Source organism: Benincasa hispida, chromosome 10, assembly GCF_027475165.1.
Source record: "Benincasa hispida cultivar pf3 chromosome 10, pf3_genome.v1.1, whole genome shotgun sequence".
In the NCBI taxonomy this organism is placed as follows: Eukaryota; Viridiplantae; Streptophyta; class Magnoliopsida; order Cucurbitales; family Cucurbitaceae; genus Benincasa; species Benincasa hispida.
In genome coordinates, this window is record NC_143487.1 from 15,622,249 (window position 1) to 15,693,896 (window position 71,648).

The 71,648-nt window shown below is 31.5% G+C and overlaps 6 protein-coding genes and 1 long non-coding RNA gene across 11 annotated transcripts; 4 read left to right on the plus strand and 3 right to left on the minus strand.

The window, feature by feature from the left end:
* Positions 1–5,062: 5,062 nt before the first annotated feature.
* On the plus strand, positions 5,063–6,441 carry LOC120088392 (putative pyridoxal 5'-phosphate synthase subunit PDX1). Its single transcript, XM_039045654.2, has one exon. It carries the CDS (start codon positions 5,152–5,154, stop codon positions 6,088–6,090), a length of 939 nt encoding a protein of 312 aa, XP_038901582.1. The 5' UTR covers positions 5,063–5,151; the 3' UTR covers positions 6,091–6,441.
* A 554-nt stretch (positions 6,442–6,995) lies between these two features.
* On the minus strand, positions 6,996–10,031 carry LOC120088393 (Ribosomal protein S18). Its single transcript, XM_039045655.2, has 5 exons — positions 9,594–10,031; positions 9,011–9,366; positions 8,538–8,633; positions 7,653–7,712; positions 6,996–7,569 (listed from the first exon to the last, which is right to left on the minus strand). Exons 1-5 carry the CDS (start codon positions 9,694–9,696, stop codon positions 7,372–7,374), a joined length of 813 nt encoding a protein of 270 aa, XP_038901583.1. The 5' UTR covers positions 9,697–10,031; the 3' UTR covers positions 6,996–7,371.
* Positions 10,032–18,446: 8,415 nt separating this feature from the next.
* LOC120088359 (zinc finger (CCCH-type) family protein) lies at positions 18,447–21,617 on the plus strand. Its single transcript, XM_039045586.2, has 2 exons — positions 18,447–18,761; positions 19,258–21,617. The coding sequence occupies exon 2, from the start codon at positions 19,288–19,290 to the stop codon at positions 21,373–21,375; it is 2,088 nt and encodes a 695-aa protein (XP_038901514.1). The 5' UTR covers positions 18,447–18,761; positions 19,258–19,287; the 3' UTR covers positions 21,376–21,617.
* A 3,959-nt stretch (positions 21,618–25,576) lies between these two features.
* LOC120088482 (uncharacterized) lies at positions 25,577–28,680 on the plus strand. The gene is made up of 5 exons (XR_016523948.1): positions 25,577–25,726; positions 25,847–26,018; positions 27,772–27,937; positions 28,031–28,345; positions 28,436–28,680. It is a non-coding gene; the product is annotated as an uncharacterized LOC120088482 (long non-coding RNA).
* Positions 27,691–32,166, minus strand: LOC120088481 (internal alternative NAD(P)H-ubiquinone oxidoreductase A1, mitochondrial-like). Of its 2 annotated transcripts, XR_005484933.2 has the most exons (9): positions 31,545–32,163; positions 31,207–31,420; positions 30,953–31,113; positions 30,656–30,721; positions 30,362–30,525; positions 29,817–29,931; positions 29,508–29,687; positions 28,869–29,418; positions 27,691–28,601 (listed from the first exon to the last, which is right to left on the minus strand). XR_005484933.2 is itself a non-coding variant. In XM_039045819.2 (8 exons), exons 1-8 carry the CDS (start codon positions 31,983–31,985, stop codon positions 29,266–29,268), a joined length of 1,494 nt encoding a protein of 497 aa, XP_038901747.1. In that variant the 5' UTR covers positions 31,986–32,166; the 3' UTR covers positions 28,809–29,265. The 2 variants fall into 2 exon arrangements, 1 of the variants encoding a protein (XP_038901747.1); XM_039045819.2 differs by lacking the exon at positions 27,691–28,601 and having other exon boundaries at positions 28,809–29,418; positions 31,545–32,166.
* Positions 32,167–44,365: 12,199 nt separating this feature from the next.
* On the plus strand, positions 44,366–51,668 carry LOC120087720 (PHD finger transcription factor). Of its 3 annotated transcripts, none has more exons than XM_039044596.2 (11): positions 44,366–44,604; positions 44,903–47,845; positions 47,921–48,047; positions 48,140–48,222; positions 48,858–49,102; positions 49,442–49,528; positions 49,643–49,742; positions 49,993–50,197; positions 50,286–50,418; positions 51,015–51,066; positions 51,241–51,438. In XM_039044596.2, the coding sequence occupies exons 1-11, from the start codon at positions 44,515–44,517 to the stop codon at positions 51,292–51,294; spliced, it is 4,119 nt and encodes a 1,372-aa protein (XP_038900524.1). In that variant the 5' UTR covers positions 44,366–44,514; the 3' UTR covers positions 51,295–51,438. The 3 variants fall into 3 exon arrangements, with proteins under 3 accessions (XP_038900524.1, XP_038900525.1, XP_038900523.1); XM_039044595.2 differs by having other exon boundaries at positions 44,367–44,604; positions 51,174–51,668; XM_039044597.2 differs by lacking the exons at positions 51,015–51,066; positions 51,241–51,438 and adding an exon at positions 50,823–51,008.
* Positions 51,669–52,433: 765 nt separating this feature from the next.
* On the minus strand, positions 52,434–58,874 carry LOC120089431 (asparagine synthetase [glutamine-hydrolyzing] 1-like). 2 transcript variants are annotated; one of them, XM_039046892.2, is made up of 13 exons: positions 58,631–58,874; positions 57,202–57,340; positions 56,058–56,153; positions 55,792–55,933; positions 55,504–55,694; positions 55,255–55,416; positions 54,115–54,195; positions 53,821–54,042; positions 53,591–53,725; positions 53,440–53,520; positions 53,266–53,352; positions 53,047–53,154; positions 52,434–52,961 (listed from the first exon to the last, which is right to left on the minus strand). In XM_039046892.2, the coding sequence occupies exons 1-13, from the start codon at positions 58,708–58,710 to the stop codon at positions 52,722–52,724; spliced, it is 1,764 nt and encodes a 587-aa protein (XP_038902820.1). In that variant the 5' UTR covers positions 58,711–58,874; the 3' UTR covers positions 52,434–52,721. The 2 variants fall into 2 exon arrangements, with proteins under 2 accessions (XP_038902820.1, XP_038902821.1); XM_039046893.2 differs by having other exon boundaries at positions 58,657–58,771.
* Between the last annotated feature and the right edge of the window lie 12,774 nt (positions 58,875–71,648).

Genomic DNA, 71,648 nt, shown 5'->3' on the forward strand with positions numbered 1-71,648 from the left:
AATCAAATAGATAAGATAAAGTTTCATAATAAACTATATTTACATGCAAGTGTTTTTGAGGATTTAAGATTTTCTTCAAGAGCAATGTCTAAAAATTACTAAAGCATAAAAAGCATATTGTAATGTATCTAGGAATATAAATGGTTGATGCTATATTGTGTGCCAATAGTTAAACAAATATTATGATATTGGGAAAAGGGGGGGAAATCTTTATTTGTTGAATTAATGTTTATGTAAATTAGGACATTTTTTCCCTTTCACATGTTAATAAATTAAAACTTTTAATCAAATAGTGAGATAGTTTAAGATATGTTTGGAGTTTGATAGTATATGAATTTTGTGATGATCAAATCATTTTTTTCAATTATCGAAAAATAAAATTCCAACATCTAGTTATCGAATGGAGAAGGAAGCGAGAATAATCTTCTTTTGTTAAATAGGGATGAAGATTATATTCTCTACTCCGATTAATTAATGAAGTATTAATACATCCATGAATTAATTAATTATATTATATTACATAAATATTATACAAGTTCATTTGTGTAGTATTTAAATTTTAATTTTGAGAAATTATGCGAATGGAATATTTTAGTTATATTTTCACAAATAAAATATCATTGTTTTAGTAAAGGAATTATAATGTTATATTGAAATTTTTTTTAAAAAAATAGAAATAACCTAATTAATATAGAAATTTGATTTAGTTGAGAATTAAATTAAAAATGGTTTAAAATGAATAAATTAAAAAAAAAGTGATATTTTTACTGGGGGAAGCTGATTTCCATTGAAGAATCTTGCTGTAACGACCCGACCCCCTAGGACTTAAGTTAGGTCATTACTGAAATACATGCATGCATGGAACTTAACACAACACTCTTTTATGGTGAAATAAATGCTAAATAAATAAAGTCAAATAAAATATTTTCATTAAAACTAAATAAAAGTCAAACAACAGGGTACCCATAAATCATAATTAGAAATTTAATGAGTCTAGAAAACTGTAAAAGTTTGGGAACAATACTAATCAGTAAGTTTCAAACATGAAGACTGGAAGTGGAAAAGACATTAAAAAAATCAAAACATCCTGAGTGGAAGCATAAAACTAGTCCTAGTGGCTCGATCACGGATTCCGCTTGTCACTCGTCAGTGCATCCCTACTCTTACCTGACACAAAAATATGAGAAATGGTGAGTATAGAATACTCAGTAAGTAACCCCACTACTAGAGTCAGGCTAGACATCTATGTCCTCTAGATGCCTACCTCTAATGGAACATATAAACTGCTCTAGTCCTCATGGGACTCATACATGCATGAAAAACTTATTTCTATCCTACTGTAGTTAAGTATGTCCACTACCTCTAGTGAATCCCAAAGGAAACACAATCTCTTACATACGCATGGTTATGCATACACCTCTTTCGTATACACATAACCCACTTAATGTGTACCTTTTTCGTTCACCTAGTTAAGCATACACCTCTTTCGTATACACCTAACCTACTGAGTATGTACCTCTTTCGTACATCTAGTTATGTATACACCTCTTTCGTATACACATAACCCACTTAATGTGTACCTCTTTCGTACACCTAATTAAGCATACACCTCTTTCGTATACACCTAACCTACTGAGTATGTACCTCTTTCGTACATCTAGTTATGTATACACCTATTTCGTATACACATAACCCACTGAATGTATACCTCTTTCGTACACCTAGTTAAGCATACACCTCTTTCGTATACACCTAACCTACTGAGTATGTACCTCTTTCGTACATCTAGTTATGTATACACCTCTTTCATATACACATAACCCACTGAGTATGTACCTCTTTCGTACATCCCAGATCCTCTCTATAAATGTAGGGATGCATACCTCTTTCGTACACATGGTTAGGCATACACCTCTTTCGTATACACATAACTCACTGAGTATGTACCTCTTTCGTACACCCCAGTACCCTCTAGGTATGTATCACTTTCATACACACCAGCCCTAGTACATCTCTTTCATGTACTAGCGCCCTTGGACGTGCATCACTTTTATACAGTCACATAGTCTGGAAAGGAAAAGAGATTGCATCTAACTTCATATTACATATAACATTCACCTAATCATGAATCCTCCAAAATCTCCTGATCAAGGTCAGGTTAGTTAACTTTAACATACGTAATTAATCTAGTATAATGGATCCACTTTAGTACATCACTTTCATGCACTAACTCATGTAACAATCAAACATTTGAAATTTCATAATACATCATATAACTTGCACACTTTCATAATAAATCACATCAATAAGCACATTAACAAAATACTCCAACTTTCACCTAACTTTAAGACATTTCCGTAGTAGTGTCGCTTAACTCATAATTTAGGGTCATGCCCAATCGTCCTTTTAATATATATCATAAAATTCTAAATCATGCTCATACACTAACATGCTTCAGACATATTATCACATGCTCATATGTCTTTTCTAAACAATCCATTAAATCTCAAAAGAGTCAGAATTATCCTTGTAACTAGTCTTAAAATCCTCAAAATAAATCATAAATTTACCGTCCGACACAAAGGCGGTTCCAGAAGTAAGATTGCTTACTTCTAATCGCAAACTCTAGAAAGAAGAAGCTCAACCTCTTCCTTGCCCAATGGAACCTTGAATCAAAGAAACATGCAAAATAACTTTAATCATTGTTGGTTGTTGTTCGAAATTTGGAGCCATTAAGAAGTGGGTAACTCAAATCTAAGTCGCAAGCGTTGTGGCCGTTGAAGTTGTATGTTGTGGCATCAGAGGACATTGGTTGGAGATTGTGGGCATTGCCGTTGTTCATTGGAAGGAGAAAACGAACAAATGGGAGGTGGGGTTTGGCTTTTTTTTTTTTTAAAAAAAAAAACAATAATAATAATAATAAATAACAAAAATGAAGTAAATATAATTACATTTAATTTCTTTCCGTTTTATACTATTAAATTCCTTTATGTTTCAAAAGAAAATTAATTCCTGCCATTAATTTTCAATTTGAATTTCAAATTGAATAATTTCACGCCAACAATTAAATTCCCGCACTTATACTTGAAGTCCAAAATTCCAAAAATGGCCTCCAACTAATAACAATTACTGAAATTCCAAATAATAAAGTTACTGAAATTACATTATTACTAAAAAAATGTGTGGGGTGTTACATTCTTCCCTCCTCAAAGAACTTTCGTCCTCGAAAGTTCATTCTTGAAAAAGCTCCAGGTACTGGGCCCTCATCTCATTCTCTCACTCCTAAGTGGCCTTCTTGAACTGATGATTTTTCCACAGGACTTTCACAAGCGCAATCTCCCGGTGGCGCAATGTTTTTACCTCTCTAGCGAGGATCTCTATAGGCTTCTCCTCGTAGCTCAAGTTGTCATTCAACTGTAAGGGCTCGTAGTCAACTACATGGGACGGGTCTGTCACATACTTCCTTAACATCGAAACATGGAAGACATTATGAACTGAAGACAGTGCTAGGGGTAATGCCAAACGGTAAGCTACGGGGCCAACTCACTCCAAGACCTCGAAAGGTCCAATGAATCTCGGACTCAACTTCCCCTTCCTGCCAAACCTCAGAATACCTTTCATGGGTGCCACCTTTAAGAACACTTTCACACCAGTCTCAAATTCCAGGTCCTTACGTCTTACATCGACATAGCTCTTCTGTCTGCTCTGAGTTGTTTGCATACGAGCCCTGATCTTCTGTATTGCCTCATTCGTGGTCTGCACCAATTCAGGTCCTTACAATTTCCTCTCTCCTACCTCATCCCAACACACAGGGGACCTACAACTCTTCCCATAATAATTTTACGGAAACAAGGACTTATTATTTTATCAATAACCCTCAAACTTTTACAGACGAATCAATTTAGACTTCTAATCCGAACTTTCTTTTAAAATCATCTATATATCAATAATCGTCTATTTAATTAATCTAACCAAACTTATCAAATTGTTACGTAGATAAATTTTTTATAAGTTTAAGAAACAATCATAAAAAGTTTAAATTGATTTAGTGATACTTCAATTGAAATAGCCATAAATATTGTTCAATGTTTATTAGGACAAACAAATTTGGTTTAAAATTACCATCAAATTATTACCGGCACGAAAGTAACACAATTTGCAATTTGTCAGAGAAAATAGAAAGAAAAGGGACGATGAAAATCATTTTCTTTTTGCTTTTTAATTCACACCTTAGATTGGCAATTGGGGAGGGGAGATGGAGAATTTTCTCTCACTAAAAAATAAGGATCATTTTTCTCGTCTTAATCAATTAATTAATTATTAAATTAAATTAATATTATTAGTATAGTTATTTTTATATTAAGTAAGAAATTTGAATTACAGACGCAAGTTGAGTTAAGCTCTTGTTGGCTATTAGTATATTAATTTGAAGACTAGAATTTGTCGTAATATTTTAATTTTAATTTTTTGAAATTTTGAGAATTAAACATTTTAATTATATCTTCACACATGGAATATTATTGTTTTTAGTAAAAAAAAAAAAATACAATGTTATATTTAAATAAAAGAAAATGTATTGAAAATTGCTCATTTAATATAACAAATTTTAAAAAAAATTGTTAAAAAAATAACTAAAAAACAATCAAAAAATGTTTCTAAAAAACTGATCGTTCGAATTCTCTTGACAAAAATTTCCTTCCATACTTCGCAAAATTAAATGAGAAATTTGGTGAAAATGATGATTGAAATAGGGGTGGGACTAAAGACGAGAACGATCTTACCCTCGAATATTTTATGTGAGACTTATAATTTTATTAGCTCAAGACTCTTAAAAAATTTATTCATGCATCAATTATGACCAATGATATAATTATGAGTCTTATTACTCATATATTTTTTTGAACAAACCAAATTAGTTAAAAATCACCATCAAATCATTACCGGCATCAAACGAACACAATTTGCAATTTGTCCGAGAAAATAGAAAGAAAAAAAAAATGAATATATATATATATAATATATATATATATATATATATATATATATATATATTAACACCTCTCTCTTAAATATTGATATTCTTTTTTTCTAAATCAATTTTCAATTAACCTCTCCTCTCTTTCTCCTTCTCTTCTTCTTCTTTTTCCATTAATGGCGGACACTGGCGTAGTCACCGTTTACGGAAATGGTGTCATTTGTGAGGCTACCAAGAAATCTCCCTTCTCCGTCAAGGCCAGTTTGGCCCAAATACTTCGCGGCGGCGTAATTATGGACGTCGTTAATGCTCAGCAGGCTCGAATCGCTGAAGAGGCCGGTGCCTGCGCCGTCATGGCCCTCGAGAAAGTTCCCGCCGACATTAGGGCTCAAGGTGGAGTCGCTCGCATGAGCGATCCTCGATTAATCAAGGAAATCAAGCAAGCCGTGACCATCCCTGTCATGGCCAATGCTCGAATTGGTCATTTCGTCGAAGCTCAAATCCTTGAAGCCATCGGCGTCGATTACATCGACGAGAGCGAGGTTCTGACTCCAGCTGATGATAAGAACCACATCAACAAGCATAATTTTCGGATCCCCTTCGTATGTGGATGCCGAAATTTAGGGGAAGCGCTACGCCGAATTCGCGAAGGCGCGGCGATGATTCGTACCAAAGGCGAAGCCGGAACTGGAAATATTGTCGAGGCTGTTCGGCATGTGAGGTCTGTGATGGGAGACATTAGAATGCTGAGGAATATGGACGATGATGAAGTTTTCTGTTACGCAAAGCGAATTGGGGCACCGTATGACTTGGTGATGCAGACCAAACAGCTCGGCCGGCTGCCGGTGGTACATTTCGCAGCTGGAGGAATTGCAACTCCGGCTGATGCGGCGATGATGATGCAATTGGGTTGCGACGGAGTATTCGTCGGCTCCGGCGTGTTCAAGAGCAGCGATCCAGAAAAACGGGCTAGGGCTATTGTAAGAGCCGTAACGCATTACAGCGATCCTGATGTGCTTGCAGAGGTGAGCTTTGGATTGGGTGAACCCGTGGCCGGAATTAACCTCAGCGATGGCAATGTGAATGTTGAGAGGTATGCAAATCGGTCGGAGTAATTTGGGTTTCTTCTTTTTCGTTTGTGAATCAGATCAGAGGCTCAATGATCCGATTTCCAGGAAGGTGATCTTCTTGAAATCTTGAAGTTTAGTAATCCTTATAGCTTTATATGATCCATTTGAGTAAATTTGTTATCTCTTTCGTTTCTTGAGGAGATACCAATAAACATATTCGTAATATGAGTTATTTTTGTCAATAATTATGTGTTTTCGTATGTGGGGCTTTTTTCTTTTTCCTTTTTTTTTTTTTTTGGCAACTTTCATGTTTTAGGATTGAGTTTTAGAATGAATGGTTTTGTTGAACCATGATTATATTACTGAATGATTAAAGCCACACAGAAAATTTGTAAATTATGAGTGTGATTTATCTTTGATGCGTGAAAAGTTTTCATCTTTATCCATCAAGGGAAGCTTTCTTTGCTGTTTTATGTCTTTTTCGTATGGTTCTATTAACACCATCTCTTGCAATCTTAAAGATTGATCGACAATGGCAAAACCAATATTAAAAATGCATATGCTTCATCAGGTTTATAGTCAAGTGTCCCTTGTTATTATGAGTCCTTGATCGGTATATTGAACATACATAGAATTAGACCAAATGTATTGTTATACTTAGACAACTTAAGCATAGTTCAATACACAAATTTTAAAACCGAGTTCCCCAGGTCCTTTGCTCGAACACTTTCGGCTTTGAACAATGCAGGGAAGGGGAAAACAAACAATAAAAATCATGGATCGGTTAAAAATCGTTGGATGTCGATGTTAGGGCATTCAAAATCAAATGCAAATGAATAGTGTGAAAATTTTCACACCATGATTGGTAGCACAGTGCAGCTGTTAGAAGGGATTATGAAAAATATTTTTCAACAAGGCCTGGAGAAGATTTGAATTAAAATCTTCTAATCTTCAGTTAATACGCCATTTTATTCTGCCTAACATGTCAATGGAGTAACTAATCCCATTTTCTGTTTAGAACTAACAACCTGCTCCAATTTCTAGCTGATGAGTTAACTCACCTTTACATAATATAAGGCAAAAGAAAAACAAACACACAAATTAGAGTAATTGCCTAATTGGCTTCCAACCAGAGAAGCAATATATAAAACAAAATTTTAGAATGTCTCGATGAAAGACTGACTATGGAGTTTCTGCAATATCTTCCTGGTTGCAACAAATTTGCAGGATGGATTCTGGGGGCTTGAAGTATGATGATAACTTCGAAGAAAGGCAAGGGTGAGGGAGGGAAATAATTCACATTCACGACCATCTAAAAGCACGGTTTTATTTGAGCGGGCGTCCTCCATCTGCATCGGTATTATCGTCGGGAACTTCATACGCAAAGTCCGTATCAAGATTCTCCATGCTTTTGCCAAAAAGGAATGATTTGGTTCCCATTGTTGTGAAGGGCATTAAGCCAAATGCTCGTGCAGTTTTGATCTCGCGTGCAACTTTCCTCTGTGCCTTGGCACTGATACGTGTCTGCAAATTGTTGAAGTGATAAAATACAATGAAGGTTGATGACTCGATTTGTTCGAAACATGATTTTTGTACAAAAAGTTTACCTTGCTCCTCTTGTGAATGATCCCAGCTTCGGTTATAAAGTTCGCCAAAAATCTAACATTCTGCAAACAACTACTCGTTAAATATGCCTACAGCAGCGGTAAAATATGATTTAACTCCCATCAAGTGTTTTATTTGCTTGGACAGGTACTCCATATTATAAATAAACTTCCTAAATAGAGCTATGGACAACACTAAATTTCAATGCCCACAAAGACTAAATTATGGGAAGACTATTTTTGGTAGCACTGAAAATAATAGTAATAATCCTATAACCAGATAATGTTACAAACGAGCAACTTTTCTCTCAGAGGCCATTGCATGATCTTACCAATTGAAAAATACAACCGCACACTGTCCAGATCAGAAACTCGTGAATTGATTAACGGCAATTTATATAAAAAGTTTGATGGTCCATGGCTACTGATGACAATACTACACTATGTCTATTATGACAGACCAAATTTCAAACCAAACGGCTTCTACTGTTCTAGGATCGGACAGTTTTGATAAAAACACAGATGTGCACACTCCCTGCCACTTCTTAAATGGAACTGTGCAGAAAACCAGAAGTAAACAACCCTATTCCAACTTGTCGCTTCTTATACTTCAAAATTTCTGAACTGCTCAAATTGACTAGATTTCTTTCTAAACCTATGTCCCTTCTTTTTTTAGTTCATACGCTACGATACTTAATAGATGAGAAGTTCATACCATAAGACATTCATATTCAACTATGCAGCTACGGGAGACGATTGCAACGGATCAAAAGGTATATTAGTGTTACCATACCACTAATTTCAATCATGTTTTAGTCCTAGTCCCATAATGAAATGAGACAGTGGATTAGTAAAATGGCAAGGTAAACGAAATTCAGGAATGCTCACCCTGAAATCAGCTTTTCTTAAGGCCTCCTCCGTTGTCACCTGAAACTCGACCCTTTTGGAAGGTTTACGTACACCTGGCTTTGTTAGATCCAGATCCTGTATACATTCAAAAGTACTTAGAATAATGGTAACATAACACAAAATCATCTACAAAAGGTGCAGAGAGGTACCAAGCACCCTAAAATGATAATATAGTGAAGTTCATATCCATCACAGATCATCCAATCCGAGTGTAACCATCCAGACACAGTTGGCCATAAAATTCACCTAGCATGCATCTTAAAGAAAAGATGGATTGGTTCTAGTAAAAGTGAATCTTTAGGTGATGTAATCATAAATTTTATATGGTAATGAGTGCCTGGCTATGCTCGGATTGGCATCACGTAATCACAGTGTAATAAAAAATAGAAGCTATGAACAATAAATGTAAGTTCTTAACAAGTATAAGAAAAATTAGTTGCTCAGCTACATGCCTTGATTTCGTATGTTGATCCAGGCTTAAAAGACATATCTGCTCTGAAAGTATAATTATCTTGTGCAATTTCCTCGGGATCATACTCAAAATAAGTGGAAGCTTTCTTCAACTTGCCATCCATCCCATCTGACAGCGTGGTAAGATCATCTTCCAGACCATGCAACGCATGAAAATTGTTTCCTCCACTCGGTCTCGAACCTATTCTTTCACGAGGTTTGCCAAGTCTATCAAGCTTCTCAAAGAAAGCATCATTTCCGGAATCGCCCATAGAAACGCCCCCAAATATCCGATGTTCGAAGTCATCAATAGACTCAAACGAATCAGGTTTTCCCTTATCATTATCAAAGCCACTATCTGTATAAAAGTTTTAAACACGAAAGTTGTAAAATACATGCCCTGAAGCACATTATCATTCATACAACCAAACGTGAGGTTCGTAAGACCAATATCCAAACAGAACACATTTGAGCAACATTAGCCTAGAATAAACCTGATGAATTTCCCCCAAAGTCGAAACGAACTTCAGCAATCACAGTATAAATCATAAATTCATGGATTCTCCAAAACAAGTGAGAAATTACCACGAGCGGCGTTTGTGGAAAGGTTTCTGAGCACAGAAGGTTGCTTTAATCTCCGAGATAAGCCACCGCCAAGGGTTCGCAGAGCAACCTGAACGGTTCTCATTTCGCAACAGAACGAAGAAGTAGCAAAGCCTGGAAAGAGTGAAGACTTACCTTTGGAGTTTGGACTCACAGCCACTGACCTGAGATTAAACAGAGAAAGACAGAGATGTAGACGAGAGAGACGGAGGGAGATCGACGGAATGGAATGAAAGAGCCGCCGTGGGGAGATCGACGGCGAGGGAACGAAGTCGCAAGCGGTGAGGTGAGGGAGGTAAGAAGATCGACACGGAGGGGAGTGAAATCGGCAAAGGTGAGGAGGCAGACTGAAAGGAGGGAAATGGGCCGTAGAGGCCCAACAAGACACCTTGACTTAGGCCCAGGTGGCCCAAACGCTACCTACAAAAGTCGAGTCAAAAGGCCCAAGGTCAAATGACCATCTTGGGCTCGCCCGTGTGATTTATGCTTCCATCAACAACAACATGGTGGAAGATCTAGTGCTGACAACGGGATCTTGCCGTAGCAAATTTTAACTTTTCATTCGAAAAAAATACCAAAACAATTTATATAGATAAGATTTTACTATCTTATTAAGAAAGATTATTAATTACACTTAAATTAAAACTGTCTAAAATTATCAACATACCTTTAATCGATTGAAAAAATGTGACAATAAATTTCAAATTTGAACCTTCATCAACTGGCTCACTTTTTCCAGAAGTAAAAGTCATTCTCGCATCAATCATTTCAAACATTGAATGAATAACCAAAATCTTTCAACTACCCAAACCCAAAACAAAACCAAAAGCTCTTCACTACCCCACTATAATCTCAAAACAAATCTAAAATCCCCTTCGATTACCCGACTACTCCATTGATATTTAGAACCTTCATAAGAAAGATCTACAATTCGAGAGTGAAATTGTTGATTAGTGGTGTTCTGATTGTTCTTTTGAGGGTTTTAGTATACAACCTTCCAAACACCAAAATGCATGCATTAGGACTTCAAAGACAAAACGAAGTTCTTAAAATCTACAAATTAACCAAGAATGACTTATGGCGAGAAAGGTAACTCATACATTCCTTTCTCATTAAATCAACATCGTGTTGCCAAATGTATTCAAAAGAAAATCAAGGGAGGGATTATAAAGAAATCGGAGAAGAGGGGAAATATCTATCTTAGATATTTTAGAGATTCAAAATACAAAAGTTGAAAAGAGTTTAGATCATATTAAATTAACAAAAGGATTAAAATATGTGTTTGCAGTGAAAGAAATCCCAATAAATTGAAATTTATGGTAATGGTTATTTTCATCCCACCTACCATTGAACAAATTCCCTAATTGTAGAATAGCTATAGCAAGTTAAAGGACAGATTAAGAACGATGAAATAATGAAAGAACTAATGATCAGTTGATTCAAAGTTTATTACGGTCATTTATAGCCTTATTTCATGAAATATGAGGCTAATTTTGTTGATAAAAACAATGGTTCGTAACACTATATTTAATGTTAAAAAATTGAGCCTTCAATTTTGTATAAGTGTTAAAATTGGACCTCAAGTTTACATAATTATATAAATATCACTTGGAAGTTTAATTTCTACAACATTATAACTTCGAAGGTTAAATTTTAATATTCGTAGAAGTTTGAGAGTCTAATACTTTCAATTAAATATTTGAGGGTATAATTGCAACTTTCATCATACTTAGAGGTGATTTTTATAAGTTGTTATTTTTTTTAATTTTCATCCCATCTTCTTTCTCCTTTTTATTTCTCATCTTCCTCTATTTGAGTGATATGTACTTCCTCTTTTTGAATTATATTCATAAAATTTTATTTCATACGATATTTATTTTCAAATATAAAACTTAATATAAAAAAAACTGACATGTTAATAAACTTTCTACTTTCATGTCCATGAATGTTCGAGACTACATATTCTACATTAGTTGACTTTTAGTACTATTAACCTCAATATTAGGAAGTCGATTTTCCACCTTATGTATTAAAAAAAAATGAAATGTTTATAATTATAATAAAATCTTAGTTACAAACACTTAGATAAAAGTAAAAATTTAGTTCTTGAATTTTAGCTAGTAACGACTTAGTCCATGTACTCTCAAATTTGTAACAATTTAGTCCACGTCCTCTTAAATTTATAACAATTTAGTCCCTAAGATTTGATAAATAACAATTTAGTACTTCAAAATTAAGTGTCAACTTTATCGTGTAATGACTTAATCTTTATACTTTATAAAAATATTGATTCCTGATCAATTTATGGGAAATAAATTTTAATAATATTTTTATAGTAAGAACTAAATCGTTATAACTAATAAAATATATAGACTTAAAAGATTAATTTGTTAAAAAATTTAGGATATAAGAATTAAATCATCGTCAAACTAAAGTATCGAGAGTAAATTATTTTATTAAGTTAAGAACAAAAGTGATTTTTGGTTTTTTCTTTTTCTTTTTTTTTCTTTTGTATATTTTTATCGTGGACCCTACTATTATATTTATTTAGCATTTAAATTTTCGACGCCGGTTTCAGCTTCTCAGTTCTCAGACTAAGGTCAACATTGGAGGGCGCTGCGCTTCAGCTTTGTCGTTAAGGAACTTAATCTGAACCGTCGATCGCCATGTCCCCAAACAAACACTGATCGTCGGATAAACTCTATCCCCCGCACCAAAGACCAAGAACACTATTTTGGCGGCTTCTATATACCCGTTTATATTTCTTGATTGATAAATTATTAAAAAAAAATAGTCCTTAATTTTATTGTTTATTTAAAAAATATTTCAAAAGTTTCATTAATTAAAACTTTGAAAGTTTATTAATTTTTTTTAAACAAACAAAAAAGAAAACTCAAGTAATTATACTTTTTAAGTGAAAGTTTGGAAAGTGCATTTAAATATATTGTCCATAGTTTAGCCGAAAATAATCAACGATGTTAAATTATAAGTTTGGCTTCTATATTTTGGAAGCTGTGATTATAATTTTAAAATTATCTCGACTACGGTTAGATATTTTAATTTGTTGGAAAAAAAAAGCATTTTTTTCAAGGTTTTTTTTTTGTTTAGTTTTTAAATGATCTTTTAAGTTTGTTGTGCTTTTCATTTTGAGCTTGATTTCGATTTAATTCTTAAATTTTAAAATATTACAATTTTATTCTTGAAGTTTGGATCTTGTCTCAATTTCGTTCTTATATTTCGAGATTTACACTTTTCATTTTGATTTTTTATTAAATACTTACTTTCTGTCTTCGGTGTTAATAAATATGAATGAAACTTTTAATATTATTTTTTATTATAATGAAAATAAGTAGAGAAAGTTAATTGATTATAATTCTTTTAAATTATTAGTAAATATTAACATTAAGAACTAAAAATTGAAAATAAGTGTTTAATGAAAAACTGGAGTCAAAAGTGTCAATTTTAAAATCTATAGATCAAATTAAAACTAAACTCGTACTTGAATGATAAGTATATAAAGAAAAAACAAAGCGGCGAATGAAATATGAAAAGACTAGACATATTAATGAATGTTAAATTAAAATATCATTTTTTTGGTCATTATATGTCGAAGTTTGTTTTATTTTATTTATTGTACGTTCAATAAATCTTAAAATCATAGAGTTCTTGACATTATATCCTCTATTATAGTGAAATGAACATATCATATGGATGAATTTCATCTTCTTTGGAGGAAGTCATCGTCTCCCTTAACAAGAAAGATAAATCAACATCCAATCAAAGCTCTTTGATAAACCTACTATTTCTTCATGTAGTCAGGTTGTTTTCAGAATATGTCAGTGTTCCGTTAACCGCTATTTTTCTTACTACCCTGGAAGAAAAGCTTTTTTGCTAGAATTTGGTGTGGTTGAGCTAGTGCTTCATACCTTACTGGATGAAGAAGGAAAGGGCATGAGCTACTCTCTTCTAGCCTTCCTCTAACAGATTCAATGGCATCGCTTATTCCTCTAAGCATGCTACCAGTCCTAGCTACTGATACTGACTGACAAAACTTGAATCAGAATCTCGTTCACTCCTGGCTGAGTCAAAAATCTTTGTGACAACAGAGGGAATAGCCTATCTGTTCTCTTTCTCTATCTTGAGTCAGGTTCGGGCATTGCTCATTTATAGTACAGAGATGAAAGACTAGCTTAACAAGAGCAGAGGCGTTTACAGCTATCTTCTCTACCATAGTTACAGTGAATGAATGCATTGAATGACTTTCCGCTTGTGAATGATAGTCTTTCATAGCAATAGCGGCCTATGGAATTCAATTGAATTAGCGATAGCGGGTCGATCACGTGACACTTGGTAGGAACTTATCGGCATGTTGAACAGCACAGTGACTAGCTTCCTGGTGATAGCTATCGTTCTGTTAGTCTCACTCAATAAGTCAGCTGCCTCTCTTCTTCTTCTTCCTCTGCTTCAGGCATGGGCAGAGCTTTTTGATCCGCCCAAATGCATCCCATAGCCTATCTTTCATCAGCATCTGTTACTGATCCAGGCGTACTTCCTTCTATCTCGATAAAAACCCTTCTTTCCTCTTTTTTTGATATGGGCAGACCACGTCAGCTAACTGGTTGATCGTTTAATCCATGTGGCAGACTTAATCTCGCTCTCGCTCACAATCTGCTCTCTCTTACAATTCAAAATTCTGTTTTTGTTGTTATTTTTTCATTAATGATTATTAACTTTTTTTCTCATTGGTCATGTATATAATATATATATATATATATATATTTTCTATGGAAAGTAAATAAAGTGAAGACAATTATGAGTGAGATCCTCAAGCATTTCTTTAACAAACGGTCTTCCTAGCGATGCTCACGAGATTCAGCCCACATTTCTAGCGAGATTCCCTTCTAGAGCGAGATCCCCATCACAAAATTAGCGAGATTTCTTTATAGAGCGAGATCCTCAAGCATTTTTTAACAAACTGTCTTCCTAGCGATGCTCACGAGATTCAACCCACATTTATAACGAGATTCCCTTCTAGAGCGAGATCCCCATCATAAAATTAGCAAGATTTATTTCTAGAGCGAGATCCTCATCACAAAATTAGCTTCACCCACTTATCTTCCTTGTCGAGGGTTGAAGTTTCGACTTATGTATGTCGAAACTTCAACCTTCGATAACCTAATATACAAAATTAGCAAGGTTCCCTATGTCGAAATTTCAACCCTCGACAACCCTAATATACATATTGTTTACAAGTTTTTCTTTGTTTGTCGAGTTCTCAACGTTCGACCTCTACATTAATCGAATTCTCAACCCTCGACTTCTAGCCTCGAACTCCCAAAACAATAATATTTCTCTGATAAGTTTCAAAACAACAATATTTCTCTAATAAGTTTTGAAAATAACAATATTAATATTGAAGGTCCTTATTTAAATGCCTTTACTAAAGAGTTTAAGTTTTCTTACTTATTTTTTTCTCACAATTTATTTGACAACCACATTTTCTCTTGTTTTTTTTTTCCTCACAATTTTTGTTATAGATTTTGGACTTTTCTCTACTTTCCTTTTTTTTTTCTTCACATTTTTTGTTATTTCGGATTTTTTAATTTTTTTTATTTTACTTATTTCCATCTAAATATTTTTTAGCCTCATTCTCCCTTTCTTGTTTGAAACTCACAATTGTGAGTTTTTTCTTGTGAGAAAATTTTATCAACCAATATAATTTTTTAAAAAGGTTTTTTTTCTTGTTGAAAGCTTTTTATCAACCAACTTTTAGTGTGATATTTTTTCCCATACCACGAAGATAAAAAAAATAAATATAAATTCAAATTGAGTTCATACTCGTACCTGTTATAAAAATTATGTATTCATTTATGAAAGAGAGTAATCATGTTTGTAAAAGATGGAACTGGATTTTTTTTTTTTTTTTTTAATTCTCGTAATTTCTTGTTGCGAGAAGTTGTGAAAAAATTTCAACACCACCACCTCCATAAATGGACTAAAACACAAAATTACAAGAAGATATTGAAAAACTCAAAATTTAAGGTCATGAACGTAAAATTGAAGTCTGCAAGGGACGTCTAAAAAGAAAGCAAGGGTGAAAATTGAATTTAGGGAATAATATCGTTTTGGTCCTCAGGGATTTTTTTTTTTTTAAAAAAATTTTTTTTAAAAAAATAAGTGATATTATTATACAACAACAAGGGGATCCCATAGCCCGAGATAAGGCATCAAAGCAACAAGCACAAGCAAAGACAGGGTAAGAAAACCAAAACAAAGCCAACGAGATAAGACTAGAATAAAACCAACACACAAATGCAAACCACCAGAAAGAAAGGCAGAAAAAAGAACAGATAACAACGTGAAGTTTAAAAGGAAGAAACATCCATACACACATTAGATAAGACCAAGAAGGTCAACCCACCAGGAAGTAGCACGAGCACGAACTATAGAGATCATAAGATGAACCAGAGCAGACACCAACCTCGGTCGGCCTCCATGCAGCCGCCGATTACGCTTTTGCCAGATGTAGTATATGGACGCACACCAGAAAACACGGAATAATTTACTACGCACACCCTTATCCGACCCCACTCGGCACAACCAACTCAACTCTACATCCCAACCAGCCACCCAATGCGTCGAACTCAGCTGACGCAACACACTAGACCACACCTCTCTTCCAAACCCACACTCAAAAAATAAAACGATCCTGTGACTCCACACCTCATCCACACAGAAGACATCCCTCTCTGATAACACACCCAAACTCCTCAACCAATCCAGCGTACCCAACCTGTCCCTCACTGCTAACCACACACAGAAGGAGTGATGCGGGATACTACCCCCGCCCAAAAATACCAGTCTAAGACACCATAGGACGACGAGGACGTATACTCTCCTAAGCACTAGCGATAGAAAACCGACCACTAGCATCCGACACCCAAATCCAATAATCCTCTCCCCTCACCCTAGGCCCCCATTGCCTGGATACGATCCCATATCTCAAGCAGCTCCCAAGACACTATAGGCCACCTCCAACCTCCCTCACCATCCATGAACTCCGACAACCACGCTTCCAAACTACTTCTTGCATCATGAACCACCGTAGACCTGTATGAATCCAAAAGTTTGGTCCCTAGGTTTTAAATCTAGTTTCTATTTAGTCTATAAATTTTAAAGCATTACACGTTTGGTCCATAAGTTTTGAGTTTTGTTTTAATTTAGTCTCTGAGTTTCAAAATGTTACAACTTTACTACTGAGATTTGATTTTTATTTCAATTTAATCCATGGGTTCAAGATTTTACACTTTTAACCTCAAATTGTCATTAAATACTACTCTCAATTATTGACGTCAATTTTAATTAATTAATTAAAAATAATTATGAAATGAAAATTTCAATTTAATTTTACAATTGATAAAAACAGTGAAACTTAATTAATATCTTGTAATGATTTTTAATTTATTAACATAAACTAACTCTAAAGACGGAAAGTGACCAGTGAAAAATTGAGACTAATTATGTAAATTTCGAAACATAGAGACTAAATTAAAAAAAACTCAAATGTCAAAGATAACATCGTAGTATTTTGAATCTTAGAGATTAAATTGAAACCAAACACAAAACTTAAAAGAGTAAATTTGTAATATTTTAAAATTTAAAGACTAAATGGAAATTAAAACCAAAATATAGAGTAAAAAAGATATTTTTTCCTTGAATTAAAAAAAATAAAGATAACAATGAATTTAAATTGTAAAAAAAATTGAATATTAACATATTGTGTTTTAACATCGCGCGACGGTGGAAATGCCACGTCATTCTCCCAAACCAAAAACGCGTACGGCGTGATGATCCGGAATATCGATAGGTCCCTTTGGTGCACTATTTCTTCCACTGATGTGCCGACACGTGGCGCACCTGCAATCAAACCAAAAGACATCCAGTTCCCTTATGTGGGCCACAATTGTATTATTATATTAAAATACTTATCAAATTTTCAAATATTTAATTATAGTCTTTTTAGAGAATTATTTAATTATAGTCTATAATTACAATAAATTTTAGATTTATTAGTTAAATCTTAAATTTAGTCTTCTAAAATTGGTTGTTAGTTAAGAAAATACAATTGTGGTATTTATACTTGAGAGCTTTTTCAATTTTAATATTATATTTTAAATGTTTGATTTCAATTTATATACTTTCAACAAATTTTAAATTTAGTCTTATAGATGGTTTTTGTTATTTTTTAATTTTATCTTTGTTATTTATTATTGTTTTTCACTATAAATTTTGAAAACATATTCATACATGGTATATATTTGTAAGAAAATTATTATTACTTTTTAGGACAATAAGAATAGGGGAATTTAAGCCACGAAATCTCTTCATTCATATCCCAGTTGAGTTATGTACCTATGAAAAATATTAATCAATAAAAAAATTAATTTGGATGTCTAAAATCAACCATTTGAATTTACATGACTAAAATTTAATAAACTCTAAAGTATTGGAATCAAAATAATATGTTAAGCTTAATTTTACATCGAAATTGATTAAATAATAACAATAATTCAATAAAAAAAATACTATGTAAATATATTTTCATAAATCTAAAAAAATGCTAATTAAAGATACGACTTCTGAAAAACCAACAACGATTTAACTTGACTAACTTTAAAATTTATCAAAAATACATGACCAAAATAACGAAATCCAAATAGAAAGACCAAAACATAATTCTTTAAAAAGAAAAAAGAAAAGAAAAGACCAAAACATTATTGTATTTTCTAATTTATTATTTTTTAAATTTGTGCATTTGAGTTGCATTTCATTTGGGATTGAATTTGAGTTTCATTTGGGAGAGGAGAAAATGAAGACGAAAAAGACAAGAGAGAAAATATAATTAAAAAAAGAAAAAGAAAAAGTTTGAAGAGGACGGTGGCGGAGATCGAAGAGCCTTGGCTTATTCATAGAAGTAGTTTGGTCTTTTTGACTCCAACCTAATAAAGGTGAGAGAGCAGACGAAGAAAAGTCCTACTTTCATTCTAATCGCTTTACTCTCATAGCTAAAAAGCCAAGTCTAGAAACCAAAATCTAGCTCTGTTTCAGCTTCTCTTTCGATCTGCCAATTCCCGCTTTCTTTCTTTCAAGGTAATTTTCTTCAGCTTTTGTTAAGTTTATGTGTTGTTTGAACATGATTTTGAAATGGGGTTTTCTTCTTTTGAGTTTTTTTTTTTTTTTTTTTTTTTTAGTTAAATCGTTTGTTGTTAGCAAGCAACTGACTGAATTCTGAGTATTTCGTGTTGGGTACAGTTTTTCAGTTTCTGAGAATTATCCGTTTCTGTTCTTTCATTCTTCTTTTCTTTTTGCTGTTTTACCGGTAACCAAACAGGGGTTGTTCTTGTTATGTCGTTTTGCTTGTTGGGTGTCGTAATTTTTCTTCTCTTTCCATTTCTACTTGAGTTTGTTTGCTCTTCTAGTTTGAGTATGGTTTAATGGCTAAAGATTTGGATAATTTTTTCACCAATCTAAACTAATATACCTTCTTTGTGGGTTTTGGTTTTTTGTGGTTTCTTTCTTGTTCTGGACTTTCCTTTTATTGATTGCAATTTCTGATTGTGTTCCTTGCAAATTATTATTTCTGTAGAAATTTGAAGGTCTTAGGACGGATTAGATTATGATGTGCAATGGTTGCAATAGGAAATCTGCAAGCCCTAACTTCATGATGGACGGCGGATTTAAACAAGGGGGATTGCGATTTTGTATCTCTGTTTTGCTTGAATTTTCAGCTACAGATGATCTGATTGGATTTAGGAGTGCTGTTGAGGAAGATGGTTATAATATTGATGAGGCAAGTTTGTGGTATGGGAGGATTTTTGGTTCAAAAAAGATGGGGTATGAAGAAAGGACTCCTCTTATGGTTGCAGCCATGTTTGGGAGTATGAATGTTCTGTCTTATATCCTTCGCAGTGGTCGTGTTGATGTCAATCGAGCTTGTGGTTCAGATGGTGCAACAACTCTCCATTGTGCTGTTGCTGGTGGTTCTGCTGTTGCAGATCAGGTTGTCAAACTATTGCTTGATGCTTCTGCTGATGTGAGTGCTGTCGATGCAAACGGTAACCGGCCTGGTGACTTGATTGCTCCTGATTTTACTTCAGCCTCTTGTTCAAGGAAAAAAGTGTTACAAGAATTGCTAAATGGTCGTGAAGAAGCTCTCGGTTCATCTGAGTCAATATTTTATGAGAGAGAAACGTTGGAGCCACTGGAGCTATCAACCCCTCGGGCTTCACGAGATGGGACAGAGAAGAAAGAGTATCCAGTCGATCTTTCACTTCCAGACATCAAGAATGGAATCTATAGCACTGATGAGTTTAGAATGTATACTTTTAAGATCAAACCTTGTACAAGAGCTTACTCGCATGATTGGACAGAGTGTCCATTTGTTCACCCTGGAGAGAATGCAAGGAGGCGGGACCCGAGGAAATACCATTACAGTTGTGTCCCGTGTCCAGAATTCCGAAAGGGAACATGTAGACGAGGGGATGCCTGTGAATATGCTCATGGAATTTTTGAATGTTGGCTCCATCCTGCTCAATATCGTACCCGTCTTTGCAAGGATGAAACTGGATGCACCCGAAAAGTCTGTTTCTTTGCTCACAAACCAGAAGAGCTCCGCCCCTTGTATGCTTCAACCGGTTCTGCTGTGCTGTCTCCAAGATCAATATGTGGTTCTTCTCTAGACATTGCATCGATTAGTCCACTTACCCTTGGTTCTCCTTCAGCTCTGATACCTCCTTCATCAACTCCACCTTTAACTCCTTCTGGAGTTTCTTCTCCAATGGGTGGAACCATGTGGCAGACTCAATGTAATATTACGCCTCCGACCTTGCAGCTTCCAGGTAGCAGGCTAAAGGCTTCTTTGAGCGTGAGAGACATAGATTTAGATGTTGAGTTACTCAGTCTTGAAAGTCAGCGCCGTAGACAACAACAGCTAATGGATGAGATGTCCTGCCTACCTTCCCCTACCAGATGGAACAATGGCTTGCCAACCCCCGCATCTTTTCCATCCCCAAGGAGTAGAAATGGAGAACTGAATGGACTTGGAGGCATGAACCCTACTAACCTCGATGACATTTTTGGGTCCGTAGATCCTGCAATTTTGCCTCAATTACAAGGGTTTTCATTGGATTCTGTGGGATCTCAAGTACAATCCCCTTCCGGGATTCAGATGCGCCAAAGCTTGAACCAGTCTTTCCTCTCAAGCTATGCTAACAGCATTGGATCCCCTCCTGCAAGGTCGTCTCAACCATCCGTGTCTGCTGCAGCTAGCGTTCTAAGTTCTAGGGCTGCTGCTTTCGCCAAGCGTAGCCAGAGTTTTATCGAACGTAGTGTGGTGAACCGTCATTCGGGACTCTCACCCCCAGCTACATCCACTACTGCCATGCCTTTGAACCTGTCTGATTGGGGTTCGCCCGACGGAAAATTAGACTGGGGAATTCGTGGAGAAGAACTCAACAAGTTAAGGAAGTCTGCATCATTTGGATTCCGAAACAGTTGCACCAGTTCTCTGGCGACGTCCACGATGCACACTGCTGCTCCCGAGCCAGACGTGTCGTGGGTTCAGTCCCTGGTGAAGGATGCTCCATCTGAAAACTCTGTGCAGTTGAGTATGGACGAGCAACAGCAACAGCAACAGCAGCTTTGTCATCTCGACAATGGCGATTCAAAGCAAAGGTACATGGAACAGGAGCAGTTAGTTGCTTGAGCTTTGAAGTTTGGCCACATTTTTTTGCTTCCATTTAACGGATAACTGGTATTATATATTTGTATGATTTTTTAAAAAAGCTCATTGATATTCATCACAATTAGGTAGGGGAGATTTTCCCAAAGCTAAAAGAATATTGTATCCAGAGTATTGATCAAATTTGGGCAGAAGAAATGTTTCTGCCCATTCCATAACTAGTTACTTTTCATTTGAAGAATAACACATCTTATATTCAACCTTCCCTTTCTTTTGTTAAACATAACATTTTATCTCATTCTTTATCTTCTGTAATTCTGAATCCTGGATGTTCAAATGACCCTACAAAAATATTCAAAGCTTCACAATACATCTTTGATAGAATATTAAGATAAATTATAAAAGTACTAAATACTCTTGTTATTTATTTTAAAGGTGTAATATTATCTTTGATTTTTTTTTTTTTTTATCAATGTTTCAAAACTATCATTGGTGTAGAAATTTGTTTGAATTTTATATGAGAATTAGGATATAGACAGTAACGTGGAACAGAGATCAGGTCGGCCACTACTATACTATTTCAAGTTTTAATTTTTGTTTAACATTCTAACGAATTTACATTTCTGTAAAAAATTCAAAGATAATATTACAAACTTTCGAGTCAATGAGCAAACTTCAGAGGCATCTTTATAATTTAGTGTAAAATTCTACCATTGTACATGTCATCGGATAATTGATAAAAATAATTCTTTTGAGTTTTAGACCCTTTTTAAAAAAACTTGTTTTTTTGACTCCACAATTTTGAAAATTAAGTAAAATTACCTTAATACCCTTTACATTTCAAAAGTTAACTCAAACCCTCCAAACTCTCACTCTCACTATTTTCTCTTGCCATTTCGGTCACTCTTACCATTTCCTCAATCTCACTCTATTTATCTCTATTTCCTTTGCCATTTTTCTTTTCATGTAAGATTATTTGAGATTTTTCAATTAAGATATGAATTCTCATTTTTTTTTACTCAATGTTAGTTTATGTTAGATGTTATAAAATGATTATTTGAAATCTAGGTTAGATTTATGTTAAATGTTAATTTTTTTTTTCTAAAAACATCATGTGAGGGGTCAATCATTTCATTCCATATCCGGTGAAGTCCGACCGGGAATCAAACTTATTCCAACATTTATTTTGTTCCCAGTGAAGCCCGGCCAGGTAATTTGAACTCATTTTCTTTCTACCCGGTGAATACTTGGTGAAGCCCAACCAGGTATCAAATTTATTCAAACATTTATTTTGTTCCCGGTGAAGCCCGACCGAGTAATTTGAATTCATTTGCTTCCAACCTGGTGAAGCCCGACCCAATATCTTAAAAAAATTGCTATTTTTAATTTTTTTAAAAAATTTTATAAATAAATATCAAATGCATGACATTATTTAAAAAAAAAACAAGTATTATTGAAAAAAAAAACAAAACAATCAACAAAGCAATAAATCAAACTCCAAAAATGTCATTTAGTTTTGTCAATTTTTCCAGAAATTAGTGAACTATTGAGAATACATACACAAAAGAAATACATACCTTCTTACGTTTTTTGTTAGAGGTTTTTAGATAAATTAATTTTAGGTGGAGAATGTGAATTAATTTGGTAGGTTGGTGGTTGAAATTGAAAGTGGAAATTTAATAAGGGGTATAAGAGTAATTATACAACCAACAAATTTGGTGAAATTTTTTTTGTGTGAAAATTATTTTAGGTGGAGAATGTGAATTAATTTGGTAGGTTGGTGGTAAGGGGCATAAGAGTAATTATACAACCATATTTACATCATTTTCATCGTCAATGGGTCAAAAAAACTTGTTTTCAAAAAATAGAACTTCTAATGGGTCATTTTGCCTAATTTTCCCATGTTATGGCATAAATAAGTGACAAACAAATGAACAAAAAAGAAAATTGACACACATATTTACGTAGTTCAATAATGGTGTATTAGCTCCATCTACAAACATAGAGAGAAACTGTTGTATTATCTCGAAGAGAAACAAAATACAAAATATAGATATAGAGATAAATAAAAGTTAGAGAATTTACATAACACTCTCGTTAAATCCTAAACAACGAGATTCTCGTATTTGGTCATGGGAAGGGTTTGATAATAAATTTAAAGAAGCTCTCAAAATTCTCCAATTAAGTTCAGTATCTAAAAGGTTAAAAGCTAAAAATTGAAAGTGGGAGAGGGGATTATGGAGCACTACCAAAAAGACAATCTTTCTTTACTGCTTTAGAAATATATTTTCTGTTTTGATGATATTCTTTTTCTTTTATGGTGTTGGTAGTGGGAAGAGCACTGGATAAAGAAAAGTAGGTTGCTATCCAATATAATGAAGGTGAAGAGAGAGGCTTCTCTTTACAATGCTAACTCCCTTCAAACTTTTTTGGGTTGATAAAGGGAAAAGAAAAGCACTTTCTACCTTTATCTTCCTAAACATTTTGTCGCTGTGATGAGGATTCTTATTGAAAATTGAAAGGCATTTATTAGGTTTTAATGGATGCGAATAGACCAACTTCTTTACTCTTTTAATTTGAATCTCTCGTCTTTTGATTGATTACATTTTATATTAAATAGTTGAATTATACTCTAATTAATCGCGTGACGGTTTTTTACGAGTAAAAGATTAACATCAAACTTACCTATCATTTGTGCGAAAAAAAATCGACATTGAAATTGTTGCTTTCCTTTATCAAACCAATGAAGGCCAACCACCTTACATATATATTTTTGAACTTCAATTTTATTGATTTATTTTGATAAAATATTATAATTCATATTCTACTTTATAGATCTCTATTTATCTTTTATCAATTGAAGCAACAAGAAATAATTAGTCCGGTTAGAATGAGCTTAGCTCGGTTGGTAAGTAGCATGTACACCATCTCTCAAGATCAAAAGTTTGATTTTTCATCTTCATAATTGTTGTACTAAAAAAGAAATAATTAATCTTATTAATACTATTAACATACTCACCTTATAATTATAATTAAATAAACAATGTGACATAACATCATATAACACAATATTAACATATAAAAATATCATTCAATTTTATAACATGTAAAATCCAATTTAAGTTAAATATATTGAACAGTCCCCAGTCTATTTAAATTTTATTGATTTGGTCAGTAAACTCTAAATTAGACTCTACCAAGAATTACTCCAATAAGAAAATAAGTTGCACTATTAAGAATTAGAGCTAAAAGTCTTTAAAAAAAAAGCATTAAAGCATACTTCCAAGCTAAGGTTTCTATTCTCGATGAATAGTTGCATCATTTCAAGCTTTAATAAGTATCTTTTCATCTAAAAAAAATACCATGAATATGAAAATTTAGATTCATTCTCGTTTTTAATGTACGATATACATATTTATTTCATATATTTGCACTTATAGAAGATTTTATATATCAACTTAAAGAATTGGGACTGAATTTAGACTATGTAGGTGAAAGATTGTGTCCTTTTATAGTGATTATATATTTATTTATTTATTATATGTATGGTTATATTTTTCTTATTTAAGTTTAAATTTCTCTAAAGCTCTATATTTTCTTTGTATTCTTGTGTTTAGAATATGTATTTTTAGAACTTTTTTCGTATACAATGTTCATATTCAAACTCATGCTTTGAGAATGATTTTCAAGTTTTAAATGATTAAAATCCTTTTTATCTCACTGAATAACAATTTGAAAATTTTATTTTAATATTTAATATTCATTTGATATTTGATTTTATACTTTTGAAATAAATATGCACTTAATCATTGAACTTCTGTCTATATATCATGTCTCTATATTTTATCACATTTTTCTCATGTTCAACATCAATATAAGAGGTAAACTGACATTTCGATCATATTATAAAAAATTTATAAAACATAGAAATAAATAAGAAACTATTAGTAATATAAATATAATATAAATAATAAACCTGTTAACTTGTTTAAAGAATTCAAAATATCTACCTATTTATTTAAATATTATTTTATATGTTATTCTCAAAATATTTATTGGCATCAACATTTTATCCAACTTTATCAAAAACTGTCGGATTAAATTTTCAAATAAAAGAGGGAAAATGAAAAGGCACGTGGTTCCAGCGTGCCACACTCTTCGCTTCACCCGCAAGCCATGCAATTTGAACCCTAATTTGAAAGCGCATTCGGACTCTTCAAGCTTCACGCATAAATGAAATTGAAAAAAAAAATTAAAAAAATGAAGATTCTATTGATATACTTATTTCGAAACAGAGTGAATTTCAAAAGAGTAATATAACAAATCGAAGCCTGAAGTCTCGCGAAGAAAAATGGATCGAGGAATTTTGTTCATGGTATTGCTACCGTTCTCTGTTTTCTGTTTCGATATCTACGATTTTTTCTCTACTGATCCGCCTCCAAATTCATCAAATTCTCCCGTTTATCATCTCTCAAACACCACCAATTTGTATCAGAAAATCGCCGCCTGTTTAAATCAGGCTGAAAAAACCAGATTGAATCTGACGGAACTAGCGTGTATGAACGAGACGCAACTAGCGAATTTGAATAAGATATATGAGACGCAACTATGAATCAGACATACAACGATACGATTCTCAACAAATTTAGCTCTCACTGTCCTTACAGGTAATGCATTTCATTTTAGTAAATAAGTCATATGAACGACTTACTTTTTTTTTTTTTTTTTTTTTTCCGGCTTTAGTTTCTTGAGTGATCAATCGTTCGCTTCCGTTGAGTCTGATTCTTTGGTTCTTTAGTCAATCTGTGCGAATTTGTTGAAGTTGAATCGGGATTGTGAGAAGCGGAATTTCTCTCACGCTCGTTATATCCAGGAAAAATTAGGATGTATTTTTCTCTTCATGATTCTCGATTACAGATCATCATCTTAATTACTGGATTTTACTGCATGTTTTCAAGATTCGTTCGAGGATAAGAAATGGCTGTATCTTCCTCATTGATTCATCACATTTTCTCCTGTTCTACTTTGGTTAAGCTTTGAGGAACTTGAGTTTGATAGAAATTTTAGTGTGCGTTTTAAGTTTGATCAAGTTAATTCTCAATCTCTAGAAATTTTAATCTCATAATGAGAAAGAACTAATAACAAAATAACACAATCTTAGGATGAGGCAGATTCTCTAGGCCATGGTAGGTAATTCAGTAGTGGAAGAAGTTTGTAACATTATGCAACACTAACATCTCATTCCTTGTCTCCGTTAAACAACTTTGGACCTCAAACACGAACCTCAAATATGAAGGTTTTAAATTCAGACTAAACAACAAAAATTATTCAACTTCATAGACTAAACAATTTTAGACTTTATAACTAACATAGCCTCTAAACTCCCTTAGTTTCAACTTTTATGTCAAATAAATTCTTCAACTAAAAAAAAAAATGTGTATAATAAGTCTTCAAACTTTCTTAGATCAATAAGATCGACCTTTTTTTAAATTCACAAATTTATTGATCAAACTTAGACACATTGATAATCATTCTCATCTTCTTCATTTTTTTTCCTTCGTTTCGTCATCCACTTTTTAAGGATGTTTTCAAAATCCAAGCCAAATTCAACAAATTAAAAAAATATATATAGTTTTAAATTAGTTTATATATTGTTGTACTTGACATTTGGATATGAATTCAAAACTCAAAAACAAAAATCAAATGGCTACCAAATGGAGCTTTACGGGGTATTTAGGTGTTGAGTTGGTTATTATAATCCTTGCGAGTTATGATAATTTGTAGGTTATAATAGTCTATGTTTGAAGGATAACTATTTTAACCTGGGACCTCTAGATAATAATAGTTCGTGTTTGAACGGCAGACTATTTTAATATGGGTAGAAAATAATAAACACGGTAACAACGAGGGAAAGAGGATTAGTAGGAAATAGTAAACATGGTAACAAAAAGAGATTTTAAATAGTAATACTATAGATAATTATAAGTTATAATAGTTGACAACACCAACTATTGTAATAGCCCAATCCACCGCGTCAAGTGGTTGATATTATCCCCTAGGACCAGAACTTCTTGTTTTAGAGGGCGAATTTATCAAACTTGATCGACCATTAACGAGTAATCTTAATGTGGGAAGATTTAGTCAGAGAGATGCGAAAATAGTCCTTCAAGATCCATTAAGTGTTCAAGGCCTCTTGTTCTTTTTTTTTTAGTTCTTAAAAAGAAACCATTTGAGAAGATTCAATTGTCCGAAATGAATTTCTAAATATGCGGATTTATCAACATCAAGTTCGTAAAAAAAACCAAATTCTTGTTGGCATTTCTATAATTTAATTGTGTATGATAGAAAATTTATGATTTTTTTTTTAATTGGAAGCCCAAAGATCTCCTTAATGTCTTACTAGATACATACAAAATTTAGTCAAGGACGTATTTGATATTATTAAAGTTTACAACGAGCTGCCAAAGTGAACTTCGCTCGATTGTAATTGAGCTGACGCCGGAGAATAGAAGACACCCATCAAAGAAAAAAAAGTACACCCACTTGGGATGAGCAAAACTCCAACAAACTTCAATTACACGAACCAGTATGTCTTTTTTTTTTTATTTTTTTTTTTTTTTTTTTTTTTTTGCCCTCCTTGGGATCTGAAAACTCATTGCACTGTTGCATGTTTTTGCAGAGGGACTGTTATATCGATTAAGTTGCTGGTGATACAGAATTTTCCTGGAATCGACGTTACTTTTTCACATCATCCTCCAGATCCCCGAAGTACATTGCTTCAAAACTCATATCAACTGCACAAGCTTTGATCATAATGATGGTGATGGCTGGTAAACATATTTTACTCGAACTGAAAAGGCCAATACCTTCTTGATTCTACTGTTTGACTGCACACAAGTTTTATGTCATCGCGATCCCTTGGCTTCTGGGCTGCATAACCATAAACTACCTCCAGAACACTGAGGACTTTCAACTTTTCTTCAATGATAATTTGGTACGAAGTTTTAATCCTTGGCTATAAGTACATTTTTAGAAATAATTCTAAAGAATCAGATATCATTTCCTCTTGTTTTCTATTGTTCAGGTGTTCTGTAAACGGCAGGCAGGACGGTTTTCCAGGGCGAAAGAGATGAAGGAAATCATTTGTAGTCAACTTGTTGGTTGAAGAAGAGTATGGCAGTGAATCCAGTATGTTTTTCCACATTGATGACTCCGGTAGAGATGTGAATAATTCATTTGCTTTTTAAGTTCTGTAGGATGGAAAATTGTTCATTAGTTGTAGAACTCAGTTTTCCCATCAAATCAAATCTTAGAGATGCTTCTTCACAATCTCTTCCAAAACTCTTTAGTTCCACTATCCATTTCTTTCCCACTTTTCTTTCTCTCTAAAAAAGAGAGATAGAACAGCGAACTAAACAGAAAAGCTGTTAGAATCCAAGCAGCCATATGGATTGAAATAATGGGCAATGAAATAACTTTATTGAAAAGCACTGATGAAGTTGCAGTACAGAACTTACAATTCTTATGATTGGCTTCATTTGGATTTCTATGAACATGCAATAATGCTTTGGATTTAACACAATAAGTTGATGGAAATAAACTGTACAGTGAGCTTCTGATGAGAAATTGCACTTGAGCAGCCATGAATCAGATTTTCATATGAACCACAAGGATCTGATAATTTTACTTCAGATTCACACAGAGAGAATAGTCAGCAAGAGGGTTTCTCTTGATGAACAACTTACTTCTGTAGCAGTGGTAGTACTGCACATGATATGATGATCAATGAGGCCCAACTAGAAAACTTTTTCTTTTCTTTTCTTTTCTTTTTTTTTTTTTTTCTTTTTTTTTTTCTTTTTTCTTTTTTGTACTTTCGGTACGTGGAAGCGGGACGTTGAGTTCTTACTTCTAATTCTATATTCGGCTTATATCACGACCGAAGATGAAAGTTGTAGCCCAGTTCACTGCCACGTACAATCTGTTCCTCCAGCTTATGACACGTGTTAGATAAGCCGAACGCCAAACGAACCAACTGAGGAACCCTGCCATGGATAACCCCTTTGCTTCCTGTACAAAATACTCACAAGAGTAAGCCAACCCAAGTGCATAGAGTGAGAAAGAAAGGTAGCCCTGGAGCAACTAGCTTGATTGCTTACTTTACTCTGCCTAAGGTCGACAAGAGCCTTGTATCTTCCAATTGTTGCCATACTTCCGAGATGCTTGTAGACAAAAGGCGCTCCAAGTTCCAAGTCTTTTCCGCTACCTGCTCGTGCTCCACCTTCTTTACCAATTTTATTCAGCAAGGCTGCTAAATATTTGCCTTGGCGCTCTGCTACCTTCAGGATGCAAAAATGGTTGCAATAAAAACTTGACATCTCTTGGCAACAGTAACTACTATTGGAATAAGAAATTGCATTTTATGAATGAGCAGAAAAACCAGAATATTGGGGAACATCTTAACTTACCTGGGCCAAAGCTGGAAGAACTTGTTTCCCTGTACTCTCTAGGAACCCACTGCAATCACCTATTGCAAACACATCTTCCACAGAAGGAATACGTAACCACTCATCTATTCCAATCCTGCCAATATAACCAGAGATATATCATCTCTCTACACACAATGTTTGGATTGACTATAGAAAAATAAGCATAAATGGGAACCCTTAAGCATAACTTATAAGTGTGAGGATTCTAAGATTTGAATAAAGATGACACGAAAATTGGTCCAAAGCAGATCAAATGGGAGGGGAAAGAAATAAATTTATTGTCCATGACATTTGAAGTTGAAATTAAACTTTTTAAGGTGATAGATGGTGAGGTTAGTGAGCCTGAGAAGATGGCGATTTTCCCTGAATATGAATGGATGCCCACAAAGTTGGGGAACAACTTAACTATCTTAGGAGGCTTATAGAAAAAGAAGCATGACATCTCTGAAAAAATTGCTTGAATGTTCTGAAATCTACAAGGCAAACGAACATTTTGGATAAGTTACTAGGAAATTTTAATGTACCTGCCACCAGGAGACTTTGGAACTTCCAAGGAATTTACAAAAGGTGAGGGCCCAACACCAGTAGACCAAACTAGTAACCCATAAGGAACCTCAGAACCATCATTGAGAATGATGCTCTGAGGTTTAACATCTTTGACAATGCCGCGTACAAGTTGAACTCCTGACTGCAGGATATGAATAAATAAGATGAAAGAATTTCAAATTCAAAGCATCTCAAGAAAGGTGAAATTGAAACCTGTTATCATCATCACCAAGGAAAAAAATGGCATGACTGTGATGTATTAACTTTCCTACCTTTGTCAATTGCTTAGTAGCATAATGCCGGAGTCTATCATCAAAGGAAGACAATATCTCATTTGCCTGTTAAACAATTAAACAAATACAAGCAAGTAAATCCCCTCAAATCCTAATACGTATCCATTAAACTTCCCAGACAATGTCTTTCCTTTTAAACAAATGCCAACTTTTTTCTTTACAGAGATATTAGAAGCTCAACAACCTAATATAGAGAAACAAATCAGCCGAAACTTCGCGAAACCGAGAAAGACAATACCATAAAGAATTCGATGCTTGGGACGACATTTTACAAACCTCAATCAAAGTAACTTGGATATAATCTTTCACATGAGCATATCTTTGAGTAACATCTTTCATGATAAAATCACTAAGCTCCCCACTGAACTCAACTCCTGTTGGTCCTCCTCCAACAACAACACAGTGTAGAAGCCGACGTTTCTCTTCCTCTGAGATGCCTGCCGATCAAAAACACTCCAAATTATGTCCACTGAAAAAAGGGGAAGAAAAATTTCTAATACCAAGTTCTAACAAAACCATCAATTCTATACCTGGAACATCAGATAACATCAAGTTCAAAAGCAACTTCCTACGAATTTCCTGAGCATGATAAACCTCACGAAGAAAAATAGCGTGTTCTTTGACCCCATGAATCCCAAAAGTTAACGGCTGGGATCCCAACGCTATGATCAACTTATCATATGATAATTTAAACCTCCACGGTTCCAAAGTGTTCAACCCATCAGTAACCGTTTCACATTGCACCTTCAATAACAAATGAAAGAATCTCCTTCTCAGAAGGAACTCGCAATGATTCCATTCGATTCTATGATAATTTTAAGCAAGCCACGTTGAATCTATGAAACAGTGAGACAATTGAGAAGCATACCGAATGTTCATCAGTGTTGACGGCAGTACAATTAGCGAGGAAGAAATAAGAACCAGGTTCGCGAGAAATGGCGGGCTGGATCCGGGCGATAGGTTCAGCGACGGATCTGAATTCCAGAGTTCCAACGCAAGTTGAAGCGAGAAGAGGAGTGAAGACCATGTGGTTACGAGGCGAAACACAAACGACGTCGTATATGCTTGTGTCCAAGCCCTTCATGACTCTGCAACCTGCCCAGCCGGAACCCAAAACCACCACCCTCGGCTTCTCGCCGGTCTCCGTCGGTCCAAGTGCCGGCGGCCGTGAAACCGCCGCCGCATCGGAGATGGGGAGAGAGGTAAAATGAGAGAGGAGGAAGGGGAAGGGAAGAAATGGGTGTGGATTTGTGGATCTGAGTAGTGGTTTAGTGGGTGAAAGTTTCTTCAGATACCTGAGCCACGCCATGGATGCAATGGAATATTCAAAGATTCTTTGTTATTATTCGAATCTGTGTGGTTGGAAAATAAAGAAAACGGTGAAGATTGGGCGAAAAAGAAGAAGTAACAGAAAAAGTGGCTCTTCTTCTCATTACCTAACAAATGCTTGGGATTTGAGAGCTGCTTCCGGTTAGCCGGTTATCCTCTTCCTGGTGAAAGAAGGACAGCGAATTACACGTGGCCAACACAATGGTGAGTCAGCATTTTTTTTTCTTTCAATTTTGTGGTTTGAAGTATAATATTTGGAAGATTTATGTTTATTTGGTTTTCTTAAAATTGGATTAAATTATAAATTTAATCTGTCAAAGTTAGTTGGGTTTAAGGTTTTATATATATTTAGAATATAATATTTAGTTATGTATTAAAAATGCTATCAAAATTTTATAAATAAAAATTATATTTGTATTTAATTTATGAAATTAAGTATGACAGTCTTATATAATTGTAATAGATTAATTAATTAATTAAAAATAAATATCATTCAATATATTGATAAAAATTAATTAATTAAGAATAATAATAATTTTAATCATAAATATTTGAAAATTGAGTCCTTCGTAATTAAATTAACCAACAAATGTCATATTAATTATAATTTAATATTTAATATTTTTATAATTAATTAAGTTCAACATTAGTTTTTAATTTTAAGATAATGTAAGAAAATATATTTTAATAAATTGAGATAAAAATATGATATATTAATAAATAATATTATTAAAGAAGATTGAAAAAGTTTTATATGTTTATAATGAGAGATCAAAATAAAATTAATCTCAATAAATAGTTGCTTGATTATAAAAGAAACAAGTAATTGATTATTATTATTGAAAATAAATTTTTGTACTAAATAAATTTAACTGATCTTAATTTACTAATTAAATATATTTAAGATATTGTTTGCTAACTATTGATTGTTTATATAAAAATGTAATTTCATTCCTTTAATAATTTTTTATTGTAAAAATAAGTTAAGTAAATATTTTAATAGATTATTATTGGTTTATTAAATAAATATTTATATTGATATTGTTAAATTAATAATAAGTAATTAAGTAACTAACTATATTCAAAATGAAAAAAAGTTGAGAACCACGATTTTAGAAGGGAATATAAAATGCTCGTATGTGGGAAATGAGGATGTTTGAGAATAGCTTATTTTCATGCAAAATGTTGAAAATTGTAAAACAAACATGAGTTTTGTATGCCTGTGTCATTTCCTAGGTAAACTCATGTTTGCAGCTACAATCAGATCTAGCATCATTCATTTCTCAATTAGATTACACGATTTGATTACAAATTTCAAGACGGGTCTTACAACTTATAATAATTACGGAAAGTAGGTAAACAACAAAAATAATTAACGAGTGTAAACGTGACCTTAATTGCATTTTGGTCACTCTATTACTTTTATGTTAATTAGCTAACATAATACAATTTCTTTTATAAATAAAAATTTGGTGGACGATAAAAATGGAAGGCTATGAGGGGAGAGGGAGAAGTTGGAATGAGAAAGAAGAGGAGGAGGTGAAATATATATATATATATATATAGGGCCACCACAAGTAAATTTGAAGGGGACGATTGGTGTAAAGATCTGAAAAAAATGTTTGAAGTTTATTCGAGGGGTTATGAAGCTTATGAATCATAAATGTTTGTGTTTGGAGTGCAGTGTTTGAAAGTTGGATTTATGTTTTTAAGAAATTGTTTTGTGAAATGTATAATCTCTAATATACCGTTTTGATAATTTTGAATGAACATTTAATCGATGCATTTTAAAATAAAATTTATATTAACTATATATTTTGTAACTCTAAATCAATTCCTTTACTCAATTAAATTTCATGACAATAATTTGGTTATTTTTATAACACATTTAGTTTTTTGGTAAAAAGTAACATATTTTATGTCAAAATTAATAAATTTATTAGACATAAATTTAAAATTTCGTGTTTAATTGGATAATAGAGTTTCAAATTTGAGTTTAATAGGTTCTTAAATTCAAAAAATTTGTCATCAAAAGCTCATAAATTTTTTAAACAACATCATAAGTCTAGAGATTTAAAAATCACATTGGATACACGTTGAAAGTTCATGAGAAACATTTTTTAAAAAAAGTTTAATGATCCATTTGTTATCAACTTAAGAACTCTACTTATAACTCAACCAATATTTTATTTCACGACATTGATGAATTTGAAGATTTGCTTACTAGATCATTAAGCAAATGTTTTACATTTACAATTGACATTTTTTCTGGTCCACCTTCATAAATTTTAAGTTTAATTTTTAAAGAAATTGATTTAAAAACAAAACTGTTGAAAATATTTTTAAATATACCAAAATATTGATCTATCATTGTTTCAACATTTTACTATATTTTTAAATAAATTTGTTCATTTTTCTATATTTGAAAATAACTTTTTAACTTTTAAAAGAACCAATGTATTAGAACCGTCTGAATTTTGATTACATTTGAATTATGAGAAGATACTTTTTTTTTTTCTAGAAGTAATTTATTACGTACCTACATAGGCTACATTTACCTTATAATGTAGTTAAAAAGATAGTTTGACTTCTAATTAACAAAAAAAAAAAAAAATTATTCGATATGTATTACAAAAGAAAACCTGGTCAATAAGTATGCTCTGTTAGGAAAGTATTTTCCTTTTTACATATTTAAAAGAAAAATTCAGCAAATCCTATAAGATCTTTTGGTTGAAGATTTTATAAATATCTAGGAAGTAAGGATGTCGAGAATAATAAATTTGGAAATAAGATTGATGAAAATCCAGATGACTGTGTTTGGTTGTGCCATGAAAATATTGTCGAGATTCTCTAGGAATAAATTATTTTTGTATTTAATTTATAAAATCAACCATGAAAATCCTGTAAAATTTTAATAGATTAATTGATAAACAATAAATCTAATTTAAAGTTTTGAGAAAAATTAATTACTTAACAATCAAATAATAATATTAATTAAATTATTAACTACAAGCATTTGTAAAATGAAAAATTTATAATTAAAGTTATTTGATTACATAATTTGTTAGGATAAATTTGATGAATTTATATAGTTATGATGTATTAATTGATAAAACAACCAACGAATCCTAATTAATCAATGATAAACTACCCATAATTATTAAAAAAATAAACTCATATTATATTAATCATAACCATCATTAACTAACTACAAATATAATTTTGCCGATGTGTTTCAAGCTCCCTTAAACACATCACAAAACTTTTCTTGAAATTATTGGAAGATTCTATATGTGAATTTATGTCTCGAAGCAGAGATAATATATTAAATCTTCTTCGGCTTCAATATATTCCATTTCTAATTTCACTACTTTCAGAGTATGATTCACAGTCTTAACTAGGATTTTTCCTCTCTTAAGAATCTCACACCATTTCTGTCATTCGATTTTTAAATCATCTATCTGTTGTTCATCTTTTCTTTGTTCATATTCTTTCAAAATTTGATATATGTAGTTAATGAAATCGTAGTATTCCAATAAGATATATCAAATTCTTCCTCTTCCTTTTTTTTCACATTCTGCTTCGTTTGATTCTGTGATTCTTCTTCTATATTTTGCTTCTTGATTTCTGCCATTTTTATGTTTGATGAATTGCCTCTTATCTTCTCTCTAATGGTGATCTTGGGAAATGTCCTTAGTAAAAATTACGAGGGAAATGATAACAATTGAACCTTCCATTTATATAGTCCTTTCATTTTCATTTTTATTGAATTCTTAGTCAAATTTTTTTATTAACAAAATTTAAAAAAAAAACTATTTTTGTTTTAAAAAAAAAAAAATGATTTGGGTTTTTAGACGTGGGTCAAAAGAAAAAGTTAGAAGTGGAAAAAGTGTTAATAGACTTAATTTTCAAAAACTAAAAAAAAAATGAAATATTTACTAAACGATACCATAATTATATCAGTCTAAATGTCTAACTTTAATGTTTGTATAAGTTTGAAGTTCAATTTTTACAATTGAAAGTTCGAGGATACAATTGCAACTACCACTATACTTTATGAGTGGTTTTTACAATTTGCTCAATAAATTAGAGTTAATTAATCTTATTTTCTCAACCTAGCAATTAAATCTTTGATTGTGCGTCAAAAAATATATCTAATATACTTTATATATACCTTATTAATCAAGTTATATGCTTTTTTTTTTTTTTTGTATATCGGTCAAGTGATATATTTTTATAAAATATATATGCAACTGATATACCGTGATTTTAATTATGTTGTTGTAGAAGTTGTTGTTTTTTGTTTGGTTTTGATAAAGTTTGCTTTCATTCGATTTCAATTGTCTGATTTAGGTGTTGGTGTTAGTTTTCTTATGTTTTCAATTTTTTTAATCTAATTTTATTGACATAACTTAATTGCATTAATTAGTCAACTAATATATCAAATGCAAAATATCAAACCTTTTATATGATTTTGATGAAATGTAAATTACACTTAATTTGATATATCAATTATAGAATGTATATGTTTCATATTTCGTATGAATGGAGAAACCTCGATCATGTAAATCCTTTCAGGATGGAAGCTTGATTTCACCTAAGTCACCCTCTTTGGTTTGTCTAAACTTGAGCAGCATGTAAGATCCATTCTTCATATTTTTTTGAGGTGACGTGATTGAGGAAAAAGAGTTTGGTATAATGAATGGTAATTTTAGTGTATTAGTTGTTAATTGTATAACTGGCTGATATATCAAATATACAATTAAATGATACACTAAACATAAAATATATTATAATGTTGATATATTTGATCATATACCAAAAAAAGGGGTAAATTTTCAATATTTTACTACAATTGTAAATTTTAATAAACCATTGCTAAATTTACAAATTTTAAAAGACTTTTTGGTATTTTTGCAACTGCCCTAAATCTTTTTATCCAACACTAACCAAAATGGAAAAGTTATCTAGCATATGTTAGATATACAAGGGACAATATGTTTGGAAAATTCAAAATGTTCATGGATGAACATCTAAGATTTTGTTTGGTAACCACTTGTTTTTTTTAAAAAAAATTAATTCTCTAAGATTTTCTTCTTGTTATTAAGGGTGAAAGTCCATTCGGTATTGTCCATTTTGGGGCCAACCAAGAATCAAACCAATTTATTTGTTTTTATTTTAAAAAAACAAAGGCTAATTGCATAAATGGAATCCAAGCCCAAAATACTAGAATATGTAGTACAATGATACAATAATTGTATGTATAGGACAAAAAATGGTAAAAAGACAAAAAAAAAAAACTCTCACCCAGCCACCATTTTGTGTGTTGCTTCCCAATTTTCTCAAATTGAAAGCTATCACTTATAGCTCTATCACGGATAGCTTTCAATTTGAGAAGTGTGCGAAGTGGCTATCACTCTATCGGTGATTGATTTTTTATTTGGGAAGTGTGTTATCAGTTGCTATTACTGATAGTTTCTATCGGTGATAACTTTCAATTTGAGAAGTGTGTTATTAGTTGCTATCGTTGATAGCTGCAATCAATGGTAACTTCCCATTTAAGAAATGTGTTATCAACTGCTATGACTAATAGTTGCTATCAGTGATGCTATTATCGGTGAATATCACTGATAATTGCTATTAGTGATAATTTTCAATTCGAGAAATGTGCTATCAATTGCTATCATTGATAACTATTATTAGTGATGTTGCTTTTAGTTATAGCTTTCAATTTGAAAAATAGGCTATCAGTTGCAATCATTGATGTGTTTTTAGCAATGATAGCCAAATAGTGGCTATCGGTGATATGTTTCTATCAATGGTAATGTTTTGATGATTTTTGTTGTTTGAATTTGATATCATGTTGTACTTGTTTGTAAATAATCAAGGTCTTTTGATTAATTTGCTGATACATGTAGTGTGCTTGTACTTCTTTATTGATAGATATAGGTATAAAATGATATTCTTTTACATTGATAGTCATAAAGGATATAGCTACTGTCAATGATATTTTCTTTTGATATCAATGTAAATGATATTATTGATGGTATTTATGTATTATGTAATATTTGGAAAGATGAGGAGTTGGGGAGATGTAAGCAAAAATTGGAGAAATAAAAAAAAATAAAAAATAAAAATAAACCGAATAAAGGAAAGAAAATTAAAAGATTAAAAAAAAATTGGAGAAAGAAAAAATTAGAAAAAATAAAAAATCGGAGATAGTAAAGAAAATTAAAATAAAAATTTGGATAAAGAAAATAAAATAAAATAAAGAGAGAAAAAAAGGGAAAAAAAAAGAAGGAAGAATAACACCTGTAAAAAAAAAAAAAAAGACAAAATTGAAAATTAGAAAAAACCCAAAAGTTGACTGGTCAACAATTTCATATTTACAAATATTTTAAAAATATACTATATTTCTAAATTCTTTTCCCATATTGTTCTACCTATTATAAATATTAAAAAAATAAAAATTGATGTTCACTAAAGAACTAAACCAATAGATTAGTTTTTATTTGATTCAATTTATTATCGATTTGGTTTCGATTTATGACATTATCTTTTTTCTTTGAAAATTTTATTTTATATCCACTTTAGTTTTGAATTGGTTCTCTTTGTTATTTTCAAATTAAATTTGGGTATACTCTTTCTTATGGATTGAAATTGGAGATTTTTATTCTCTTTTTTTTTTTTTCTGGGCAATTTTCTAAATCACACACATACATGCGTACTATAATAATTAAAATATTAAATAATATACCTAAAGTTAGAATTTATTTTTAAGAATAATATACCCTCAATTTTGATTGGTTTTTCCAATAGAAAATCGATATGAACTAGTACTTTTTTTCCCACTAAATACAATTCAAGATATCCAATTTTGATTGGCTTTTTGGTATTTTTTGTGGCACCTTTTTTTTTTTTGGAGTAATCTTGGTTATTATCTACTTTTTTTAACCAATGTTTTAAAAAATCGAACCAAATCTTAAAAATTAGGGATAACCATTTTGTTTTTAGTTTTTGATTTTTGAAAATTAAGCCTATAAACATATTTTCTAACTTTAAATTTCTTACTTTGTTATCTATTTTTAACAAATATTTTTAAAAACTAAGCTACATTTTGAAAATTATATATATAAAAAAATATATTTTTTAAATTTGTTTTGGAATTTGGCTAAGACTTCAACTCTTTTACTTTTTTTAAATAATGTAAAACATTCTAAACCAAAAATCAAAACAAAACTTAAAAATGTGCAAATTATTATAAGAAAATTGAGAGAAGCTTAATTTTTAAAAATTAAAAATTAAAAATAAAATGATTATTAAATGGAACTAAAATAATTATCAAACGCGACATAAATTAAAAAAAAAAAAAACAAAGAATTTAACTTTTGTAGTTAGTAACATTCTTAGTCTATCCTATCATCGTTGGCAATGAAGAACACTCGACAAGGATCCACAATTAGCACAATTAATGCCATACTTCAATTTTGAAGTTCCTAAAATAAGGATTTCATCTTTTTATTTCTTATCAATTCATCAAACTCAAAAAGATGGAGATTAACATGTCCAGAGAAATTTAATACCATGATTAAAAACACTAATTAACAATGATCAAGCACGTTCTTGATGATCCTGAAAAGCCACAACTAAAAAAAGTTACCAAGAATTAGATTCCAAATACATTTTCACTGAAATCTCTGTAAGATCAAGCACATTCATCTTCTTCCATTGCTTACTCTGTTTCTTCTTCATCATCATCATCAGCATCATCATCATCATCTTCTGATTTTAAATCCAGTTCCTTCAGTACTTGAATTACATCAATCATTTCACTCAGTTCTTGTTTGGAGGTCTCAAGCTCCCTTAAACACATCGGCAAAACTTTTCTCCTGTTCTTGATGTTTGAAACAAGCCTGAAATTAGTGGAAGATTCTATACGTGAATTTATGTGTCGAAGCAGAGATAATATTTGAGGAATATGTGTTTTTCTGAAAAGATATTGCTTCTCAAAATCTTCTACTGCTTCAATACATTCCATTTCTAATTTCACTGTTCTCAGGCTTCGATTCACAGTCTTTACCAGGAGTTTTCCTCTCTCAACAATCTCACTCCATTTCTGTTCATCTTCTTTCAAAATTTGATGATATATGTAGTCAATGAAATCATGGTATTCCATTACGATTTCCTCTGTTGCCAACAGAGGATCCTTTCCAACTTCAGATGAATCAGATTCTTCCTCTTCCTCATTTATCGTTGATTCTGCTTCTTCTGATTCTTTGATTCGTGATCGTTTGCTTGATCTCTCCGATTCTTCGCCATCCTTCGATTCTTCGGTAATCCGAACTTTCTTGATCTGGTTTTGAGAGTTGGATGCACCGATTTGAAGGTTGATGTCTTCTTCTTCTTCTTCTACATTTTGCTTCTTGTTTTCTGCAACTTTGGTGTTCGATGAATTGCCTCTCTCTTCTCTCTCTCTAACGGTCATCTTGCTAATCTCCTTAGTAAAAATTAAACCCAAATCATAAAAATTGAACCCTCCCACTTTTATATAGACGACTTTGTTTTTTAAAATGTTGGATTTGTTTTCAAATTTTGATTTTACTTCTTAAAAGGTCGGCTTTTTAATACGCATAATTTTCAATTTTCTAGAAATGGTAGCAGTTAGCAATAATTATATAAATTTTGAGACTAATTTAGAAGTGAAATGAATGTTAATAAATTTAATTTTTAAAAATAAAAAATAAAATAAATAGTTACAAAACGAGATCATAAACATATAAGTTGGAAGGTCTAGTTTTAATATTTGTATAAATTTGAGTGCTTAATTTTTACTATTGAAAACTTGATGATATAATTGTAATAGTCACTATATTTTATGGGTGATTTTTGTAATTTACCCATAAAAATTAAAGTTAATTAATCTTATTTTCTCAACCTAGCAATTAAATCTGAAAAATTTTAATAGGTAGCAGTTATGGAAATTTGCAAATCTAGCAGTAATTTTCTAAAATTGCAAATATAGCAAAAAAAAAATTAAGTCTGATTTTTTATTTTTTATTATTCCAATTTTATCCTTGATTGTATATCAATAAATATATGTGATATACTTTATATTTAGCATTCAACTGATATGTTCGATATGTTTTATTTTTTGTATATCGGTTAACTTATATATATATATTTTTTAAAAAAATACTTAAAAAAAAAAAACTCTCAAACACAAAGGGACAAATGATGACAAAGATCAAGGTTAATTACATCCAGAAACCAATTAGGAAAACAATAGTTCCAAGTAGTGGCAGATTCAAGAATTTCATATAAGGGGCACAATGTAATAAAAAAGGGTAAAAAATGTTTTTTTTTATTTTTTTTTATTTTTAAATATTCATAGTTTCGTGGATTAACTAATTTAATACATATTACAACTGTACTCAAGGAGTTTTCAACCCAACATGAGTTTTCAATTTCTCTTTTTCTTCCAATTAGAAAATCCTTCACTATCAAAACATTCACCTCCTGATTTTTTACTTAAATAAAATGCAACATCCTTTAAAATGCAATGGTATGATACGTAGATTCGAAGATGAACGAAAATAATCATCTTATAACTTTAACTTTGAAATTGATTAAAATAAATATATATTGAGTAATGTAAATCTGAAAAATGATTTAATAATAATAATAATAATAATACATTTTCAATAAAATGTTGATAAAACTTGAGAGTGAACATTTAGAGAAAAAAAAAATCTACGATTAAATGAATTTGCTTTTGATTTTCTCTTCGTTTAAATTTTTGTTAAAGTGACAGCGAGAAAATTTAAGTTAAGGGTTTTGACAAATATCAATTTGTAACCTTGAAACTTTAAGATTGTATCAATTTAACCCTAGACTTTAAGACTATATCAATTTAAACCCTGAAGTTTCATAAATATATTAATTTAATTATACCTTAAACTTTCATAAGTATATTAATTTAAATCTTGATTTTCATAAATATATCCAAATAAAATATAATAGATGGTTTAAATTGATATAATTATTAATTAAAATTTAAGTTAATACAATTCTCAATGTTGATGATTCAAATTGATAAAATTCTAAATAAGGATATAAATTGATATTAATGTTTTTTTTTTTCTTTTGGAAAAACCTAAATTCCTTTTTTGGATCAAGGCAGCTACTAGTATGCTACAGACGCAATAAGCATCAGCACTGGAATTCGAAAAATTCAATTTTTAAAAATGTTAAAGAAAAGGCTTGAACCTAGATTAGCCTATCATCATAGGCCTTTTACCATTACATTACCTTCAAATTTTGTTAAAAATAATGGTTTTCTATATATATATATATATTTAAACAATGCTTAAAATTTATATTAAAAATGCAAAAACCAATAAGTCGAGGGGGGCACGTGCCTCCCGACCCCTATGTGGATCTGTCGGTGGTTCCAAACCTCCCTATATCTTCTGAATTGGAAGAGAAAAAAAAAAAACTATAATGAGACTTAAACTCAACTGTATAACGAGCTATAAGGTGAGCAACCTAGTTCCTCATGCGAGGACATAAAGAGAAAGAGACATTTTCTAACCTTCTCGCCAACACAAGAACCTCATCATGTGCGTTCTTCAACTTGGTCAAATCAGACAAGCTGTTGTTGATCAACCTAATCACCTCCTATGAGTCAGATTTAACCAAAATGGCATTGAGGAGGGTGATAATGAAAAAAGAAAGATGGGTCAGACCTTTAATAATTGCTTGAACCTCTAATAGCTTGATCGACCATTCCTGAGAGATCTTTTGAAACTCGACACAGATAGGATCGCCAAAGGACTTATGGACCACCCATTCAACATCGTCGCATAACTTCATAGTATTCCAAAAGGCATCAACATTTATTTTCCACGTTCCCCTGGGATGAACTACGAAAACAGTACAAGCTCGTTTCTCGATCTAGTTGACCTACAAAGGAACGAAAGGTAAATCAAACAGCTCATCAATATACAAATTTAACCTTATGTGGATGTGCTCCAAAGATGCATCCATCCCATTAATGTTGATAGTATTTTATAGAAAGTATATGCAACATTACTTGTTAATTATCGTGGTTTTAACTACGTCACCGTAGAAGTTGTTGTTTTTTGTTTCTTTTTGTTATAGAGTTGTTTTCATTTGATTTTAATTGTCTGATTTAGGTGTTGGCGTTAATTTTCTTATGTTTTCAAAGAATATTTTTATCTTATTTCGATGATATAACTTAATTGCATAAATTACGTTAACTAATATGACAAATATAAAGTATATCAATTAATTTATTGTATTTTTAAAAAATTTTTACATGATTTTGATAATATGTGAGTTTACATTTGATTACTAAGATGAACATTGTTCAACTGACATAGTATTTGCACTACCATAATTTTAAATACATCATGATTTTGATAGATGTTTGATTCCCCCATCCCATATATTTAATCTAATTCCTTTGTTTAAAAAAAATTGTTTTGGTATGTTAATTGTAAAATGTATATATTTCATATTTCGTTTGAATGGAGGAACCTCAATTATGTAAACCCAATCATGATGGAAACTTGATTTCACGTAATTCACCTTCTTTGGTTTGTCTAAACTTGACCATGAGAATTTAGTATGATTAATGATATATTTAGTGTATTAGTTGTTAATTATACGATTGGTTGATCTACCACATAATACTCTGGTCAGGAGGCTAGTGGGATTACGACACAAACGACAACTTTACTTCAATGAAAAATCCTTAAACCTTAAATCTCCGTCACTTTGACTTATTGATTACGATAGAAAGTCTTTTATTCTTTGCTAAGTTTCTTGTATTTCTAAAAAAATTGCAGAAACCCTAAGTTATTTAAATTCGATAATTTGTAAGATTTCCATATATTATTTCTTGAATAAAATCCCTGCAACAAGATTTCCTTCCAAATTGAGAGGCCAATAGTGGGGCCCCGAAAACAATCCGATGCTAATTTCGTAAATACGGAGACTCATATTTACTATGGTGCGCTCTCCCGCAGCAGATCACGCACTTTTCGAATTTCCTTTTTCAAGCATTTAATTTTTAGAAACTGCATGGAATTACAAAGAGAGACTCCAGAAGATACACACAACACCATCTTAAAGAAACGTTTATATGCGCCACGTAAACCAAACAATGACGTGTACCAATCATATTTAGCCTTATAGATTAATTACCATGTACACGACCGCATACGATTCCTCGTAATCTTGATCTCCGTTTCGTTGCTACCTTGGTGACAAAGTATCAGAGAAAAAGAGTAAGAACGGTTCATCGCATTGCCGAAACAACTTTCAAATCTCTCTCTTTTTTTGTTTCTTCGTTATGATTTGTATCTCCGTTTTTTTTTTTTTTCCCATTTGATTCTTTAAACTTTTTCTCGTAGTTTCAGAAATTTCGTAGGCAATGGTGTTTTCTTAGCCACGAATTCGTTCTTCTGTTTCTACTTCCCGTTTCAATGGCGGTTCTGCGCTTTGAGGTACAGGGTACTGGGAGGAAGAGGAAGCGGAGAACTGAAAGAAGGCTTAGCGTTGATGAAAAAGTAGAGGTAATGTAACTACATTTTAGCAGTTTATGGTGTTTTTAAGTCTTGGGATTTGAAATTAAGGGTACGGCTTCTGAGGCTTGTTTATCTTCTTTGCTGTAATCAACGCATTCTCTTTTTTCTATTTGTTTATTTATTTCGAGGTTCATTGGAGAAGTTCTGACTCCTGAGGATGATAATTATGTTTTTTTTTTTGGGCTGTTATGTGTAGCATTTTTTTTTTTTTTTTTTTTTTCCGGAAAGAGATTGGGGATTTCTTTTTGTTATGAATTTGTTACATTATGAATGTGATACATGGCAGGTGAGGAGTTTGGAAGATGGTTTTCTGGGTTCTTGGCATAGTGGGACTGTTATTGCGTGTGATAGTGGAGTTCGTCACGTTAAGTACGATCATCTTCTTCGGAATGATGGTTCTGATTTCCTTGTTGATGCTATTTCCGTTTCTGCTGGTTTAGACGATGTTAATTTCTTGAGTGGGAATACGGATGTTCGAGGAATTATAAGGCCAATACCACCTACGGTTGATTTTGGAAAGTGGGGTTTGCCTTATGGATTGTGTGTTGATGTGAATTACCAGGATGCGTGGTGGGAAGGTGTTATTTTTGATCACGAAGATGGTTCTGAAGAGAGAAAAGTTTTCTTTCCAGATTTGGGAGATGAGTTGACTGTTGGAATTGAAACAATTCGTATTACTCAGGATTGGGATGAGGCTACTGGGGATTGGCAGAGGCGTGGGACCTGGATGTTTCTCGAGTTTATTGACCAATGTGAGCAAGAATCCTATCTTCCTGTTTCTTTGAAGCAAATATGGTATGAAGTACGGGTGAAAGAAGATTTCATGAAGATTAGAGAGTGGACTTCTCCCATGAACGATTTGTGGAAGGAATTGGTGATGGAGGTTATTGACGAAAATTTAGATGTTACTCTAAAGGAAATGCTTCGGGTTTTAGAAAGTTCCTCCAGTGTAGGATGTGAATTAGGTAAAACTAATAATTGCATGGACAAGAATCCTTCAATCAATTTTGTTGACTTTGATGCAGTTGCAATTACAGGGGAATCTGAAAAAAGTGATATGATGATCAGGAATGATTTCAATCAGGAAAATGCATTTGATGCCCTTGGTTTGGTAATGGAAGAAGTGCACACACATGATAGGAGTGATTTGAATCAGGAAAATGCTTTTGATGACCTTGGTTTGGTAATGGAAGAAGTGCATACACATGATAGGTGTGATTTCAATCAGGAAAATGCATTTGATGCCCTTGATTTGGTAATGGAAGAAGTGCACACACATGATGGGAATGATTTCAATCAGGAAAATGCATTTGATTCCCTTGGTTTGGTAATGGAAGAAGTGCACACACATGATGGTTTGGATGCAGAGTTGCTGGATTCTGGTCCAAATTCTGTTAATATTCATCTAGTTCAAGGAAAACCTCTACTGGATGATGATACCAAAATGAAATCTTCGAATGATCTAGATTTTTCCTGCCTTGATGAAGCATTGTCTATGCTGCCCAGAGGATCATCATCTAAAACTTCTGATGCTGAGGGATTTTCTGGAGCTAGTGGTTCCATTAGCCGTCAGCAAGTTCCAATTATTGAGCATAAAAATGTAAAAAAACAGCTGCAATGTTCGGGGCGTAGAAGCTCTGTTAAGTGGGAATTTCTTAGTGCTACAATTCCTCTTGATGCTGCATCATGCCCTGATGCTGTTATAGAATATTCACGTTTGGGTAAAGAAAAGCCTTCACAAGCTTTGCTCGAAAATGTAAAGAAGCATCTTTTATATCTTGGCTGGAAAATTGAGTGCAGGAATGATAGGCCTATTTTTAGATATACCTCTCCCAATGGAAAGTGTTTCTGTTCTCTTCTCCAGGTGTGCAAGCTCTTGCAAGAACCCTCCACTGAGATCCCTCCATCTATTTCCAGAAATGGAATGAGAAACATGCATGGCTCAGGTCATGTAATACTCTCATCTAGTGTTGCACAGAGAGAAAGGAGTTCAAGTCCCAACAATTGCTTTCAGACTACTTTTGATGGTTCTGGCGTCGCTTTAGGACAACCTGAACTTTTGCATAAAGCTGTCATGGACTACTATAACTTGAGTAAGTTTGGAAGAAATGGAATGAAGGGCGTGGTTAAAATGCAATCAGAAGCAAGGAGGCATTTGTTATCTTTGGGATGGCGTTTGCTTGTCAACCCAAAATGTAAAGGAGACAGGCAAAGATGGCACTACACTTCACCTCTAGGAAGAACTTGTACGTCACTTGCAACAGCCTGCAAAATCTGTTTAGATGAAGAGGGTGTCGATAATAGTACAGACTCTCCTGGTAGAACAATGGAAAATATATTTTTAATACAGAAGGCCGAGGGCCAGATAGTGAATAATAAATTTTACTCTGCACCAAGTAATATGGATGAACAGGAATGCTCGATGCCTTCAGATTCTATCAGAACATTTTTTGGAAAGTCTCCTGGAATATCTCCAACCAAAGATCTCATGGAATTTAGTCATGATAAATTTCAAAGGACTAAAAAACTCAGGAGCACGACTAATTTATTTGATACTTCATCTCACTTACTTCAAAGCCAACATAATTTAGATGGTATAGTGTATGAATCTGGCGTCCAGACTGTATGCAAAAAGTATGCGAGGCCCATAAGGAGTTCTGGAGCAGTTAAGCAAAAACTGAACAGAGGAAATGTATCTGCAGGTGTCAATAAATTTTCAGAAGACATGGAACGTAGGAGGTCAATGCGTGTGTCACGCTCAAGCAAAAGAGTGCATGAGGTGGTCACTCCAAGTCCTTCGCACCACAACCCTAGAACAGTACTCTCTTGGTTGATAGACAACAATATGGTGTTGCCAAGGGCAAAGGTTTATTACTGTAGAGGGAAGAGTCGTCAACCATTGGCTGAAGGAAGGATATCTCGTGACGGAATCAAATGCTGCTGCTGTCAGAAGGTATTTACTCTCAATGGTTTTGAAATCCATGCTGGTGGTACTTCATCTCGGTCGGCTGCAAATATACTGTTGGAAGATGGAAAATCTTTGTTAGAGTGCCAGATACTTTGCAATAAAAAAATCAGGAACTTTAAAAGCGAAGCTTCTACTTGTGGTAAAGGTGATTATTCTAAAGGTGAGAATGACTATATCTGTTCAATTTGTCACTTTGGAGGCACATTAATTTTATGTGATCACTGTCCATCATCATTCCACCAAAGTTGCCTTGGTTTAAAGGTAGATATACCTCTTCTTAGCTTCTTGGTTCAATATATTAGGAATTTGCGATTAGTTGACTGTTGACTATTTTAGGATGTTCCAGAAGGTGATTGGTTTTGTCCATCATGTTGTTGCGGCATTTGTGGCCAGAACAAATTGAGTGAACACGCCAATATTGTTGATGACCCTTTCCTCACTTGTTATCAGTGTGAACGTAAATGTAGGTACTTCATCTACAAGGTTCTTCATAACATAAGATCATGCATATTTTTTGCATTGTCTGTTAATGCGTGGGTAATTCTTTTTGTACAGATCATGTCCAATGCCTAAGGGGGACCAAAAAGTTTGGAAGCTGTTCTAAACCTCATTGGTTTTGTAACAAACATTGTAAAGAGGTAGGTCTTACCCATTCTTTATTTGTTTGAAAGAAAATCTTTAACAGCTCCTACTTCTCATTTAAGTATCGATTTTCCTTTGGCCTCGTCGCATGATGGAAAGAGCTTGCAACTGCATCAAGGCAGATTGTATTCTAATATGTGCAAATAAACTTATTTCTTACCAAATTATATATTCAGTTATTATTATTATTATTACTACTACTACTATTATTTTATAATTTTAATTTAAATTTTGGGCCAGATATTGTCTTAGGTCATCTCCTAAAAACACATGGTCAAAATGAGGGAAAGAGCCATTTGATAGTGATACTAAACAACCGATTAACGAAATGTAGGGTGAAGTAAAGTAAGATTAAATCGACACTCCAATTTTCTAACTAAAGTGTATATTCTATTGACTCTAATTATGGTTATTAGAGGAATGAGGTTCTGAGAAGTAACAATGGCTGGCTGCTTTCAATAAAATTATGGGAACTAAGGTGATTTGAGTTTATGGAATTTACTGTTTTTCCTACACTTTACCTTCATAATTTGACTTCATCAAGAATCGGTAGGCAATTATTTCTGTAAGTGTAAATAAAATTATGCAAATTATATAGTAAATATTCTCAGTCTTTCTTTTCTTGATCCAGATATACTGGGGTCTTCAAAAGCTATTGGGAAAATCAATTCCAGTGGGTGGTGACAATCTAACCTGGTCACTACTGAAGGCCACAACTTCTTATGCTGATTATTTCAATCCTCCTGACCTTGAGACCTTAATAGAAAATCAGAGCAAGCTCAATGTTGCTCTCTCTGTGATGCATGAATGTTTCGAACCTGTTAGGGAACATCACACAGGGAGAGACATTGTAGATGATGTCATTTTTAGCAGAAGGTGAGAAGTATTTTTAGTTAGTAGATTTATTTTGCAGTCGTTTTTGCTTCCTTCTTAATGTATCAGCTGCTTGTACTCTGAAATTGGCAACCTCCTTTTGGTCTTATTTATTTTTTCTTCTTAAAGAATATACAAGAAAATGTAGATAGGATATCTGTGCTGGATCTATATGATCTTTAAATTTGAGAAGCTTGAAATTGGAATGAGAATTTTCAGGATGAAGACTAGTATTGGTGTTGAGAAGAGTACAGGAAAATTGTGTGGAAATAGATGGTTTCATGATCACAGCTACGAGTACCTTGCCATGTCCAGCTGATTTTGTTGTTTATGACCTGGCAGGTCAGAGCTTAAGCGATTGAACTTTCAAGGTTTCTATACAGTGCTTTTAGAAAGAAATGATGAATTAGTAAGTGTCGCTGCTATAAGGTAAGCATTACATATCTCAGTTTGTAATGGAACCTAGCATTTAAACATTCGTTTGCAATGCCTTTCACTTTTTATCATCCCTATTGCTGTTTTGATGTGGAGTTACTACTCTAGGGTCTATGGAGAGAAGGTGGCAGAAGTACCACTTGTTGGCACTCGTTTTCAGTATCGCCAACTTGGCATGTGTCGCATTTTGATGAATGAGCTTGAAGAGGTAGTTGCACTCTTACATCCATATGGTTTCCTTCATTTCCTCTCTTTTTTTGTTTAACCTTTTTTCTTCTAGCAACTTCCACTTTTTCCAAATGTCCTGAGGATGGCTTTGACTTTGTTGTAGTCTGCCTGATAATTACTGCCATTTTTTTTAATCATTTGTAGAAGCATGACATCGCAAAGTTGGTGTTTATGCACTTCTTGTGCTCGGAAATTATGATATTTCTCATGTATTTGACATGTATTTTCAGAGGCTGAGAGGACTGGGAGTTCAGAGGCTGGTCTTGCCAGCTGTTTCTAGCGTGCTCAATGCATGGACTACTTCATTTGGATTTTCAAAGATGACTGATTCTGAGAGATCAGAGTTTCTTAACTATACTTTCCTGGATTTCCAGGAAACTGTAATGTGCCAGAAATTCTTGCTGAAGAATACAGTTGTGCCTAGCTCATTAACAGGTAATTTGTCACGGGCTTATTTCAAGTGAAGTGCATGTACAAACCATACTTGATTGTAACGTGAGATCTCTGTCACACTAATTGGCAGGGAAGTCTGAACTTCATGATTATGCCAAGAAAAACAGCAATAGTTCTGATAATATTTGTGGATCCAGTGGGATAACCGAACTTCATCCAACAGCACATGCTGAGGAGAGCAGTATCTTGCAAGGACAACAGGAGTATGTCTTCTTCCCCTCTCAATCTAATATTACAAAAATGGAAATGGAATTTAAACTGGATCAACCATTGGTTATTGTTTGTTGCAAAGAAGGGCTCTATCTCCAATATAAGGGCAATCATGTGGAACAATTATGTAATTTGATGTGATTGGTTGAGGATTGTGTTTGATAAATAGAAACGGCCGTAGAGAGACGTCATTTAAGGCATGCTTCAGAGTGATTTTGAAATAGTTTAAATCCTTTGTCATGTTCAAAATCTAATCATACAAAATCAATTTAATGTTTGATTTTACAAACGCGATTTCATATAATCAAAAATTGATTTAAAATCAATTTAACATATGTTTTTGAAGTGATTTTGAAAATGATAATGATCATGTTAACCATTTCAAATTTCCTTCCAGAAATGCCCTTAATTATATGGCTATATATCTTGAGAGAACCAACCACACGGTAATTATTTTTACTTTATAGTTTCTGGGTTTCTGTTGAATTTGCTTGAGCAACTTTTTCTGCTTCAATCATGAAAACATCTTTCGGACTAGTTTCTTCAAATCTGCTTACTATATAACCCTAGTCTGCATTTATTTCTACAGACCCTTTGCAGCTAACAACAGTGATAACAGCCCCAGTTCAGAGGTTAACATGGTAATTTCGTCATTCTACTTTTAACCAACCCACCGTTCCCCGCTTGTTCCATACACCTCTGTAGCCTGTAGGGAAAACATGTTATTGACTGTTCTTCCGGTTCCTAGGGGAAGCCGGAGAACCATCTTCAAAACAATACGACAATCCACATTGACCAATTTCCCACTTGCTCAGCCGGAGGCTACAAACATTTTGAGGATCTCCAAGAGAATGCTCATGATTATTTGAAGTATTACAGGCGGAGAAGTAAGTTGATCAGTTGTTAATCAAGACTCAATTGTGCTTTCAAGCTCGACAATTGCTTTGAACAATGATAATCGCCCACGTGCATAAGCTGTTTTCTAGAATTAGTTTGTAGCTTTGAATTTTTGCGCTAGGACTTTAGGGCTTAGTTTGTGTTCTCTTGTACAGAATAATTGCAGGAGAGAATCAGTAAGCTCATTTTGGATAGTTAAGTTTTCTAGAAATGGGGTGTTGTAAATATTGACATGGATTATCAGTTTTAACTTGATGGGGGCTGATATATAAATGATGTAAACCATGTGGAGAAACAGCTATTTTGCAAGGGAACATTTAGAATGAAATTTACTTTATATAAATAATTTGTAATGAAGTTTTAATTGAATTGGTAGCTCTTGCAAGTCAAAAATTCGGTTTTTGAAGAACAAGTTTTCTTATACGGTTTTCAATTGAAAATTTCATGAATGGCAATGAAAATTGTGTTAAAAATTCATTTTGAATAAGATATTAAATAATTTGATGTGATTTGATATAGATTTTATGAAAATAAATGAAACAATCACAAAAATCTATGGAGACTAATAATCACATTTTTCTACAGAAATACTATTTGGTTGTCTCTAATTAACTATAATTAACACTATTTCAACGTTTTTACTATTTTACATTCATCATTTTTTTTATTATTTGTTACAATATTTACTATTTCCTTTTCAAACTAAAATAGTTTAGACCGAAAAAACATACTTAATTTAAACTAAAATGATGTACACCCTAAATACAAACTATTATAATTTAACTGAGATTAAAATAACCAACTCCTGACGTCTTAAGTATCAATGTATGTTTGAAGTTAAATTATTGATGAAAGAAGTTAGAAAAATAATTTTTAAAACATCATTACAAATAATTATCACCATAAAAAATAAACATATTCCAACCGTAATTAATTTGCTCTTGAAATCGAACTAAACAAAATATTTATTATAACTACCGTATAATGTTTATAAATTGTGAAGTGAAGGAACCAAACTTTTGTTACCTAGTCAATGTCTGAATTTTATATTAATTAAACTATGTTCATATTAGTGATATTAGTGATTTTGTAGCTTGTACAACCTAAAAACTGATGGTAATCCATCTCGGATATGCTTGATTCTATTTTGAAATTTTTGCAATCACTCCATACAATTAAAATGTACATCTAAACATGCTTAAAAGGAAAAATAATACATAATCCAAAGATTCTAACATAGATATATATCCATAGAAAGTTTTCATGGAAGGTCTCAAAATAATACTCTACGTGAAGACCTTCACACTCTACTTCTCTCCCGTATGGTTTGTACATTGAAGGCATACAATTTGGAGGACATGATTTATCATCAAACTGGACAAGCTACTACTATCCTATACTAGCTAAGGATTTTTACTCCTGGTGTACCGACCTCAATTCTCGGAATGGTATCAATTATCTTTGGCAGGACGATGTCGTTTACATTGTTTGCCTCATCTCCATAAGCTGAAGCATGAACTCCAAGTGCAGCTCTACCTGAAGGATCAAGATTTTTAGACCAAGCAGCATCCCATTCAACAGCCTTTGCAGTGCTGCAAGCAATGCTTGGTCCTCCTGGGACAGTAAGACGAGCTGAGTTCTGCAAAGCCATAGAAAGTGCAAAATAAGGCAAATGAAATTCACTGAGAAGTATATCAAGACTATTGTTGATGAATGTAAATTACCTGGGGGAAAAACCTCTCAAATATAGTTCTATAGTAGTAGGCTTCCTTTGATGTTGGAGTATTTTGGGGGAAGATGTGTTCAGCATTCATCATCATTTTATCAGTCACCTGAAACCATGAATCGAGCATTCATAATCAAGCATATCAACATATAACTTCCAAAAGATTAGATTTCAAAACCCTGAATGCGCTCGAAGGCAGACAGGGTTATCGAATTACATGTTGAGCAGCATGGACTTTAAGGCCATCGATCCAACCATATCCAACACCATCACTGAATTGTTCCTTTTGCCTGTACAAAACATGCTGCAAACAGGAACAAAATGTTAAGTTTTTATCGAAGTTATAGTTTTTGTATACTATTAGAACTAGAAGGGTTTTTCTTTCAAAAACCTTAGGGAGATAAGGTTGTTGCTCATCATCAAAAGCTCTCCTGAGAACCCATTTCTCGATTCGACCTTGATCACGTTTGATCTGAAATTAGAAGATTAGAATGAGAAACAAGAAAAGTCTATTAAGTTGGGGAAAAAGTTCATTTCTCTACCATTTTCCATTCTGGATCAATGGACATTGCAATATTGATAAATTCCTTATCTAGAAATGGAACTCGAACTTCCAAGCCCCAGGCTGAAGTTGCCTTGTTTGCTCTTAAGCAATCATACATGTGAAGTGCCTTTATCTGCAAGTAGGAAACAAAAGTTTATGATACGAATGCAATTTTTCTTATTCCAAACCTAATAAAAATCAAGTAATGCTCTTCATAAAACCATGTACTTTGCGACAACTTTCACGATGAAACTCCTCCTTATTAGGAGCCTTATGGAAGTACAAGTATCCACCAAAAATCTCATCAGCACCTTCACCAGAAATCACCATTTTTACTCCTAGTGACTTAATCTTTCGTGCCATAAGAAACATTGGTGTGCTTGCTCTGATTGTAGTTACATCATATGTTTCTATATGGTAGATAACATCTTCAATGGCATCAATCCCGTCCTATTATAAAAGAACATGTTAAAATTAAGTGGGGGATGTATATTTGTTTGTTGAGTTCTAGATATGACGTACCTGAACTGTGAAATGGAACTCATGGTGGACAGTTCCTAAGAAATCTGCAACTTCTCTCGCAGCCTTCAAATCTGGTGAACCCTAAACATCAGAGGATAAATCTTATTGGCTAAAAGAAACAAGAGGTGTTCAAAAAATTCGATGACCCAAAAAATCTGATCAACCCAACACAAACCATTTGAGTTGAGTTATCAACTCATTTGAGTTGGGTTCAAATAAATGAAAATTTATGGCTTGGGTTGATTCATAGGTTTATCTAAAAGAACTCAAACCAACCTGAACCAACTTAGACTTATTATTAATTTAGATAACTATGTTGATTTTACTTGTGATACAATAGTTTTTACATTTATAAATTTTTATTTTATTTAATGAGAGAACCAACCACCTATTTCATTTGACGTTCTGGGGCGGGGGTTGCCACCTAATTCGACCTACTTTTGGATTTAGAATTTGAATTGATGTCCTTTCATTGAGTCCTCCTAAATTGCATTGGTTTAGAATGAATGATGAGAACCAACCTAAAAACGCATCAGATCAAGGAATCCTTGATTTGAATTTCCAGTTCTTTCTTATTTACTACGACGATGAAGGATCAAAGGCGATGAAGAATCAAATTATCACTATATTTATTCCTTTTTCTATTTCTTTTTCCAAGTACGGGATAGGCAAAGCACGAAGGGGTGGGCATATGAGTGGTTGGATGGGTTTGATTCACACTCCATATTCTCAGAAATATTTACCATCCGAAAAGAGGGAAAAAAACAAAGTCTTTATTTAAAGAAATGCCTTGAGAAAGGTTTCTTCTATAAAATAGAAATTGAAATTGAGTTATTAACCTTAATTCAATATATGAAAATAATTAAATACATATTAAAAAAAAATTACTTATTTTTAGAACAAACATTTAAATAAATGACCCGATTATCCCAACCCAACCCACATTGGGTTGAATTTGGTTCATTATTTAATAAGAGTTATTTAAGTTGAAGAAAGTTACAACTAGAACAATTGAGTTGGATCTAAAAAGTGTTTTAACCCGGCCCAACTCAACCCATGAACACTCGTATGAGAAATTGTTCCTGGTATATATACAATCAATAATTGTAAGAACAACAAGAGTAAGAAAAAGAAACCAACCTCAAGACCAACACAAAAAGAATGGAGTTGTGTGCCCCAATGCTTGGCAGCTCTTGTGCCAGCTAAGTGACGAGATGTGATAGAGGCAACCAGTGATGAATCTAGGCCACCAGATAGCAAAACTCCAAAAGGGACATCAGTCATCATCCTTTTAATCACAGCCTGCATAAGTTAGCATGTAAGCTCGTTATCTAAATACAATTTTAGAAGACGTTAAACTCAATAAAATGCCTTCAAATCTTATCATACATTCTCCAATGCAGCCCTCAGAATAAGTGGATCATATGGGGTTGATGGAATATCCTCAGAAAACCAAGTTGGATTATACCATCTCTTGAATCTAGCTTCCTTGCTAGAGTACAAGTGACCCGGAGGAAAGATTTCGAAATGTTCACAATCATCATTCAGCCCTTTGAGCTCCGAAGATATCCAAACTGAGCCTGACATAATCAAAATTAAAATATTTAGAGAACGTTTGTGGAGCTTTGGATTAAAAGACATGAATGGGCAAATGAGATTCAATATTATTTCATTTACCATCGAGTCCCCAACCAATGTAAAGGGAAGTAATCCCAATTGCATCACGAGCAACAATAAAACTATTGTCACGTGTGTCCAATAGCACGAAAGAGAACATTCCATCCATCATGTTCACAAAATTCTCTCCATATTCTTCATACTACATAGACACCAACAATAAAATATCATAATCTCATCCTTCCTGAACTACATCAAATGAATAAATCATGGAAATATCATATCATTTCAAGAGAAGTTATTCTCGTAATCATATCTATTAATACCAAATGTGAGATAACATCACAGTCACTTCCAGTTCGAAATTTATGGTTCATCAATTTCTTCCTCAGCTCCTCATGGTTGTATATCTCTCCGTTGACCTGTTTTCAGGCAAAAACTTTTGCACATCAGCACAATAAGATAGACTTTGTATTCATTTGCCTACTTTTCCTCTCATTAGAAGAAACAAAACACACCCATGAAACTAAATTATTTAGGGGAAAAAAAATCTTTCTAGTCCTTAGATTTTGGGTCTAATTTCTATTTGTTCTCTAGGTTTCATAATATTACACCTATAGCCAATAAGTAGTTTTAATATAGTCCCTAAATTTCAAAATGTTGGTTTTATTTCAATTTGGTCCCTAGATTTCAAATTTTACATTTTTTAACATCGTTTTTTTTTTTACTAAATAATCATTTCTCATCTTTATTGTTGATGTACCTTAAGAAATTTAAAATAATTAAATGAATTGTAATTAATTAAGTTTCATTATTTTTCATTACTTTAAAAATTAAATTTAAAATTAAATTTCATGATTATTTTAAATTAATTAATAGACATTGACGTCAATGATTTAAATTGAGTATTTAATGAAAAATCGAGATTAAAAATGTAAAATATTGAGACCTAGAGACCAAATATAAACAAAACTCAAATAGGATAAAATTGTAATATTTTAAAACTTAAACACTAAATGTATAACATTTTAAAATGTGAGACCAAATCCGACTTGAATTTTATATATACTAATAATATATATACAACTTTGTTTAAAATTTGACTATTCTGTATTTAATTAATTTGTGATTTTTTAATATTTTTCTTTTAAAATTGTTATGATATTTGTCTTTATTTAAAGTTTCTAATAAATATTGTAGATATTTGATATTTAGTATTTAAATTTTATGAGATTTTAATTATTAATCATGTATTATATATAAATTTACATATTTTTAATTAAAAAGAAAAAAACAAGTTATAACCCTACCACCCGACCCAATCTAATCCAAAATTTAAGGGTTGGATTAGGTTTGAGACTTTATTTGGGTCACTTGGGTTGTCAACCCGATCAATCCGGTCCTGAAAACATCTTCAACCTCATCCAACCCGATCCATGTAAATCTTTAGAAAAAGGTTCGAGAGTGTACCGTGACGACAATGGACTCGTCTTCATTAAAGAGAGGTTGATCACCAGATGCAGGATCGATAATGGCTAAACGTTGATGGGCTAAATAGCAATCACCTTGCTGGTAAAGCCCACTCCAGTCTGGGCCACGGTGTCTCAATCTGTTAAACCAACCACAAAAAGTAGTTAATATCAATTCTATTGCATGCTAATTAATGAATTTTTTGTTTTATTTTTTCTTTTCTATCTTCAAATTATCCAGTGACGTTGCTCTAGATACAATTACAACAAAAATGTATTAAAAATAACCCCAACATCAAAATAAACAACCTAAAAGACTCATATATGAAGAGAAATGAATCTTCAACAAATCAATTATATTTCATTAGTTGATTTCTACCTCCTAAAAAGTTAAAAGGGTGTTATTATCAAACTCAAATCAAACATATATGAGATGTAAATTAAGTAATGAGACCAGAGAAAGAATGTACAAGCAAGGTTATTAACTCGTGAAACGAAATTTTAGTGTATGGTTTCAATAAAAACGAGAGAGATAAAAGGTCTTTGAAAAAAAAATTTTGTCCCCAAGTATAAGGTCTAATTTTTTTTTTTTTTGTTAGGTTTCAAAATGTTATGCATTTAGTCCTCAAACTTTAAATTTGATTTCAATTTAGTCCTTAAGTTTTAAAATGTTGCAATTTTATAGTTCACATTTGAATTTTGTGTGAATTGACCTCTAAATTTTAGGATTTTACATTTGATATTCACTTTTAAGTCAATGTCTTAATTTATATTATTTATGAAGTAAAATTTTAAATTTAATTTTAAAATGATGAAAAATAGATAAACAATAATTAATGTTAAATTTATTAAAACACATACAGTTGAAGAGCGGAACAGAGTATTTAGTGAAAAATTAAGTTTAAAAATTATTTTAAAATCTGAGATGAAATTCAAACGAAACTCAAATGTAAAAGTAAAGCTATATAATTTTGAAACAAAATAATAAAATCTAAAATAATAGAAATTAAACCGCAAAACTAGGGGTAAAAAAGTATTTTTGTTTTTATAAAAAAGTCACTTAATTACACGTGTATGCATTAAAGAAAATGGTCTTTTAACTTTTAAGGATTTTTAATTATATTTTGATCTTTTTCAATTTAGTTCCATCATCTCTTCTTCTATTTCCTCTTCTTCAAAATCCTCTGCACCTTCCTTCCTTAATTTTTCTCTACAACCCTGATAGAAAGAACTATTTTACATTTACAGATTCTCAAATCGAAAACAATGATTCGCACGATTCAAAAACTTAACTCAACTAGTATATATATATATGTTGATGGCCAAGAGTTCCGTGGTTGAAATCTCTCAAACCATTTCACAAAAGGAAAAAAAACATTATAAAAGAAAATGAAATGCAGGAAGAAGAAGAAAATTTAAGAAACACTTGCCGACGAGAGAGTTCAAGAACACGAACACGTTTTGCCTGAGAATCGTCGGAGCAACCAAGAACAGCAAGAATTCCACACATTTTGAGAGTAAAGAGAGAGAAGAAAAAATAGCTGAGATTAAGACGTAAATCGTTGTTGAAAATGTTCAGAAAATCCGCTGTTAAGGCCACGTATTTATAATGAGACGATCCGGGAAGACGTCGTCGTTTTGGTTATTATCCAGTCCGTATCCTACGTGTAGCTCCGGGACCACGGCTACAGTTGAGGTACTCTGTTCTAACACCACGTGTCTAGATTTGGTTCGCCTTTGGCAGGTCGGTTTCCATTTTGGGTTTATCCGTTTGGAAAAAAGTTGGAAGTGTTGAGTCAGCATCAGCACCGCTAGGGTTAGAATGGTCAGAGAAAATAGACAAAAGAAAAATAAAAATAAAAATATATATGTTCCATAATTCCATTCCATGAGAAAAACGAGTCATAAAATTAAGGTGGAAAAGAAAAAAGTCAAATTTGATTGGGAGTGAAATTGCCAGAAAGGGGTAATTTGAGTTTGAAAATAATGGAGTTCATGAAGTTCATGAGAGTTCCCTTTTATCTCATTAGAGATAATCTTCTTATGTGGACGTCCTTTTTTATCTCTAATTTTTCTCTCTACTTTCTTTCCTTTTTTAATTTCATCTCCAATTTTTCTCTCTAGTTTCATTCCTTTTTCAATTTTGTGTGATTAATAAATTGTTAAGGCTTCGGTGGATAATTATCTTCTTTTTTTTTAATTTTTTTTAAATTAAGTCTATACACACTACGTTCACCCCCATATTTCTTTTTTACAATCTACTTTTCATCAATGTTTAAAAATCAGAGTCAAATTTTGATAACTAAAAGAGTAATTTTTCAAAAGTTGTTTTTGTTTTTTAAATTTGGCTAAGAATTCAACTATTATACTTTAATAAATATGCAAATTATAGTAAGAAATGTAGACAAAATATGCTTAATTTTTAGAAATAAAAAATAAAAAATCAAATGGTTATCAAACGGGGCCTAGAAAAATGGTTGTTTTCAAATATAGAAAAATGAGTCAACTTACACTATTATATACCTATCATTATCTATCACAAATATTGATAGATGTCTAGCAGTATCTACCATTATCTGTTAATGATAAACAATGACATTTTGTTATATTTAAAAATATTTTCAACAATTTTTTCATTTAAGATAAGATTTAAAAAATATTTATGAAAAATCGTAGTTTTGAAAGTATTTATAAAAGTATTGTAGATGTGGTGATGTGATTTGTTTTACTAACACTCTACCAAATTGGTTTTTTTTTTATAATGGAACACTCGACTAATTTGTTTTTTTTTCCCTCTATTTTTGGTTTTTTTAAAAAAAAAATTGTTCTCTTTGCACAATGGTTTACGTGTGTTGTCGATTGTAATGGTGGAAGTTCCCAATTTTGTTACAAAGTTCTTAGTTTTTTTATATTTTTTTTTAAGGCTAAATTATAAAAAATGTCCATGAGCTTTGCATTTTGTGTCAAAATGTTTTTGAAATTTCAAAAGTTTAAAAAATACCCTTGAATTTTCAAGATGAATTCAAAAATACCATTGTCATTAGTTTTGAATGGAAACAGTTAAAGTCTTGTTTCAAAAATACCCATGAACTTTCAAAAGTTTTAAAAATACTTTTAAACTCTTTAAAAAAGAAAGTTAAAAAATATCATTTCTGTTATATGAATAGATACGGTTAATACCCTCCTACCCTGCTCCTCTATTTTCCATCTTTTTCTTCCCTCACTTCTTCAATACACTTGTATTCCCCTTTCTGTTAACTATTTCATACTTGTTTATCTAAAATAAATAAATAAATAAAATTGCACATTTTAATTAAGGTGTATGAACTATAATAAGAAGAACAATAATAAATAAAGTACCAAATAATTTCAAGACTTGCATATTTTAACAAAATTGTACGATAATAGTTGTGTGTGTTAATAGCCAAATACTTTTATATTTGACTATTTATTATTTTGGTATATTTTAATAGGAGATTTGATTTTGGAATTTTGTGAAATATTGTGAGATTTTGTATTTTAACTTAAAATTTTGGTTTTTATTTTGGTTGTTGAGAAAATTGGTGTAAACTAGGAATTGGAAAGTTAAAAGTAATATGAGAGTATCAATATTAGGTATCTATATAATTTATTTTAAAATTGGTTCTTTTCGAACTTAAACAACTTCAAACAAATTGATCATCATATTAATGGTAGAAACATTTTTTTAAAGTTTTTATTTTAATTTTTGAAGTTATTTTTTCACAAGAAATTAACAGTTTATATTCAAAAACTAATGGTGGAGGTATTTTTTTTTTAACTTTTATTAAGTCAAGAGTATTTTTAAAATTTTTGAAGGTTTGAAGGTTTGAAACTTCTGTAATATGCATGGTCCTGTATATTTTATGACAACTTATCATCATCAAACTCTAGAAATTGTGTCCCTAGTCATATTAAACTTCATCTCGATCCTCTAGTTTTATTAGTAGGTGGGATGACATCGAGTAGCATTTGACAAATATTCAACCAATTATTATGCATTACTCAGGTAATAGGATCGTCGTCAACAGGTACCCAAACAATACTTATGTGTCCCGTAACGTGATAGTGCACTCTCCAGTAGGCACATGAAACGTCCTCCATCTCTCAATCAATCCAGCGATGACATGCCAATCTATCTGAATAAATTCCAATATGGCCACTCCATAAAATCCTGATGTACGAATAGGGGTGATCATTGAAACCTCTAAAATCGAATCAAATATTAAATCAAACCAGAACCGATTCGAAATCGAATTAATGTGGTTCGGTTCAATTTAATATATTTTCAAACCAAATTATTGTGGTTCGGTTCTTCAAATTCTAAAATTGATTTGAAACTGAACGGAACCGTTATTTTAATAAATATATTAAGAAACAATATATATATATATATTTATTTGCATGTATATAATTTAGAAAATATGAAAAATCATAAAAATTAAAACAAAAAAAATATGTATGCGGTTCGGTTCAGTTTTTGTTTGATTCGATTCCATAAAAACACTTTTAAAATTTGCGGTTTGGTTTGGTTTGAATCCCAAATCGAACCGAACCGAATCGTGAGCATTCCTATGTACGAAAGTAGTGGTAGTATTCTACGGTGGAGTAGGATAGTGTACGAAGCAGTGGTAGTATTCTACGGTGGAGTAGGATAGTGTGATAAACAACCGCCTCTAGACTTCTACCGTACATCTCGCTTGTAGTACGATCTTGCCATACAATTGATGATCGAGGAATAGATTGATGGTATAAAACATCAATCGGTTCTGGATTTAAAGCCATGATATAAAATAAAAAAATTATTTAGTTCACGAGTAAAACATACAAATAAATTAGAACTTAAATAATAAATTATAATAAAAATATTGATTACATAATAAAAATATTAATTGCAAGATAAAAAAAATTAACAATAAAAATTCCTAACTCTCTGGTACCTGTCTTTGTAATGAATGACACTTCTTTCGATTGTGACCTAGTTGATTACAAAATTCACATCCTTGGTTTTGTCCCGTCAATCTCATTATGGTATCATGAACTCTTTGATCTATCAAGTTTCCTCAACAACGATGGGTTAACATGTAATACAAGCATATTAGGATGTGTGATCGCATAATCTTCATGCGGTATAAGTTGGAATTGAGGAGTAGCATACAACGTATGTTGACAATTTATAGTAATCCTCAATAAATTCTTTATAGTTTATGTTAAATCGTGAACAAACCATCATGAAATGCCAAATGCTTACTATTGTTACATGAACAATACCAGTCAGACCTATTAGACTCAATATTTGAACATTTCATCATTTAGCATTAAGGTTGTGACGTCCGATTTTCATAGAAACACACATTCGTATTGATCATATGGTTGTACTTCATATTTATTGGATCTTTGCAGCCCATTTTAATTTTTTTTTTTCGTGTTGCGTATCTAAATATTTACTCACTTAGTATTACAAATACATTTGAAATGAATTGTTGATTATTTTTTTTTATTATTATTATCAGGTGTATTTATCTTAACACTCCAAAGCAACTCTTATTTCTTATCTTCTTTTTTCAGAATAGTTTACACATTTGTAAAATGTTATTTGAGCGAGAAAATTTATCGACAACATTCCTCCTTTGAGGACTCTATTGATGCACTCTGATGGACCAATGTTGTTAGAAAAACTCATGCAACTCTGATTGAATAGACATCTAGCGTGATAAACATGATTCTTATGAAGATGGTACAATTTTTTTATGTCAGTATAACTATGCTTATTTTAGCAAGAATTTTTCAATTGTTTGAATAATAAATTAAAGGTGTTAATTTAAATTCGAGTTTGAATTCAATAAAACTCAAAATTTTACACTTTGAAATTTACACTAAAAAAGGAAAGAATGTTGAAAAAACATGGATTTAAATCTATCTTAATTTAAAAGTTAAAACTTTAATTTAAAACCAAAACATAGTGGTTTATGCCAAAATCAACAAAAAAAAAAAAAAGGAAGAATAAAAATAAAAAAACATAGTGGTGTTGATTGATTTAGCATGCCACTTTGTGTTATTTTGGAGGGAGGAAAAAAGAATCAAAATGAGAGAGAATTTGATAAAATTAAAAATGGGCCAAAAATGGTCGAGACTTCAACTTTGATCTAACTCAGTCGAAGGATGGTCGAGACTTCAATTCTCTGTCATAATTTAGTTGAATAAGTTTATTTATTTTTTATTAATTGATCGACTTGTCAAATCTTTACCTTCTATATATCTCTGCCGCATTACCACATTTTTCTAAATATTTTCAAAATCACTATATTTTTCTACTTATTTTTTCAAAATACAATATTTAAAAAAAAAATCCTAGAAAAAGGTATTGTCTCCGTCAAAGTTTAAAATGTTAGAGAGCTTAATTTTTTTTTAAAAAAAAAAAAAGAAAAAGAAAAAATCAATATAAATATTAAAAAATGCTAATGTCGTTGGATATTTTTTAAAAGATTATAAAACAATAAAAGTCAAATAAAATTATTTGAATTAAAATCAAACAATTTTATATTTTATACAAGTTAAAATGTTTTTATCTATACTATATTCACATTCATCAATGAAATTGTGTTACTTATTGTTTATGTTTTTTGGTTTTTTTTGGTATATAATGAAATGTCGATTCAATCCATGTTAAAATCGAAACCATAAAAATATTAAATGTTGATGAAAATGTCTACATGTCGAAAATATTTAATAATATGTTATCAAAGTTTGTAATTGTAGAACTTAGTAAAATAAATCAAATCTAATCATCGACTTGTATCAAAATACAATAATATTTAATTAAATTAAATATAATTGTATGAAATAGAAAGTTTCATGGTTCGAATGATATATGTTGATAAATTTATATGGACGAAACTGAAATTGGTTATTTTCCTAAAAATAATTGTACCAACTTCAACTGGTCCACACGACATATCACATTTCTTTTGTTCATGTGATTGACATTATTCGTATACTTTGACGTTATTCACTTTTTTCATGAATTTGTATTTATTTCTTTGTTGGAACAAACTTTTCTAGCAACTCTATCTATATATATATATATATGCCTCCCGGATAATAAAAGTAATAATAGTAATAAATAAAAACTCACTCATATAGTCATATGTACTTTATAGTTATGGTTGAAAACTAACATTTGGTTTTTAATTCAATTTTAAAAGCTAAAAAATACAAGTTTTAAAAATATAGGTTTTTTCTTCTTAAAATTAGCTAAGAATATAAACATTATCTCAAAAAAAAAATGAAAATTATTATAGATAAATTAAGGGAAAAAACCAAGTATTGTTTTAAAAAACTACAAAACAAAAGTTGCCACATTTACTTTAATGGGCTTACCCACAGCACACGTCCGCCGCGTGGAACATAGAACAATTATGAAATGATATTTATGTCATTCAATATTTTACCAACCGATAAATTCATTCAATATTTTACCAACCGATAAATTCATTCAATATTTTAACCCACCGACAGATCTTTTAATTATAATTTACTTTATATAGCTTTTCAATTCTTTTTCTAGTACATATTGTTTTTCCGCTTTATTAACTATTTGGTTTTTAAAAATTAAACTTATCTTTTTGAATTTCTTAAATGATTTTATTTTTTTTAAAGTAAGAAGATTGAATTTTTTTATTAAATTTAAAAAACAAATACATATTTTACAAATTACTTCTTTCACTCCTTTAAAATTCGACTTGATTTTTTATAAAATTAATAATAAATTAATAGTGAAACTAAATTTAAGATTTAAACGACCAAAATGCTATTGTAATATTTACTTGTTTAATTGTCAACTTTTCACTAATATTTTTAAAAATCAAACCAAATTTTGAATGCTAAAGTCATTTTTAGTAACCATTAGCTTGATTTTTTATTTCTCAATTTCTTAAAGTATAATTCATCTATCTTAAGTAAAATAGTTGAATTCCGAATCATATTAAAAAATAAAAATAAATTTATAAAAACTATTTTTTAAAAATTTTCAAAACTTAGTTTGATTTTTGAAAATATTGGTAGTAAATAATAAAACAAGAAATTTAGAAGTGAAATTGGTGTTTATAGACTTAAATTAAAAAAAAAAAATCAAATGGTTATCAATTAGAACTTGAACAAATAGTTTTGGAAAATTTATTTTTGTTTTTAGAATTTGATTTATTATTCGAGAAATGTAAGAACTACAATATGAAATTTATGAGAAAACAAACATAATTTTTAAAAATATAGAACAAAAAATAAAATCGTCACCAAATAAAATCTTAATATTCGTATTTCTAGATAGGAGAACAAATATGTTCATGGTTTAATAGCTTTGATCTCATCTCAATGTTGTTCTTGGATAGAAAAGATGTTTTTTCATATAAGAATCTCTCTCTTTAATGTTAATGAAGTGTTGGTTGAATTGAATGGTGTTGGTTGTTTATCTTAAAAAAAAATTGTAGTAAACAATTATATATATATATATACTACAATGATTTGACAATTTTTTAGTACACAGAGATTTTGACATCAATAAAGCCAATGGATACGACATAAAATAAGAAAATAAATAGATAAAGCCGTTGGGATAAGACATTCACGAACCACCATTCACCACGAGTTTTTGTGACTAGTAACGCCGAATAACATTCTTCGTTACTTTATCATTTTTAATTTTGGAGGATATTTGTTTATTTATATATTCAATGTCCCCACTTTTTAAGAAAAAAATTAATTTTTATGTGCGTGTACGACAAATTTGAAATACTTTTATGGATTGTTCTATATTATAAAATATATAAATTTCCGTTGATATTTATTTTTAGATGTTCATATGGTCATGTTATATATAGAAGATAATATGTGTATCGATATTTTTACTGTTTTTAAGTCTCAATTTCTTAAAATCATGTTCATATTTTTCGTTTTTTTCTTTTTATGTTTAAAAATATGACTCGACTAATTAAGAAGTCAAATGTTTTACTTACACTCTCATGATTTGTTAAATTAAAAAATAAAAAATAACTAAGGTTCCATCTGGTAATCATTTTGTTTTTTGTTTTTGTTTTTTAAAATTAAGCTCATAAACACTATTTTCACTCTACATCCAAAATTCTTCATTTGTTATATATTTTTCACCTATGGCTTAAAAAATCAAACTAAATTTTGAGAATTAAAAAAATATAACTTTCAAAATGTTGTTTTTATTTTTGAAGTTTGGTCAAGAATTCAATCATTATATTTAAGAAAGATGTAAATCATTATAGAAATGTAGATGAAATAGACTTAATTTAAAACAAAAAAAATTAAATAATTACCAAATAGGACCTAAATAAATTCGTTAGTGTGTGATTGACATTGCATATACCACATGCATTCAATTATTTAAATAAATTATTTAAATTCATTTTTGGATAATTCATTTTCCAACGTTTTGAATAATGATGGTCCTTTAAATTAATTTGAGTCAAAAGTGTTATTTATTTATTATAACTTTTTAAAAATGTATTTATTATCTAATTATATACTAAATATACTTTTAACTTTCCTTTTTATCTCTTTCGGTTAAAAAAAAAAAAAAAAGACATCTATTTCTTTAAAGATGGGTCTTATTGGAAAAAAAAAAGAGGTGATTTTATTTAAATATAAAATTCCCTAAAAGTTATTCTAAGCACAATATATAAAGTATGAACAAATGTAACCTGGGGGGAGGGGGGACGTGGCAAATAATCACATAACTTTCCTGCAATTTTTTAGAAAAATGAACTACGAATGTACATAGATTGAATTGGATTGGATTAAGAGTATTTTTTGGACCAACCCAATTCAAATTGGTCGGGTTTGTAAACCAAAAAATCCAAATAAAATCTCTAACCCAACTCAACCTAACTCTCTGATTGAGTTGGGTTGGGTTGTCGGGTTATAATTTTTTTTCTTTTTAATTAAAAATATGTAAATTTATATATAACACATGATTAATAACTAAAATCTCATAAAATTAAAAGGTTAAATACCAAGTATCTAAGATATTTATTGCAAACTTTAAATAAAGACAAATATCATAACAATTTTAAAATAAAATTATTTAAGATTCATAAATTAATCAATACAAAACAATTGAAATTTAAACAAAGAGTATATAGTATATTTTATTTATATATATAAAATTCGGATTGAGTTGGATCAACCCAAAAACAAAACTAATCCAACCAAACCCTTATATTTTGGATTGGGTAGTCTATGTTATTCGAGTTGTCAGGTTATTTGAACATCCCTAAAATGAACTATGAAACCAAAAAATATATTGTGAAATAAGTTTTTTTTTTTCCATATATATATATATATATAATTTCAATTTTAATTGGTTGGTTTTATAAATGAAACAGTTAGTGATAATTTTGTGTTTAATTCTACCTACTTATTTTAAGAATAATACATGTATATATTCATATAAAAGAAACATAATTTTTAAATATGTTACACCTAAACAGATGACAAAGCATTGATCGTATAAGGATTGAAAGATTTAAAATCAATACGATCTACTTATCATAAAAATGTCAACAAAATATATTTGATAACTAAAAAATATATATATCACAAAGTAAAAGCTAAAAAACAACTAAAATGTCATTCTTATCTTGAAACTTAAGAGATTGGGGTTCGATCTATTACTTCTACTATACTAAAAAAATAAATTAAAAATCAAATATACATGCATAACATACATTTAAAATTTCTATCCCAATTGGCTAGTACATGATTTTGTTATTTTTTTTAGTTGCATTCATTCTTTCATAAATACTCCATCAATATTTTACCACCATCTAGCTTAATTGAAGGCCTCTTGAATTTCACAAATACACCATATTATAAGTACCCCATAATATTTTACCAATGTGATTTGCTTTGATTGAATGCTAACAAAAGGAAAAATAAAATAAAATAAAATGGAGGGAGTTTTCTTTGAATAATGGGCTTTTAAATTAGGAGAAATGTCGGTCAGAAATCTTAAAAAAAGAAAAAGAAAAAGAAAAAAAAAGGAAAAAGACATTTGGTTGTTTGTTTTATTAAATAATGGTCGTTTGTTTTTTCCAATATGAGGCTGAGATTTTATATTCAAGTACTTCTAAGGGTTTTTTTTTTTTTTTTTTTTTTTTTTGACAAATTCTAAGGTAGATTAATAATTCATAAAAGTATATTTTGAAAACAATTTTTTTTTTAGTAATAACCACAAATTTACAATGAGGTGTCGTTTGTTTCGCGGACTTTTCTATGAGATTTCATAATATTTAATATTGTTGTTTGTTTTAAAGAATTTTACTTTTTAAAATTCATGATATTATTGTCTAAGAAGCCTTAAAACTCATTTGACATGGGTTTTTTAATACCCTGCAAACTATGAGATTTTTATGTTTCGAAGATGAACAATAAAATATAACTTAATTAATTAATAAATTAATATCAAGCATTCATTACTATTAATTTTAATTAATTATTAAATATAAATATATTATTTAGACTTAATAACTTTCAACTAATATATTTACCATTAATATTTGGAAAATTATTTCAAATAGTAAAATTATTGAAAATATTTACAAAATATAGCAAAATTTTAGAACTATTAATCATAGACGCTGATACACGGATAGACTTTTATCAATGATATTGATAGACACTGATCAATCAACGTCTATCATTGATAGTTCTAAAATTTTGATATATCTTGTAAATATTTTGGTTTATTTTTCTATATTTAAAAACGACCCTAAATTAGTTAACGTTAAATTTAGCTGATCTCTTATATTTATAGTTTCTATGTACAATATTGAATTGAACACAAATACTTAACTTTCAGGTATTAATTATTCTACACATCCAAATACAAATATTAATTATCCCAGATATTTAGAATTCAGATATTCAAATTTAGCTATTTAATATTTATACAAATGTAATAATATCTTCGATCCAAACCATCCCTAAATGTGAATTTTTGTGATCATATATCCATAGGGCCACTTGATTTGATACTTGATAGCCACCGATATAAACCTTATTAAAACGTGACCATTAATTTCCATTCAAAAAAATAAAATCATCAAGGGTAAATATGTAAAATATTTTGGTTTGCATTATCATTAAAAAATTTGTTAAATGCCTGATGGCCAGATGTAGAAGTACTATGGTGACTAAAGCTCATATGCTTAGTTACTACTTATCTTTGTACAAATTCATAAACTTATTTTTTAAGAAAATATTTGTTAGATTGGTACAAACTTTTAGTGCATTTTTAGTAGATAATCACTAACCTTTTTTAAAATTATTTTTAATTTTGAATTTGAAATTTTAAAATGCAAAATTAGATTAATAAAGATAAATAGAGAAATGTTAATAAATTTAGTATTTCATGTTGTAGAATCGGTTCATTTTCTTTTAAATTAAATATGTATTTTGTAATGTACTATTATATGAACTTAATAACAATTATACAAGTTTTTTTTTGTTTTTTTTACATAAAACATGTTCATAAAATAATTAATAATAGTTTATATTCAACCAAATTTAGTGAGTAACTACATCTAGTTTTATTAAATATACTATCAAACACGTTTCAAACAATAATTTAAATTGGAATCCATTTTCTAAATCTACTAATAAACACATATTTAAAAAATATGAAATATAACTTCATTTTTATGGAATCTATTTTTTTCAAATTGCCTACCAATTATGTTTTACTACTTTTATAACTATGTTCATATGGGTGATTACAATTTTTTCTCTTGGGCATATCGTCATACCCCTTCTCGAATTACCTCCTAATTCGAGAAGTGTGAAAATAACATTTGTCAACCCTCTTATGATAATTATTGCCTACATACTTCCATAAATCTGTACTCCTAGTACCTGATAAACAGTTTAATAACTCACAACAGATTATTATCAAAAGGTCAAGTCAACTTAGCATACAAATCTTCACATAGTAAGATACTTAATTTACAACAACTACTCAAGGTTCTGTCCTAATTCCCACAACATAAACATAAAATCCAAATTTAACAGGACATGATGAGCCACCTAAACTTCAAATTCTCTAAAGTTTATGAGAAGTGACTGACTAACAGAATTGTTAGGCTTCTGGACGTCGACCGCTACTTGGGGAGGAAACATAGGAAAATGATGAGTTTAAAAATGCCTTGTGAGTGACTTCTTTAAAAGAAACATGTTTTCATAAACTCATGGTGTAAACATGTTTATAATAAAACATTTACATTTACATTTACATTTTAGGGTTCAAAAATAAAAATTAGAAAATGTAAAATCAAAACCCTGAATTGAAACTCTTCAACATTCCTTATAAAATTCCTAAACTCCTTTTTCTGAACATGCGGGAAAGCCCTTTTGCTTAATCCCTAATAACTTTAGTTGAGAGAGAGTCCTTTTGCTCGATATCATCAACGTCAATAATAAAGATCTTACGTGCACTTAGAACTGAGTAGGATCCCGCTTACCTTACCATACATTTGGTAGCAAGGATCGTCATATAATTGGGTACCTTACCATACCTTCGGTACCAAATGCAGGAGTAGGTTTTACATACTAAATATACATGTTAACGTCATAAGATCATACTTATCATCATGCTTAAAGGAATCAGTAAATAACTCATTTTAATACTAAATCACGGCGTAAAACTCACGTAGAATGCATGGAAATTACACATAAAAACTCTTTAAATTATTAACATGCGTTCATACTCTTATTCCTTTTCTCGAGTTTGGAATTCACCAATCTTTACAACTCGTCCGCGTGGCCTAAGATTCTTAAACACGTGAATAAATTCTTCAACCTTTAGCTCAATTCCATAGAAATCTTCTTCTAGTAGCCTTGAATTAGCTTTCTCACAGCTCAAGCTTCAAATCGGTGACAAGTTTTCTCCCTTAGCACGCTCAAAATGTCCAAACCAAGCTCTTCAACTTCAAACTCCTTTTTTATAATAAGGATGCATGCTCATAACGTTTCTTAATGTGATAACTAGCACACTAATCCATCCTTAGGGCCTTTAAGCACGCTACTTAGCCCACTAATTTGGTGATTAAGCTGAATGCTTAAGTCTTTCATCAATGCCCAGGTTTGCATCCCTGCTAGCCTTCCTCCTTAGTCAACGCATACCACGGCTAACGTCACATTCCCTTGCTCACACATCACTAACCAATGCATAAGCTGGCTTTACCCTTAGACACTCGTGCTTAGGCTCGTTGCCCGTAAACACATCCCTTACTTCTAACATGCCTCAACACTCCTTGGCTACCAAGCGTTCACTTAAGCAAACTCAATTGCCCGCATACTATCCACCTTGGGTCTTTACTAACCTCATATGGCTCTTCACGCATACCTTCC

What these genes read in the sequence shown, in the direction of transcription:
- LOC120088392 (XM_039045654.2), top strand. Translation starts at nt 5,152, where the DNA reads ATGGCGGACACTGGCGTAGTCACCGTTTACGGAAATGGTGTCATTTGT.
- LOC120088393 (XM_039045655.2), bottom strand. Translation starts at nt 9,696, where the DNA reads ATGAGAACCGTTCAGGTTGCTCTGCGAACCCTTGGCGGTGGCTTATCT. An exon ending in GATCAACATACGAAATCAAG is followed by an intron (nt 8,634 to 9,010) that starts GCATGTAGCTGA and finishes GAATGTATACAG; the next exon opens with GATCTGGATCTAACAAAGCC. An exon ending in TAAGAAAAGCTGATTTCAGG is followed by an intron (nt 7,713 to 8,537) that starts GTGAGCATTCCT and finishes AGTTGTTTGCAG; the next exon opens with AATGTTAGATTTTTGGCGAA.
- LOC120088359 (XM_039045586.2), top strand. Translation starts at nt 19,288, where the DNA reads ATGATGTGCAATGGTTGCAATAGGAAATCTGCAAGCCCTAACTTCATG.
- LOC120088481 (XM_039045819.2), bottom strand. Translation starts at nt 31,985, where the DNA reads ATGGCGTGGCTCAGGTATCTGAAGAAACTTTCACCCACTAAACCACTA. An exon ending in TTCTTCCAGCTTTGGCCCAG is followed by an intron (nt 29,688 to 29,816) that starts GTAAGTTAAGAT and finishes TGCATCCTGAAG; the next exon opens with GTAGCAGAGCGCCAAGGCAA. An exon ending in TCGACCTTAGGCAGAGTAAA is followed by an intron (nt 29,419 to 29,507) that starts GTAAGCAATCAA and finishes TATTTTGTACAG; the next exon opens with GAAGCAAAGGGGTTATCCAT.
- LOC120089431 (XM_039046892.2), bottom strand. Translation starts at nt 58,710, where the DNA reads ATGTGTGGAATTCTTGCTGTTCTTGGTTGCTCCGACGATTCTCAGGCA. An exon ending in AACAACCTTATCTCCCTAAG is followed by an intron (nt 53,353 to 53,439) that starts GTTTTTGAAAGA and finishes TCCTGTTTGCAG; the next exon opens with CATGTTTTGTACAGGCAAAA. An exon ending in AAGTCCATGCTGCTCAACAT is followed by an intron (nt 53,155 to 53,265) that starts GTAATTCGATAA and finishes TCATGGTTTCAG; the next exon opens with GTGACTGATAAAATGATGAT.
- LOC120087720 (XM_039044595.2), top strand. Translation starts at nt 44,515, where the DNA reads ATGGCGGTTCTGCGCTTTGAGGTACAGGGTACTGGGAGGAAGAGGAAG. An exon ending in GCGTTGATGAAAAAGTAGAG is followed by an intron (nt 44,605 to 44,902) that starts GTAATGTAACTA and finishes GATACATGGCAG; the next exon opens with GTGAGGAGTTTGGAAGATGG. An exon ending in GTAAGTGTCGCTGCTATAAG is followed by an intron (nt 49,529 to 49,642) that starts GTAAGCATTACA and finishes TTACTACTCTAG; the next exon opens with GGTCTATGGAGAGAAGGTGG.